The 65955-nt window shown below is 42.9% G+C and overlaps 2 protein-coding genes across 4 annotated transcripts; one reads left to right on the forward strand and one right to left on the reverse strand.

Moving 5' to 3' along the window:
- The first annotated feature begins 19172 nt into the window (after positions 1 to 19172).
- LOC147608123 (thiosulfate sulfurtransferase 16, chloroplastic-like) lies at positions 19173 to 59089 on the forward strand. Of its 3 annotated transcripts, XR_015264607.1 has the most exons (7): positions 19173 to 19395; positions 42287 to 42394; positions 42606 to 42679; positions 57700 to 57770; positions 57865 to 57918; positions 58823 to 58992; positions 59029 to 59089. XR_015264607.1 is itself a non-coding variant. In XM_086789933.1 (6 exons), exons 1-6 carry the CDS (start codon positions 19229 to 19231, stop codon positions 58861 to 58863), a joined length of 555 nt encoding a protein of 184 aa, XP_086646059.1. In that variant the 5' UTR covers positions 19173 to 19228; the 3' UTR covers positions 58864 to 59089. The 3 variants fall into 3 exon arrangements, 2 of the variants coding, with proteins under 2 accessions (XP_086646059.1, XP_086646060.1); XM_086789933.1 differs by having other exon boundaries at positions 58783 to 59089; XM_086789934.1 differs by having other exon boundaries at positions 58823 to 59089.
- Positions 47364 to 48899, reverse strand: LOC147608124 (uncharacterized). Its single transcript, XM_086789859.1, has one exon. The coding sequence runs from the start codon at positions 48117 to 48119 to the stop codon at positions 47364 to 47366; it is 756 nt and encodes a 251-aa protein (XP_086645985.1). The 5' UTR covers positions 48120 to 48899.
- Positions 59090 to 65955: the final 6866 nt, after the last annotated feature.

Raw genomic sequence — 65955 nt, forward strand, 5'->3', positions numbered from 1 at the left:
TTTTTGACCATTTTTAGGTCAGTTTGGTCACTTTTTGACCATTTTTAGGTCAGTTTAGCTTACTTTTTGGTTCTAGTTGAAACAGGAGAGAGGAGAGATAAAAATATCTCATTATTTGTGTGAGTTTAAAACTCATCCACACATGTGAAATAGGTGCCTCATTCATGAGGGGAATTCCCCCACACTGAGGTGTCAAAAATGCATCATTTCCTCTAAATATCTCTTCTTTTTTAACTAATAACCTTGTCCTTCGTCAAGTCTTCATCTTATGTGAGTATTTACTCATTTTTGGAGGAATTTTCTTTATTTCTTCAATTTATCTCTTCCCTACATTTGGATTAATCTAATTGGCCCCTCAGAACCTTAATCTAAAATTTTTAGAAAATCTGGACCCTTAGGCTAAGGCAGATTATAGTTTATTTCTAATACACCTTCTGAAATCCTTTTTGAACTTCTGTTTCAGGGAAAATTATTTTAATAAGAAGAGATATTTTTCCATCCAAAAATATCTAAAAATTGATTAATCTCTCTCTAGAACATTTTCTCTCTCTAAGCCAAAATAGGTAGAAACAAGATTTGTTAATATTCTAACAAGGGGAATGATTATAGGGGGAGAGATTGGAATCTTACATCCTACCCCACTTAAAAATGCGAGATGTCCTCATCTCGCAGGTGGAGTATGATCTCTTTCATCTTCTTCTTCTTCTTCAATCACTTCCATCGTTACTGCCTTGGAAGTGGACGGCAGATTTGGGAACAACTCTCTTTGACTTCCCCTATTCTGAGGCAGAGGTCTTGCATTACTTTGGATTGAAACTGCAGGTTGGTTAGAGGGTCTACCTTTGGAATTTCCTTGATTTTGGCGGATAGAAACCTGATTACTCTGGAAGGAAGGGGCTGGAGTCTGGAATCTTGATTTCCCTGCCCCGAAAACCTTGATCCAAAAGGAGTTGGGCAATCCATACTGTGATGTCCAAATCCTTAACAATTATAGCATTTCACGCCTGATGATCGCAGATGTAATTCTTGGGAGACTCGAATGGTTATTTTCATTGGGTAAAACACTTTCAAGAAGCTATTTGCATAATACACTAACATTTGAGCATAAAGAAAAATTTATTACATTGCAAGGAGAGTACAATGTACCATCTTCTCCTTTGATATGTAATATTGAGCATAAAGAAAAATTTATTACATTGCAAGGAGAGTACAATGTACCATCTTCTCCTTTGATATGTAATATTGAGCTCCAAAAGCTTCATTAAGATAATGAAATAGAACAAATGTTTTTATGTTATGCAATGCCTCAATTTAAAAACCATTGTGAAAAGTTTGATTCAAGTATTTGTGAAGTAGTTAATTCTTCTTTAAATGTTTTAGTAAGATAAATTTAAGGTCTGGATATCATCAAGTAAGAATTAGAATTGATGATGTGTCAAAAACAGCTTTTAAGACATCCTTTGGACACTATGAGTTTTTAGTTATGCCTTTTGGTCTAACTACTGCTTTCGCTACTTTTATGACCATGATGAACACTATAATTCATCCTTATTTAGGGAAAGTTATGGTGGTTTTTATCGATGATATACTAGTCTTTAGTCAAAATGAATAAAGAAAAGAGAAATTTTAGATAAATTTATTTGATAATAAAAGAGGAATTCCCATGACATTTAAAATTCAAGCAATTAAATGTAAAAAGAGGAATTTCCATGATATTTGAGATCCAAGAAATTAAATGGAAAAAAGAGAAATTTTTAGTATAATTCAATTTATGAATATTTATCAAAAGTGGAAATATGGGTAGAATTGATTTTTGTAAATCCCATGAATTCTTTTATTCAAAAGAGGAATATTGAATATAATTCATTTAAGAAATTGAGAAAGAATATAGAAATAATCGTCAAGAAAAAAGAACCTTTATCTAACCCAAACAATTGGCATAAATTTAAAAAAAGTCCCATTATCGGTATCAAAGTAGGAAAAGCTACTAAATGGGAATAAGATGTGAATGGGATGTGATAGGATGTGAATGGATGTGATCAGATGTAAATGGGATGTGATAGGATGTGAATAGATGCGATAAGATGTAAATGGGATGCGATAAGATGTGAATGAGATGTGATAGGATGGCATGGATCTGGTTGATTGACCTTGCTAGTCCTCAAACGGATGAGTCCATGGCTCTTTTATATGGATCTATTGGTTGATCTTGATGATCTTCAACAGAGAGTCCATCTGGATTTTTATAAGTGAATATTTTTCCAGGTACTATGAGCTAGGAACTATTGAAAAGGCCCCTGAGTGGACAGGTGGTGATTCTGGTTGCCAATGATGCCATAGGTACACCGATGAAGGAATGATTGGAAACTAGAATTCAACCGATGAAGGAATGATTGGAATCTAGAATTCAACTGATGATGCCATAGGTACACCGATGAAGGAATGATTGGAAACTAGAATTCAATTGGATATTTTAGAGGATTATGATCAGTGATACTATGATTTCATTAAAAGATTGTTTTAAAGTTAGTTAAAGCTATGAAACAGGCAATTTCATATTGGGTGTGTAAGTGGTGTGACTATCTTGAAGTTTGCATGACTAGGGAGCCTGGGAACTCTTTTCCCTGGTACCCAGGACAAAACATAACCAAATTCCTAAACGAATTCTATCACTACAGTGGTTGGGCGGTTGGCTAACCCATGGGACTGGATGGGGTTAGGCTGGACTGATGGATCCCTAAAATGAGACTCAATTCTGTTATGGTACAATAGATGAAGTAAATCCCGGACAGTCCTTGTTCTATGGAAAAGAATCAATGGCTGTGCCTCTCGATGAGGAAAAAAGCGTTGGTCTCTATGATCCAAGTGCAAGTCTTTTCCTTGATCTGACCATGTGACTCACGGGTTCGGTCGGATCAGTTTGGTTAGTGATGACCTTAACTACATTAGAATAAAAATATCTGGAGGAATCGCTCGTGCTTTCCGAGTGAGGGAAGTTTTTCCGGGTTCGGTTTTAGAAGAACTGAGGGATTAGTCTCTTGTCCGGACATCCGTGGGGGCGAGGCCCCGAGTGAGAGGCTCTGCCCTACACAAGAAGTGCTACTTTTGCTGCTAGAACTCCAAATTCGTTGCGCGGAGGAGGCAGGGATCTTTCATTTGTCAATCTATCCACAACTACATACAAGCTATCCCATCCCTTCTTTTTATGAGTAAGTCCTGTGAATAAAGTCCATAGCAATGTGTGTCCACTTCCCCTCAGGAATAGTTAAGGGCTGAAGTAAGCCCTCGAGCTTATGTGTTGGATCCTTGAGTTGACAAGGCATGCACTTTGACACATATACATGTGTGTCCTTCCACATCCCTTTCCACTAGAATCTCTTCCCTATCTTATCATAGTTCTTAAAAAGACCGTGGTGCCATTTCTTAATAGCATGTAAAATAGTAACCATATCTTGATCGTACACATGTATTTGCATCTTCTTCTCACTCAAATTGTGTCTTTGTCAACTCACACCATGATCTTGATACAAAACTTCCCCAATTCCTTTCCCACATGCATTGGCCCTCACCGCCGTGAATGGCTTAGTGAAATCCAGGAAAACCAAATAGGGGCTGATGTGAGCATGTTTTTGAGCTCTTCAAAGCTCTTATTTGTAATTGCATCCAAAAATAAGGCTTCTTTCTTAAGCTTTTTGGTGAGTGAGGCTGCAATTTCTGCATACCTCTTTATGAATCTTCTATAAATAGATAATAAGCCCAAAAATCCCCTTGAGTTATATTTGTAGGCGTAGGCCACTTTTCACATGCTCAATCTTCTTAGGGTCCACTTTGATGCCTTTCTTTTCCTTGCATACATTTTAGTGATCCTTGTTCCACTTCTCTCCACACTTGAAACATAAGCCTTTTCTCTTAATCTCATTTATGCAATCCTCCTTGATCACATTATTCTTTGTCACACCACTTGAAAGAATCCCATCCCCACTTGGGGGAAGAGGCATTCCCAAATCTCAAATTTGACTTTATATCTCTCTCATAAACTGTAGGTTACCTTAGAATAGAAGATCCCATTGTAAAACTATTTGGAGCCTTCACATAAGAGCTAGGAATTGGATCACCCTTTTGAGGACCTTTGTATTGGGTCAATTGTGAATATATTTCTCCTCATATATCTTGGCCAACATCATAGCTTCTTTGAGAGATAGAGGTCTTTGAGCATTTACATCCTCACTAATGCTTGATGTACTTGATCATTTGCTACTTCTGACTCACCCCTTCTACATGTAAAGCAAGCTTTAGAAACCAGTGTGAGTACTCCTTTACACTCAACCCTCTTTGTTCCAAATCATTCCAAGCACCAATTACCTTGTTGTTGTGCAATTACGATGTAAATTTATCCCTCATATCATCTTTGAAAGATGTCCAAGTAGTGACCTCATTGTTGTAAGGTTATGATGTAAATTTATCCCTCATCTCAACTTTAAAAGATGTCCAAGTAGTGACCTCATAACCATGAGAAGAAATGTGCCTCCATCACCAACAAGGGTAAGCATGTCCTTCAAGGTGAAGAGTTGGAAAATTGACCTTTTCTCTTTCAATCCATGGATTAAGCTCAAAGTATATATCCATCTTTTAATCCATTCTTCAAACTCTTCATTGAAAGCGCTTTCTCCCTTGAACTTTGTGAGAACCACTTTGTCCTTTACCGCTTTGAATTCATCCTTGTTATCCCTATGCATCCTTGTAGAATACCTTCTATTATTCCAAGATCCATCAATGTGTGAGAAATCAAAAGACATATTTTTGCCTTTATCTTGATTTACCAATGATGAAGTCCCTTGATAAGCATCTCCTCCCTTAAACCTTCTTGATGACAGTGGATTATACTCGTTGTTAATATGAGCAAACCCATTTGTATTTGCAAAAGACACACCACCGTCCCAAAAGATATATTTGCACCTTGATACATACCCTCACCTTTGAGGTCATTCCTAAGTGATGATACTATCCTATTGTCAACTTTTTGTTGTTGACCACCATGATGACTCTATCACTAACAAAGCACAGTGGTGCTTGGGCAGCAATAGTCCATTTATGCCCCAAGATCAAATCTACTTCCAAAACATACTCAACCACAAAAAACTTGTAAGTAAGGGGGTTAGTTTCAATATACATTGTATGTTCAAGGTACCCCAAACATGGCATGTTCAAGTCTTGTGTGAAGGGAATTCTTTCAAGATGTGCCGTGTGAGTGTTGGTTGACCTAACAAATCCCACAGCTCGAGGGTCATGGGATTGTGTTCTCGGCTTGGATAAAGTTGTGCTTGAGCTGTGGTGATTTTATTTGCTATTTTCAATCCAACCAAAATCCTAGGGATCTTTTGAGTAAGATATGCTGGAAGTTCCAGGTCCTATAAGGTCTCTTTCTCCCGTAATAGCAATTGTACATTGCTTGTAGGAGTGTTCAAGGTGATTGTTTGCATGAATTCATCTATTGAATACAACGATTCACCTATCCAAGTTCCACCAAGGATGACACATACTCAAGGGAATCTAGGGTAACATGGAATGTAAATTCCATATCTCCACTGATAGTTTGAGTAGTGTAGCTAAAGTAACCTCAAACTTCAATGTTTTGTCCATTGGCTCCTTTTGCAAGACTATTGCTTGTAGAGATGAGTTTAGGATGTCCCATTGACACCCAAGTGTCTATTGTCATGATGTTATATGGACTAGCTCAAGGGCTAATCAATGCGCATTTATGCTTAACATCATTGCCTGTAGGGAAATCCAACCATACCATGATAAAATCTTCCAAAGGAACCATGGATGTTTCAGTTTTTATTTCATGTTCAGATCTTGTTTCTGTTTCATATTCCCATTCACTTTCATCCTCTGTTTGGCTCTTAGCATTTTCAAGAGTACCCAATGCGTAAACTGGCACACTTGGCCCTCTTACAATTCTTAATGAGGTCTATTTGGAAACGTGTGAATCCTCACGGTCCTGTTCTATGGAGTTCTTTATGTCTTGGTATAACTTAGGTTGAGCCCTTAATGGTGCAAGTGCAGATGTTATGTTGGCTTCACCAATAAGAGAAGAGCATTCCTCCAAATGGGGTTTTGAGAGACTGTTTTAATCTTGTAAGGGAATTATCGAATTCCTCATGTGCTTTCTCAAGCATATGGTTCGTACAATATGTTTCAAATGACTCTTCTGTGTGTAGAGAGTATGTATTCCTCTTAAAAGGGAAAGTGGTACTCCTCTCTGGGCTTTGTATTTTGGTCGCTTTTTTAAGATTGGCATTATGAGGCTCAATCACAACCGGTGATCCTGTATTCCTCTTAAAAGGGAAAGTGGTACTCCTCTCTGGGCTTTGTATTTTGGTCGCTTTTTTAAGATTGGCATTATGAGGCTCAATCACAACCGGTGATCCTGTAAGATACTCAACCAAGCTAAGCATGCTCTCCTGAGCATGCTTTTTGTGTTCCACATATGTCATATGATCATTGTTATCCATTTGGGGTGGTTGGGTGGGTTCTAGTTTCTTGATTAGTCTATGTGGTACACTGAGTGAAGAGTCAGAACTTGTTTCATCCTCACTCAATGACGTACTAGAACTTGTTTCATTTTCTGACTTTCTTTCGATTGTCATTTTTTCATTATGTTTGCCCATGCGACGAGATTGAATTTTCTTTGAGTTTTTTTATCCTATGTCACACATATAGGTATTGTGCTTTGTGTGGTAGCTTTTGATGTGGATGCTTCTGCATCCTGTGTATCTTTTGGCTCTTTTGTGTTTATGTCACCTTTTGGGTTTATGACCTCTGCTCTGCAGGCTCCTTTTCCCTATCCTTTAATTCAACCTTGGTTTTAATAGTTTGTTTTCCCTTGTTTTTCTTGGGTTTAGAAGGTTTTGCTTTCTCTTTTGGGTTTTGCTTTAAAGCATGTTCTTCTACCCATGTTGAGGTATTATCTCTTACATTATTTTTTACTGTTCCTCATGCCTTGGCTTGTAAGTGTGTAAGCACGTTCAAGGGTACCATGGACAATTGCCCGTTTTATACACTTAAGATGTTAAGAGTTGTATTTTGTGAGGCAAGTTGCATTGAAGCAACTTGTCTTTGGAAATCTTGAAACATGTAATCAATGCTACATTGTTCACACATGGGTCGCAAGGCGTCAACGACTATGGGCATGGAAGTATTCCAAACTATGCAATCTGCCACCTTGTGAGGTCCACGACAATAGAAACATTGAAGTGTTCAATTAACTACTTCTAAGCAGTTTCTACCCATTGGACTATTTCTGTTTGGTGCACGAGAGATGGAGGTTTTTAGTCAATTGTGGATGAAGCAGGACACTTTTTAGTATCGTGGTCAAAGGTCTTACAATATATGCAGTATAGAAGAGCAGGTGTCTTGTATGCACAATGGGGATTGGGATGGTCGTAGTGATTGTACTCAACACAAGGCATCTCGTTCCTCAGTTGTAGAGGCATTAAGGATGTCTGGTTTTGAAGGTTTTCATCCTCTATTAGAGATGTCGATTGGAAGGTTTTAAGCAAGGTTGCATAGAGTTTGGGGAATGTCAATTCTAAGATCGATCTTTCTTTTTCCATTGCTTCATTTGGTTTAGATGAGGAGCACCTCGTAGCGTGATTATCTTTCAGCATGTTGTCATCTAAACTTATTGCTTCTTTAAAACATTGATCAAGTGTTTTCGGATTGGATACAATGATCAATTTGTGTAAGCTATTATTCTTCAAGCCCTCATGAAACATCTCTTCAATTGAACATCATTTAATTTTTCCCTTGACTCACAATGTGAGTCCAAGAGTTTTATCCGAAGGATAAAATCTCTAATGGATTCATTTGGTTGACACTCAATTGAATTGAGTTCTGTTACAGCACTCCACCGATCACCTTGTCCAGAAAAGCCATGTATAAAGGCTGATTTCAAGGTTTTGAAGTTGGGCTTGATCGCGCAGGCATCAATGTGATGAACCATCAACTAGCTTTTCTCTCTAAGCATCGGTTCAATTCATGTACCTTGGTGGGACAGTTGGGATTTCCAAAGGCTTCACATCTCTAATCAAACATTTGAATGAATTGAACAGGGTCTGTTGTTCCATCATATTTACCCATAATTTTAGAAATTTATACGGCGGTATTTCTGTATGAGTCACTGAGGCCGTATGTGAGTGCTCTTGTTGGGAGAGACTCATGGAGTCATTGGGCCACCCCCCTTCCTAGACTAGTCAATATGTCCAGGGTGTGGGCATCCAAGAAAGGGTTGGTACTTATAGGATTTGCAAGAATGTTAGGTAAGGGACCAAAGCCCGGTGGGATCAAAGTGGGAGGGGGTGTAGAACTCGATGACGCGCTTGTTATAGGCATAGCCAATGGTATTGGGAGGTGGATTTATGGCATAGATCTCAATGGCTCAAAGATGTCAACCATTGGGATCAGTCCTTGTCTGATCCCTGGCGATCCCTCCATCGTGGCCATGTCACAGTGCCTAAATGCTCCTTAATGAGCAAACACAGGTTTTTTTTTCCTTTTTATATTTTCTCACAGCCCGTTATACAGCCTCAAGAAGCCTAGTGTTCTATTCGTTGGGTCAAACGGGTGTTCGTTAGCCCTAAATAGCTGACGCTATACGCACCTAAACGACCTTAGAGATAATTTTTCAGAACAAGTGTATGCTAGTAACTACCCAGATGGAAAAGAAGGTCCTAAAATCTATTTTCCATCACTGTCTCAAGACGAAAATAAAATTCGAGAATTTTTTCCCTATTTCGCAGCACGTTTTTGAGGGTGTTCCAAAAGGAATTTTGAAAAGCTTTGTATGAGGGAGTTGTAGTATTTTTGGAGTACTACAACTTTGTTTCCCTTAGTGGTTTGTGTTTAGACCTTCAAAAAGTAGCTCAAATATGGCTCATCATCATTTTCGCGTTGTTTTTTTATGATTTTTTGTGGTTTTTAGGTAGTTCTTTGCCTTGATTTTCGGGTCGAATTTTTAGGCTGCTGTGGTCAAAGGAAAAAATGGTCGATTTTGACTTCAGATGACTAAGTCCAAAGTCGAAAAGCCTGATGTCAGCTTTCTAATGAGCCCTAGAGCACCTTCATCGGATACATGGTCTAGGAGATACGGGCCTCCAAACAGGGGTGTTTTCTAGAGTCGTTTTGTTCACGGTTTAGGGTTTAGGGTTTAGCCCTAGAAAACAGGGGTGTTTTCTAGAGTCTTTTTTTTCACACAGTTCCCGAGGACGTGAACCTTTTGGGCGTGAACTCTAGTTCCATGAAGTTGCAGAAAATGGTTCACCCCGTGAACTCCGACTTCACGAAATATTAAATTTGATTTTTTTTTCGCCCGTCCCCAAGGACGTGAACCTTTTGGGCGTGAACTCTAGTTCCGTGAAGTTGCAAAAAATGGTTCATGCTGCTGTGAGCCAGACTTCACGGAATATTAAATTCGATTTTTTTTACACAGTTCCCAAGGACGTGAACCTTTTGGGCGTGAACTCTAGTACTATGAACTTTCAAAAAATGGTTCACGCCGTGAATTAGACTTCACGAAATATTAAATTCAAAAAAAACAATCACGCAGTTCCCGAGGACATGAACCTTTTGGGCGTGAACTCTAGTTCCGTGAAGTTGCAGAAGAAAATGGTTCACGCTATGAACCGGACTTCACGCAATATTAGAAACGGTTTTTTTTCGCGTGGTTCTCGAGAACGTGAACCTTTTGGGCATGAACTCTAGTTCCATGAAGTTGTAGAAAATGGTTCACGCTGTGAACCGGACTTCACGGAATATTAAATTTGATGTTTTTTTCGTGCGGTTCCCATTCAATTTTTTTCTCGCGTGCGGTTCTCGAGGACGTGAGCCTTTTGGGCATGAACTCTAGTTCCATGAAGTTGTAGAAAATGGTTCAGCCCGTGAACCGGACTTCACGAAATATTAAATTTGATTTTTTTTTGCACAGTTCCCGAGGATGTGAACCTTTTGGGCATGACTTCTAGTTTCGTGAAGTTATAGAAAATGGTTCCAGCCGTACTTCATGGAATATTAAATTTGAAAAAAAAAATCGCGCGATTCCTGAGGACGTGAACCTTTTGGGCGTGAACTCTAGTTCCATAAAGTTGCAGAAAATGGTTCACGCCATGAATGCTTCACGGAATATTAAATTCGATCTTTTTTTCGGGAAGTTCTCAAAGACGTGAACCATTTGGGCATGAACTCTAGTTCCGTGAAGATGCAGAAAATGGTTCAACCCATGAACCAGACTTCACGGAATATTAAATTCAAATTTTTTTGCACGATTCTCGAGGATGTGAACCTTTTGGGCATGACTTCTAGTTCCATGAAGTTACAGAAAATGGTTCACACCGTGAACCAGACTTCACGGAATATTAAGTTCGAAAACTTTTTCGTGCGATTCCCAAGGAAGTGAACCTTTTGGGCATGAACTCTAGTTTTGTGAAGTTGTAGAAAATGGTTCAAACCATGGACTAGACTTTACGGAATATTAAATTCGATTTTTTTCCCACACGGTTCCCGAGGACATGAACCTTTTGGGCGTGAACTCTAGTTTCCCTGTATGGCCTAGTAGAGATCCACTAGGCAAATACATAATTTGCCTAGTAGAGATCCACTAGGCAAATACATAATTTGCTAGATTTATACTTAGCCTTGCTTTTCTATACTTTTCCAAGCATAGCATTAGGTGATGCATATGCTCTGACTTCTTTCCAAATGCACTAAAATCATCAACGAATACCCTCATAAATGTGGTATTCATCAAAGATTTCTTGTACCATTAGTTATTTGAAAGTTTGATGGTGCATTTGTGAGGCCAAAGGTCATTCTATTTGATGCAAATGCCCCCTATTCTTTGGTGAATGCAGTCTTCTCCTAATCTTCCAAAGCCATCCATACCTGGTTGTGTACTAAATCAATCCAAAAAGGAGTACATTTCATGCCTTGCTACTATATTCAATAGTGAATTAGTAAATGGCAATGAAAATAGATCTACATTTAATTTTATGTAGTCAATACAGATCCTCAATTCTTCTTTAATACTATCAGAATGGGTCACAACTATTCTGCTTTATCGGATGGGATAAATGAATCTTTCCTTGAACAACTTGTCCATTTCTTTCTTCACTTATCTTTCATAGTTTGGGCTCATTCTGTACCTTTTTTTTTATGGGCACTGCATCTTCCTTTAGGTTGATTTTGTGCTGATAGAAACTTAGATTGATGCCCTTCATGTATGTGTAGTACCAAGCAAACACATCCTTCTATGTTGTGAGCACTTGTGTCAATTCATCTTTTAGCTCCTGCTCTAGCTTTGCACCTACCCTCATAGTCTTGGGCTTGTTCTCATCACCCAGATTGATGTGAGTTAATCCTCCTAGACTCTCAAGTGATGCTTCCTACACCTTCTTCTTTTTTCTTTTAGAACTATAATCATGGCTTCTTCTTTTTCTGATAGGTCTTTAGGCTTTTCTTTTTGAACCTCTCACTCTATATTGCTTTCCTCTGCTTGTGCCACTGTCTTGGACTGTCAATACCTCGATATCATATCTTTAAATGATCCTTTCCACATCCACCTCAAGCAATGATAAGAGATCTAGATTTTCTCTCAATATTTTCTCCTCTTTGGCATCCTCTACTCCTTCCACACAGTTCAATATACAACGTGGAGAGGTCTAATTACCAAGTTCAATGTCCTTGGCCTTGACAAAGACTTGCATCATCTTCTTATCCTTCTTGATGGTGGTTTGATCAATTTTCTAGTTGTGCTTAATCTTTCCACTCCTTGACCCCATGATCTCCTCAAAAACATTGGGTAAGCTTGAGATATTTCTTCCATTTTGAGCACCACAAACACCACACAAGGGGCACATCCTACTATCTTTGATTTACCATTTTAACTTGGAATGGTACTGGCTATATTGTAGTTGTGCCCATTCTCTTGGCTAAGTTTTTTGATAGTATATTCACTTTGGATCCTCAATCTAGAATAGCATGTGGTATGGTTTTTCCTCTCACCTTAACCATAACTCTCAGAACTTCTATGTCATATTCTACCACCTTCTCTATATTGGTGCAGTCAGTTATGGTGGCTTCCAACTCTATTATTGACAATGTTGCCAACTTGTCCTGAGATACCAACTTCTAGAGTAGTTTCTACCTCTATTTTGGTACAAGCAACAAGATTTGGTCTAATTTAATATTGAGGAGCTTCTCATTGAGGTCCTCCCATAGCTCATATCCTGCTAAGATCTTCTCATTTCTTTCTTGCTCTTGGCAAGACTTGCTGGTTCCACCCTGCTCCATGATTGGGGTGGTACTTCTTTTTGTGTCAAGAATCATGGTGCCCTAGGTAATGACCATGGAAGCTTGTTAATCTTAAACTAATCTAATGTGATTAGTTTAGAGTGAGCTAACCTAAGGTGGGTGTAACCTAAGTTTACTCATGATGATGAAAACTAATTAAGCTTAGACTCGAGCACAATTAGGTTACAAGATTGAGACTTGTACTCATAAAGAGGCTTGAGAGCTTGTTTCATTATTCCATTGCTTGAAATGATCCCCTTTTAAATGAGGTGGTTGAGAGCTTGTTTCATTATTCCATTGCTTGAAATGATCCCCTTTTAAATGAGGTGGTACATGGGTTTCCTTGGGCTCACTTTATGGGATAATTCAATCTTGCTCATGTGGCTTCTTACTAGGTTTGGTACATGTTTGGGCTTACTCTTACTCTCTCCCTACCTTTCTTATGCTCCATGGCACCACATTTCTCAACACCTCCCTTTGTTGCCATATTCATAGGCTACTGCAAGGTGGTCAGATGTGAGGTTTACAAAAACTTCACCCCCCCTTAATGTATGTGGTAGGTGGATTCATAATTTTGGACTTGGACATGAGATATCTCCCCCTAGGTACTTGATTAGCTACTCTCAAGTGGTGGGTTAGGAGTGTTTACATTTGCATCGCTTCCCCTAGGCACTCTTCTAGCTACTCTTAGTATATGTGGTAAAGCGTGCTTACAAAAACATAGGCTTATTTACTCATTTGGGCTTATAACTTTAGGTTAGGGTAGTGGCTGGTAGCTCCTTTGTTGCTGCTTGCTTAGTGGTGAAGATCCTTTATTTGCCGACTTCATGCTTCATGTTGATGTCTTGTCCTTATTCTTCCTTTTCACATTGTTGGATGCTTCTTGGCTCTTGGACAACTCCTTTAATGTGGACCTCATTCTTCTTATTGCAACATGATGCTTGTGCTTGGTGCTTTAATTCTTCTCGACATAGTGCCTTTGATGTTCCTTCTTTATGTGTTGGATTAGGCATACTTTGTGGAAGATTTTTAAATACACCTTTTATGTTTATGTTGTCATGCAATGTGAGGTGCTTTGCCGAGGTTTGTGTCCCTTCCCTCATGAACCCGTCAACATGAATGCTTTGATGTGTCATTTCCCGTGGATACATCTCTTTCCCAAATATTTTCCAAAATGCAAAATACTTGCCATATGAGGTCTTACTAATGAGACTTTGTTCTTCATTAGCAGTGTCTAATCTCGTACATTTGGCAATAATTGTTTTAGAATTATTTTATGATAAGTTGATATTTGATGCAAAAAATGCCAAAATAATGAAAAATATAGTACAAAATAATTGAAAATGATGAAAATTAAGAGTGAGGATGATTTTGAATGTAAATGACGATTCCCAAAAGGTAATACACCCCATTATTTTGTGATTTTAACTCTGATTTGGCTTAATTTTAGCTAATGACTTCTTACTTATAATGATTAAGTGAAAATTGGTGATTAGTAGGGGTGAAATTTGGAGGCTTCAATTAAGATTGTGTGAGAACAAAGTGATGGGGCTTTTTGCATCCAATGATCATTTTCCTATGCTTCCTCAAAAGAAACAGGTTTCTCTTCATTGCATATATTGGTAACAAGAGCATGATCCACAAAAGAATAAGATGCATGATGAGAACTTACACGTTTCCTACCAAGTAAAAGAGTAGCTAATTTACTATCTTGTAATATCTACACCAGCCATTTCGGCATACTCTTGCTCACGCGTATGGTTGCCCTTTCCTCATCCACTGCATCGTCCACAATTGCCTCATCAATAGGCTAATATGTGGGGTGAAATTAAAGCTGATTTTCAATTAGTATGGGCTGATTTACAACACCTTATTGAGCATTCATTTGCTCCATATATATCGCTACCTGACATTGTACAAAGGTAGGAGTGTATCAAAGATGTCATGTGAGCATACATTTTGCATAAAAGAATTTGTTGAACTAGGTTCTCAATTGTGATTAGATTTAGTCTACATGTCTACTCACCAAAATTTGCTTTGTTGTTGGTCGGATGATAGAGTCTATACCCTTTGCTTTCTGAGTTGTATCCCACCAAATTGCAATTTATGGCCTTATTGCATTGTTGCTGAGGTGCATAAGAGTAAAAGTAAGAACACACAAATGAGCCACAGAGGGCTTCCTGCCATTTCAAGCTTTATAAGGGGTAATTGTCTCTGCAAGGCCTTGGTGGGGCATCTCTTTAGCACTAAGTGGCACACATAACTACCTCTAACCAAAAATCATAACACAAATCTTGGCTTTTAACCATGCAACATGCCATCTCTTATGCACAAATCCCGGTCTTTAACACTAGTTTGGTAGCTCAATAGATATAAATATGTCTTTTTAAGGGTTTGCTAAAAAAATTACATTTATGATTACTCTAAGCACACCTGAGTGTATCCGTTGAAAGCAAAGTTGAAGGTCTTTACATGATTTATTCATGAAGTACAGATATCCCGTGATCAAGGGTGTCCTCATAAGACCACATATATCACTATACATAAAGTGCAATTTTGGACAACCCTTATTGATATATCTTTTAGGAATGATGTCCTTTGTATCTTATCCAATATGCATCCCTTACATACATGTTTGATAGGGGCCATAAGCTTTGGAAACTCTGACACCATCTCTTGCCTTTTAAGATACAACAAACTACCAAAATTTAAGTGACCAAATTGAGCATGTGATAGCTCTGCATCACTTATGGCATGGACAAGTGGTAATGATTGAATAAGCATGGTGTGCCAATCTCTCATATGTGTCCAACCTATACAACCCATAACTTAGAGTACTTGATACCATAACGATGTCTCTATCACTCTAATCATGAATTATATACTTGTCATCACAACAAATCTGACCACTACGAATGCCCTAGCAATGGCAGAGATTTGACAACAAGTTCTTTTTTAATGCTTGACAAAAACAATACTTCCAAGAGAGCACCATTTGCAATAGTGAGAGTAAACTTATCAACTCCTTTCACTCGATATGAGGAGTTGTTTTCTCATGTATCTGTGTATCCTTGAGGAATAGACACAAGGGAGGAAAATAAATCGTGTTGAGAAGTAATGTGCTTTGCTAGCACCACTATCAAAAGTACCAGACATACTAATTTATCGTGGACATGCATACATCATGGCCAAAAGGGTCATAACTACAATGCCATTCATCATGTGTATAGTTCACTAACTCCTCCTTTTCACCACTTAGTGGTGCTGATGCATCAACCAGCCATGCTTGACTCTTTCTTCTTCTCCTTCTCCAGCCTTTTCTACATTCATTAATATATAATGGTCAGGATTCCGATAGTAATTTCATTTACCTTTTTTAAAGGCGTATCACCCCCCCTTCTTGGCATCCTTGCATGAAGACTATGCTAATTCTACCTTTGGCTTATAGTAGCCACTCATGAGAAAAAGTTTTATCTTCACCTTTTTGACTCGTATAGTGAATGCCTAATCATCCATGTGCATACTAGTTTGGTTTTATCAAGATTGTTCTTCTTGTAAGAGACTACATCAGGCATTGGGTTACCCTTCATTATGAGGCGAATTGGGCAGATAGGCCTCATCAATACATACAAGCTACTCCTTGATGTCTTTAATCCTTGTGAGAAACTCATCCATTAAATCCCCCTTATTTATATTCTCGGACTCTAACTCTTGTGTGAGGCCACTCCTTCCTCGTTACACACTTGGTAAAGCACATCAAGTGCATACCAAGCTTGCTAATATAAAGAATAATGATCCTCTTCATAGAAATTGCCACCAATGCATATTCCTATGCATCCTGCCATTCCACTTAGCTTGTTCCACTTTGGGAGAGTGTCACCACATCTAAAGTACCTGTACTATCCTATGGTAATAAAAAGGGCATGCCTTAATGCTAATAACAACATCCCAAAGCCCTTTGGCAACCAATGCATGACACATCATATGGGAGCACAATGGGTAGTTGGACCCGTCAAGCTATCCTCGGTGGAAAGCATCCCAAATACATCATTACTTGCCATTTCAACCTATAAATAATGAATCTCTGACATAAAATGCAAATATCGGAGCTACCTGTAGGTACTATCAGTGTCCACTAAATGCAACCAATGGCTGCCAGGAGATCACTGACGACGTAGGAAACCTGGAAAATGTATAAAAAAGGGGCTACCTATAGGTACTCTCAATGTCCACTGAATGCAACCGATGGGGCTGCCATGAGATCACTGATAATGAATGAAACCTACAAAATGTATGAAAAAGGGGAGAGTAGAAATGTTATTAGCAAGAATGTAGAAAATGATGATGATGCTGATGCTGATGCTACCAAAGTTATTAATGAGATAAGCTGGAAGATGCGATGTCGATGACGGTGATGGCCCTGTTGTTTGCACACCAAATGATGTTGCAGTGCAAAAAATCCAAAATCAAATAAGTGCAATTCGAATTGTCCCTCGAAATGTGTATGAAAACTTGAAATGTGTTTAAACTACCCCAAAACGCACAAAAAGTTTGTGAATGTAGTTAACATAATTAACATCACACTATAGGCTATACCTTCTCCACCTAAGAAGATAGTTTGTTTCGAGATAATCAAAAGAGTAGCTCGAGGAGAAGATCCTAGGGGGTGAGGGCCAAGGTAACTTGCTCTAATACTAATTGTTGGAGTGGAGATGAAAGTAGCAACACAGAGAGAGATGAAAGTAGCAACACAGAGAGAGATGCAAAACAAGAGAGATAAGAGAAGCACAACCCTTAAAGTAGATTGATGAGAATGAGTGAAGTACAAGTTAAATGACATGTTAAGGTCCCTTGCACACACTCATAATAGTGCGTACATACATTCGGGGGAAAAACCTCCTAAAGAGGGAAAAAGTGCCCCTGCCCATTATTAGCCTATATCCACACATCTCACTACCATATAAATGGCTACTAGGAAGGTGATGATGGTTGTTTGGGTAGTAGGCCGTAGCAATCCAGTCAATGTGGATGACAATGAAGAGGTTCTTCAACATGAAGACTACTCCTGGCAAATATGTGTATGTTTGGGAGAGGACTACTAATTTTAAGAGAGTTATTTTGGAGGGTGATGATTATGTAACTTTGCCATCGGCCTTCCTACCCCCCCCCCCACATAATGATCGTCTCTTACAACCCAAGAATCTATGAATACTAGAGAAAGAGGAGGGGAGTCACCTAACAACTTGAGACTTGACGAAGAAGGCTAGAGAGAGAGAGAGAGAGAGAGAGAGAGAGAGAGAGAGAGAGAGAGAGAGAGAGAGAGAGAGAGAGAGAGAGAGAGAGAGAGAGAGAGAGAGAGAGAGAGAGAGGACATCAAATAAGAAGGCTATCTATAATATACACTCACATGAAAGATTCGTTTGCTAAAGATGAAAAAATGCAATTTTTGGAGTCCTTAGTATAAAGCTCATAAACATCTCAAAAGTATAAAGCTCATAAAAATGCTATTTTTAGAGTCCTTAGTATTAAGCTCATAAACATCTCAAAAGGTTAGAAAATTTAAACGCTACAGTAAGTATTACTGTGGGAAAAATGACAAAAGGGTGCATATTCACCCTTTTGTCGTGTGCAATTGATGCCTAGACTTTAGAACATGCTAAGGTACAAAAAGTATGGACCAAAGTATCAAAACCTAAGTAGTGAAACAATTCAAAATGTATAAAACCTTAAGGATTTGATAGAAGAGCTAGAGAGAACTTCAGCCTAAAAAATATGACCATACATAGTTTAATGATGCAACAAATAAGATTACATAGTTTAATGATGCAATGAAGAAGATTACATAGTTTAACAATGACCATACATAGTTTAATGTGACCATACATAGTTTAATGATGCAATGAAGAAGATTACATAGTTTAACGATGACCATACATAGTTTAATGTGACCATACATAGTTTATTGATGTTATAAGGAAGTTTAAAGCACCATAGCTTGAAGCCAAAAAAATTCATTAACTAAAATAGAAATGATACAAAGATGAAAGCATCGCCATATTCTACTAAGGTAAACATCCCAGTATTTCTTACAGATTGGAAGAAAAGGGATTTCTTATAGACTGAAAGCATGAAATGTATAGATTGCTAGAAGAAAAGGAACTCTTTTTTATTACATGATACACAAGTAAAAGAAACTCTTTATAGACTGAAAGCACACAAAGTATAGTTTGCTGGAAGAAAAGGAACTCCTTGAAAAAACATGCAGCTTTTGGCACTTGTGAGCAATGCATACATGACAAGACTAATAGGGTTTTCAAGGGGGAGATGGATTGGGTCTGTGTGTGTGCGTACCTTGGTGTACACAGAGCTGGTAGTGTTTGAGGTAGTAGACATGGAGGGGCTGGGTTTTCATTGGTCTATGTGGCCAGATTGTGCTGTGTGTGTATGCGCGAGCGCGTGAGGGTTTGGCTCCTTGTGGTGAGCAAGGGTGGGAGGGACGGTGCAATCAAAGGTTCAGTTTGCTGAGAAGAGGGAGGGAGAGATGATTACGTCATTGTTGCTGATCTCATACAAATGGTTTGAGTTGCTTGCTAATCGTGTGTTGTTGCAGTTCTTTTTTTAAATCCTTTTGCTAACCTATTTTTCCTTGAATACCTTAGGCTAACCTAAGGCTAACCCAAGGCTGAGGCATTAATTAATTAATAACAATGGGCATGTAGTGGCATTAATTAATTAATGCCTAGCACAAAATAGGAAAAAAGGGTGAAATAGACACCTACTACAAAATAAGATGATTTTCGATTATCATTTAAACCTTTGAAAGAATTTCCGAGACTTGCAAAGACACACAGAGAGAGAGAGAGAGAGAGAGAGAGAGAGAGCGATGATGCAGGTCTCGAACGTGTGTGGGAAAATTCGACTGCTTTTCCGCTCACCCCATTCCACATCCTCTTCAGTATTTCGTCAAAGTCGCTCTGCCGCAAGACTTCTTCAAGCATCTCCCAACAATTCTACCGCTCGAGTCCACTCTCTTCGCAATGCCAAAACAAGGTATGGGCTAACAATCACTCTCATTTGCAATAACCCTGCACATCTTGTATCACAATGTCCATGTCCGCATACAGCTTAAGAGCGACATCGCCCATGCCTGCCCACTCTGCGCTCTCTTTTAGCTCACACTGAAGACGTCGGTCTCTGAAGGCCGTCAACGAAAAGATTTCTACTCTGCCGATGTTTATTGATGTGTAAAAGGCTGAGTATATAAACCCCGGTGTACATTGATGTTTTGATTGTTCAGTTTAATCCCTTGCCTTAAGTATTTTGATGACATGATAAGGGGAAAAAAATATTTCAACATGTATGTATATGTATGTATGTATGTATGGCGAGAGAGAGAGAGAGAGAGAGAGAGAGAGAGAGAGAGAGAGAGAGAGAGATTAATCCAACCGGGGCCCTTTATCCAATGGATGGCATCCCTCACAATGTAGAGAAAGCTGGGTATGGGCATAGCTTTTCTGGGACTATGAGCCTTATGGGATCTCCCTCATGAAGTCTGTTAGAACATGTCAGGAGGTGGCACTAACCTTGAAGGTTAAGGGTGAGGGGTTGGTAAGGGGTGGAGTGTCTCAATGAATGAGATCTTGCTCTAGAAATAGAGCATGACCAAGCAAAGTTGGGTGGTGTAGGGAACTTCTGAGAGGATGATGGTGTAAGTGGGAGAGGTGATGCCATCTTCTTTTTGTGTTTTTCGAGCTAGGGTCAGGGGGGGCTTGAGCCACCCCCCTGACTTGAACAGAGAGACGCTTTTGTCATTAACTTCGCTGAAAGCGGTTATGTTACTCCCTTACGGCATAGCTCCGGGGGACCTAGTTGCCTAGGCATGATATCCACCAAGTACTCCCTTGCGAGGAGCCCAGGTAGTGTAGGACTTGCACGGCGGGCGCATCCACTAAAAACTCTATTATACCCGTGGCAGATTTCGGAAAAGGAATAGCTCCGGGGGACCTAGTTGCCTAGGCATGATATCCACCAAGTACTCCCTTGCGAGGAGCCCAGGTAGTGTAGGACTTGCACGGCGGGCGCATCCACTAAAAACTCTATTATACCCGTGCCATACCCACAGTGGGTGTTGCTCAAAGGATGCCATCTTCTATGTAGATGTTATGCTATAGAAGCTTCAAATGCAGGGACCTATAATATACGACCAAAGGTGATACTAGAGTTCCATGTGGTACCGGATCATGGAAAAAGACTAACAAAACTGAAAAAAATCCATACAAAAAGATAGACTAGCTGGATGTCCTTCTCATCATCATCATTAGCATTAAAGCGAGAAAGATTTTATTTACGTCTACGAAAGATCGGAACAGTCGATGAGACCAAAAAATTGGTGCATGTGATTCCATTAGTAAACTGGATGTAAGACAACATGAAAAAAGTAAAACACTAGCTACCAAAAGGATAGATATAGGGTCAAATGTACTACATAGACCTTGCGTGTACAAGTTAGGCAGCAAAAGAACCTCGTGTCACACAGCTTTGATGGTGCGATGTGGACATGTCTACCATTTAGCCAATTTAGAGGGTGTATTTGTGGCTGAGTCTTGGTCAATATTGGGACTTTTCAACCATTTCATTGTATTTGATTTGAAATTTAGAGGGTGTATTTGTGGCTAAGTCTTGGTCAATATTGGGACTTTTCAACCATTTCATTGTATTTGATTTGAAATTCATTGTATTTGATTTGAAATTCATGCCAAACAATTTTCCTTCACATTCTCAATTTCTCAAACTTTGTTAATGTTGGGGCTTTTCAACTATTTTATTGTATTTGGTCTGAAGTTCATGCCAAACAATTTTCCTTCACATTCTCAATTTCTCAAACTTTTAAGGGATTCACAAACTACACAAATTTGCATCTTTGCATTAGCAACAAATTTAGGGTTGGCATTTTTGCATTAGCAACCAATTAGGGTTTGCATTTTTGCTGTTGCAACTAGTTTTTTTAGTCATATCAGAGTTTCTAGGTTCGGCCCAGGTAGAGCTTTGCATCAATGTTAGGTTCTACATGCAAACCAACAAATTAGGGTTTGCATTTTAGGGTTTGTTGCAAGGTTTGGGTTTTTTTGTGTGCGTTAAATCAAGGTTTTTGCATCAACTTTTTGCTCATTTTCAATATAGTACTAGAAAGTCTAGATTTTAGCCTAGCATGGTTCTAGGAAGCATGTGGAAGTATAGAGTTAAGATTTATGGGCTGATTATCATAGAAAAATAGCAAGAAATTCTTCATGGTAGACATGGAGCTTGTTCTCTGGCTAAATACCTACTTTGAGTTAAAGATTTATTAGGAGCATACCATCAAGAATATGTTCTCCTTAATGGAAAAAGAGAAGTTCATCGATGTAGCATGCGCCGAGCTAGGACTGTGACATGCGGGGGATTGATCATAGTAAAACAACCTTAGGCTTAGCTAAACTTCACTTAATTATACTTGAGAGATAGACAATGGTGTCAATGCAATGCAATGCAGCTATATTAAATGCAATGGTTATAATGAAGATCTATAAATAGATCTATGCCTATCCTAGGTAAATATCCTTCTCAGGATGAGAGAGAGATGCTGAATGGTGATGATGATGATGAATGTTCCTTTCTCCAATGCTGAGGTCCACCCTTTGGGATGCTGGCTTTTCTCTATGTAGGAGGCAGGAGATGATTGTATGCTGACTGCTACTATGCCTTCAATGATGAATGCTGAATGAAGAACTGCTGAATGCTTGCCTTATGAATGCTGAACTGTTGTACTCCACCCTTCTTGTAGCCTTTCTCGGGATGAGAGAGATATGCTGAATGATGATGATGATGAATGTGCCTTTCTCCAATGTTGAGGTCCACCCTTTGGGATGCTGGCTTTTCTCTATGTAGGAGGTAGGAGATGATTGTATGCGGACTGCTACTATGCCTTCAATGATGAATGCTGAATGAAGAACTGCTGAATGCTTGCCTTATGAATGTTGAACTGCTGTACTCCACCCTTCTTGTAGCCTTGGGTTGAAGACCACCAAAATGTTGGAGATACCCTGGACTGAATGATGCTTCATGCTTTTAGAGAATCATTCATCCATATAGATGTCATAAAGTTTGCGTCAGGACATGTTTGCATTTTTGCATAGCATTCATCCCATATGCATTTAGGCCATCTAGAACATTGCAGAAGCCTCAAGATATCATCTAGTATTTTATCCTAATTATTTGGCATTTTTTCTATATTTTTCCAGCATTTAATACCATTATTACACACAATATTCAGTCGTGTAGCTTTAGGGAACCAGTCGGCCAGCTATACAGCCAACCGACCAGCCCTTCGACTCCATATAAATAGCATCATTCCCCATCATTCATTCATATCAGATCATTCAGCCTTCAAGCTTTCAAGCGCTTCATCCTTCAGCACAAGGAGCATCATCGCTTGAGCATTCAGTCCTCCATCAGCAAAACGCAAGCAGCATACAGCATTCAGCCCACAGAGAACCTCGCGTTTTCAGCACCTACTCAGTTTCCAGCATTCATATCATCATCGTTTTGCTACAGCCATCCGGTGAAGGTAAAACGCACGCATTCATTCATTTCAGCATTCATACACAGCCTAGAAACAGTCCCAAACAGCCCATATCTCAGCCTCAGATTTGTAGCCTTTCTACATTCCATTGGGAAGAGTGCATAGGCTTGAGATCGGTCATCATTGGTGCTTCTAGAGCCGTGTACAGTTCAGCTCAACTCTTGGTCTTTCAGAGATCTTGTGTTTAGCTTACTACATTCCAAAGTCAGTCCTCCAAAGTCATCTTCAAAGTTAATAAAGCAAATACTCCTATCAATAGGAGGGGGCCCTTCAGTGGGCAATTTGGGACCCAGTCTAGTGTATAGTTCTATCTCTCACTCTCTAAATCTCTTAAAGTGTGAAGTGCTAAAAGTGGATTGCTAACGACTCGTGAAACTCAGGATAAAGAAGGCGGTGTGAGACTTGTGCGACATGATTCTTCATTACACATAATTCTGTTGCATGTTACATTGGTATCAAATTTAGCTTGTCCACACACACCGCATCCTAGCGCGAGAGCATGCTTGGATGGTCAAACTTCGTTCCGGCACAACCACCGACTTCAGCAACATGTCTATAGAGGAGAGTACACATCAGCAGGAAGATGTCTCTCCCGAAGAAGACCTTGTTCTTCCGTCTACTACAGATACCATAGCTCTACTCCGAGCTCAGAACCAACTTATTATGGAGCTTCTCCAACTCTTGTAGGCAACAATAGCAAAACCTACTCCTTCAATTACTCCCGACTTCGTCACCCTCTTCTTTCGGATGGAACAACAAAGACGAGAGGATGCAGCCAGACGGCGGGAAGAAAAAGAAGACACATGGGGCTATGAGGAAGCCCAACGTAGGATTGACGAAGACCGGCGTTAGGCTGAACTTGCCGCTCGGGAGCACCAATGAGAGCTTGATTGAGAGCGCATGTTACTCGAACACCAAAGGGAAAAGGAGGCCATACATTTGAAGTATCAGCACCTCTTTTCAATTTCTCCACCCATAGGTGCCAAAAGACGGCATCCCGCGACACCGGCTACCGTCATCCAAACTCAACCGAACTTTAGTAAGTATGATGGTAAGTGTGATCATTTAGCAGTTAATCAATTTATTCATCAATTTAATGCTCATTTTCCTTTAGCTAGGATCGCAAACCCTCAGGATAGAGTCCATGTAGTGGCTCCCCACCTTACGTGTGAGGTAGTCACTTGGTGGCAGCATTGGTCTAGTCTTCATACAGACCCGACCACCACAGGTGTCACAACTTTTAGCTGGGATACATTTTTTCATGACCTAAATACCAGATTTCTCCCTTCCTAGTATTTGACTAACCTGGGAGATGAGTTCTATGGACTCAGACAGAACGGGTCACCCATGCTTCAGTTTTCTGGAAAGATTATAACTTTAGCACAACAATTAGGGTTATTTGAGCAGGCTAAGATGGATCAATTCATTCGTGGATTAGATCCTAACATCCTGTTCACAGTTCGTAACTTTGAACCCAGCACATATGACCGGGCTTTGACTCTGGCTCAAAATGAAGAAACCATAGTTGCATTCTGTACTTGTACTCATCCGATGTGTACCTTCAGTACTTTCCGTACCACTCCATACATACCGTATCTCGTACGGATAAGGTATGCGTACCAAATATGAGGTTAAATTTACAACACTTATTTGGCCCGTTTTTTAATTATTTTAGTCAGGGGTCATTGCTCAATAGCTAATAGATCAATTTTCATTTTAGCATTAGCATTATCTTTCATGCTATTTTTGTATGGATGCTAGATGTTCCTTATTTTACTATATATATATATATATATATGTATATATATATACTTAAAGTACTTATCTTGATTCTTTAGGTACTCGTACCGTACATGTACCATACCGCATCGTACCTAAAGTACTTAACCACTATGGAAGAAACGAAGATGAATGGAGGCAAGCCTAAGTAACCGCAGTCTAGTACCAAACCCTTGCAGCAGCAATCTGCTTCACAGTCGGGGAAAGGTAATGCATCTTCTAAAGATGCTCATCATTGGAGGCTATCTTCCTCTAGAGGAGCAAAGGAAGTATCAGTCAGAGAATAGATGTTTTTTTCTGTCATACCATTGGGCATGGTAAGAAGGATTGCCAGAAATGGCAAATGGAGCAAGCCTCCAAAGCACCTTCTTCCAGAGTTGCCACAGCATCTCTTGCTTCTCCAGCCCCGCATACTACCACCGATGCAGTTCAACTTTTACGTTCTATGCATCCGATGCCATCCGTGGTATTTGAAGCTAAGCAGGAGGGTAAGAGTGATACTCCACAGAAAAGCCTCATCCGAGCTTATGGCTTTGCCAAGGACCGCCTGTTTGTAGTCCTATTTGACATGGGCAGTTTTGAGGATGCCATCTCTCCCCAGTTGGTTACCAAAATGAGCTCTACATTAGTGCCTTATCATTTGGATGTGGACGGGTTCACACCTAGTCTTCGCATCCACATATCTCAAAAGGCACTGCAGTTTGCCTTTGTAGTTGAAAAGGTCTCATTCCAACGAGATTTCATTGTCTCTGTTGGGGCGTGACATGATCGTAGGAATCCAGTGGTTTCGTGAGTATGAGCCTACTCCTGATTCGAAGACTTTAGAGGGCGAGCTAGAAAAGCAGTTATTTGAGCTTCTCCGAGCCAGATTCGTTCGGCCATCTTCCTCACCATTTGCTGCACCCATCCTATTTGTCCAAAAGAAGGACAAGTCTGCACGCCTTTGTGTTGACTACAGGGCATTGAACAAACTCATCATCCTATGCCAAGGATTGAGTACATTTTGGAGCGTTTAGACGGTGTAAAATTTTTCACTAAGATCGACCTCAAGAGTGGTTACCATCAGGTCCGCATTTTGAAGCTGACATTCCAAAAACAGCTTTCCAGATAGACCGTGGTCACTACAAGTTCGTAGTCATGCCCTTTGGACTTACCAATGCACCTGTAACCTTCAATAAAATGATGTCCCAAGATTTTCGTAGTCCTCATTGGTAAGTGTGTTTTCATATTTCTTGATGACATACTTATATTCTCAGCCACTGCAGAATAGCATGAGAAAGATGTGGAGAAATTCTTGCAACTTTTGCGAGATAATGGGCTCTACATAAACGCCAAAAAGTCTATCTTTGGCGTTACAGAGGTTCAATACTTGGGCTATATCATCGGTTCCGCTGGGATTTGATTGGACTCCTCAAAGGTTCAAGAGATCTTGGATTGGGACATCCCTTAGACCGCCCAAGAGATCCGTTCTTTTGTAGGTCTTTGCCAAGCCTACAGCACTCATGTTCACTAGTGTTCAACCTTGCAGCACCTCTCACCGACTTGCTCAAGGGGGTGAAGACTCGTAGACAAAAAGTCACAGTCACAGGCAAGGTGCTTGATGCATTCCATGCACTCCAGAAAGCAACCTCAGAAGCACTTGTTTTGAAGTTAGCATCTTGGGATGAACCTTTCGAGGTCATTATCGATGCTAGCAATGTAGCCATAGGTGCAGTTCTTCAGCAGGACAATAGACCCGTGGCCTACTACAGTGAAAGTTGGATGTTTCCAAAAAGAATTATTCAATTTATGACAAAGAGCTTTTGGGTGTGATCAGAGCGCTAAAACATTGAAAGCCTTTTCTTTATGGACAGGTTTTGACAGTCAAAAGAGACCACTAAGAACTTAAGTGGCTTCAAATCATGCCAAGTGCCCAGTGGAGTGATCGGCAAGCTAGATGGAGTCAGATCTTCCAACAATTTGGAGGAATGATCGAGTACATCCCTAGTAAGCATAACATAGTCGCAGATGCTCTTAGTAGAAAGACCGGCATCCAGACTATTCAAGAGTCTGCCATTCTCAAAATCTTTGGAAAAGACTTGGATAGCATGAGAGATCAGCATGTCGATTCCGCAAAGTTTGGTACTCAAACCAGTTTGGCTCTCAATTCTAAGCCTAGCTAATATTCAGTCCACAGACAGGCAAATAAGTCTAGATGAGATGTCCACTTCAAGGAAGGGGATAGGGTCTATTTGCATATTATGAAACAGAGATTGAAACAGGTGGGTAAACTTTGTCCCACGCTTTCTTTCCGTATTTTTGGACCCTTTCCTATAGTTAAAAAGATAAGTGATGTCTCCATGAAGTTGAAGTTGCCTAACAGTTGGACAATGCATGATGTTTTCCATGTTTCTTGGCTAAAACCATATGTTGGACCAGAAGTGTTTGATGTTTTAGATGAGCAGCTGCCAGATGTGGTAGACGAATCAAAAGTCATTGAGCTTGAACAAATCCTTCTTTATCGTTGGAAGCATTGTTCCGGTCGGAGACTTCGTCAGTTCTATACGAAGTTCCGAGATCGAGGTACCCATGAAGCAGTTTGGCTAGACGAAGAGTTCTTTCAAGAGTACCGAACTACCTGGAAGCCATGAACCTGCCGCGCTAAGCAGGAGGGAATGTCACATGCATTGTCGTGCGCATGGTGACAAGATGACTCATTATAAGTGCAACACTGTACAGCGGTAGAACCCTTTAGGATTTAAGATTGGCCGTACGTCGCGACCCTATTGTAATCCTTAGTCTAGGATATATCAGGCACGAGCTACGTAGGTCATTCCTCAGCCTTAGAGAGTCAGTCCGTCAAAGTTCCTTAACCCACTTGGAGAGAATCATTCATGCATATGGATGTCATAGAGTTTGCATCAGGACATGTCTGCATTTTTGCATAGCATTCATCCCATATGCATTTAGACCATCTAGAACATTGCAGAAGCCTCAGGATATCATCCAGTATTTTATCCTAATTATTTGGCATTTTTTCCATATTTTTCCAGCATTTAATACCATTATTACACATAATATTCAGTCGTGTAGCTTTAGGGAACCAGTCGGCCAGCTCTGCAGCCAACCGACCAGCCCTTAGACTCCATATAAATAGCATCATTCCCCATCATTCATTCATATCAGATCATTCAGCCTTCAAGCCTTCAAGCGCTTCAGCACAAGGAGCATCATCGCTTGAGCATTCAGTCCTCCATCAGCAGCAAACATTCAGTCCTCCTTCAAGCCTTCAAGCCTTCAAGCGCTTCAGCACAAGGAGCATCATCGCTTGAGCATTCAGTCCTCCATCAGCAGCAAACATTCAGCCCACAGAGAACCTTGTGTTTTCAGCACCTACTCAGTTTCCAGCATTCATATCATCATCGTTTTACTACAGCCATCCGGTGAAGGTAAAATGCACAAATTCATTCATTTTCAGCATTCATACACAGCCTAGAAACAGTCCCAAACAGCCTATATCTCAGCCTCAGATTTGCAGCCTTCCTACATTCCATTGGGAAGAGTGCATAGGCTTGAGATCGGTCATCATTGGTGCTTCTAGAGCTGTGTACAGTTCAGCCCGACTCTTGGTCTTTCAGAGATCTTGTGTTTGGCTTATCTACATTCCAAAGTCAGTCCAAAGTCATTCTCTTCAAAGTTAATAAAGCAAATACTCCTAGCAATAGAAGGGGGCCCTTCACTGGGTAATTTGGGACCCAGTTTGTTTGGTGTACAGTTCTATCTCTCACTCTCTAAATCTCTTAAATTTTGAAGTGGATTGCTAAAGACTCGCGAAACTCAGGATAAAGAAGCCGGTGTGAGACTTGTGTGACAGGATCCATCATTACGCATAATTCTGCTGCATGTTACACTTTTATAGGTTAGTTTAATGCTGGTCGGATTGTGAAACTGCTGTTGGCTTGCAGAATTATCTCCATGACTACATATGATGATGAGTCGGTTGCTAGAGAAAACCCACGACTGACTATTACCAGTCGGCTGTTGTGTACACACCTGTTGGTTGCCCAAAGTGCTTGCTTAATACTTGAATGCCATGCTTAATGCCATGTCACTTGTACACCAATAGGGTGTGCGCGTGACATTCCCCTTTGCTAAACTGTTGCTAGGTGGTACACCTGGCAACCTTTTGACTTTTGTGCTGATCCCCCTCCACTGAAACCACTGCCGCATTTTGACTTCTTTTGGCGGGACTGAGGTCGACTGCAAGAGTTGAATCCTTTGAACCAAAGACTTCTCCACTGCGGGAACTGAATGGCAAATGTTGATAAATTTGCTCAGAAAACCTGAAACATTGCTCACCTGTCTGTGAAATCCTTTCACGCACCATCTCCGTCGTTCATGGAACTCTAAACCTCTTGAGGCGATGTTGGAGCTACCTCCGTCTTCTTATGTGGAAGAGAACCTCCTGCTGCCAGTTGAAGCCCAAAACTCCATTTACTCCTTTGATGATGGATGTCATTCTTCCCCAAAAAACTCATGAGTAAATCATGTATGCCTTGCAGATGCAAGATGCTAGACTGACTGCTAGGATGACTACTATGCTGATGCAAGCCATGTGCAACCCTATATGCTATGCAAGAATAAAGATGGATGGGTTACTGATGCATGCCTAAGGGGAAAACCCTAAGGATGGCCTGCAAGATCTTGAGAACTGGATTTAACTAAGCGGAAGCGACTAACATGTTGGCTTTCTGAATGACTTGAGGAATGAACATGAACTAAGGCTGCATACCCTGTAAAGCTCTGATACCAATGTGATGTGGGGGATTGATCGTAGTAAAACAACCTTAGGCGTAACTAAACTTCACTTAATTATACTTAACAGATAGACAATGGTGTCAATGCAATGCAATGTAGCTATATTAAATGCAATGGTTACAATGAAGATCTATAAATAGATCTATGCCTGTCCTAGATAAATATCCTTCTCGGGATGAGAGAGATGCTGAATGATGATGATGATGAATGTTCCTTTCTCCAACGCTGAGGTCCACCCTTTGGGATGCTGGCTTTCCTCTATGTAGGAGGCAGGAGATGACTATATGCTGACTGCTACTATGCCTTAAATGATGAATGCTGAATGAAGAACTGCTGAATGCTTGCCTTATGAATGCTGAACTGCTGTACTCCACCCTTCCTGCAGCCTTGGGCTGAAGAACACCAAAACGCTGGAGATACCCTGGACTGAATGATGCTTCATGCTTTTATAGGTTAGCTTAATTCTGGTCGGGTTGTGTAACTTCTGTCGGCCTGCAGAATTATCTCCTGAATGATGCTTCATGCTTTTATAGGTTAGCTTAATTCTGGTCGGGTTGTGTAACTTCTGTCGGCCTGCAGAATTATCTCCACGCTGGAGATACCCTGGACTGAATGATGCTTCATGCTTTTATTGGTTAGCTTAATTCTGGTCGGGTTGTGTAACTTTTGTCGGCCTGCAGAATTATCTCCACGACTATATATGATGATCAGTCGGCTGCTAGAGAAAACCCACGACTGACTTACCAGTCAGCTGCTGTAAATGCTTTAGTCGGCTGCCCAAAGTGCTTGCTTAATACTTGAGTGCCATGCTTAGTGCTTGAATGCCATGCTTAATGCTTATGAATGCTAAGAATGCCATGTCACTTGTACACCAATAGGGTGTGCATGTGAGGACTGTGTGAAACAATGAAGCCTTTCTTTAAACTTGAGTTTAGTGAGTCTTAAGCAATCCTTTAAAACAACATACATGAATCTGAAAGAGATGTAGAGACGACACCAGATGGGGTCCCTAATTAGCCACTGAAGGGCCTCTCCTGCAAGCAGGAGTATTTGCGTTATTTCTTCTTCTGAAGAACTGAATACAAGGTGAACTGTGTCCACAAGATTGACCGGACAGACTGACTGACTGACCGCCAAAGGCAAGGACAAAGCGACCAAACGTTGGGCAGAATTGTGCATAAGCTGTAGGCGATTGTGAAGCTATCTTCGAAGAGGATACACTGGCCCGAGACTAAGGGTTGGTGTGTTGAATATTCTTGAAGAGATTGAGCTTCTATGCCTTGGGCTGAAAGCACAAGAGTGGCTGTAAGTATGCAAAGGCTGGAGCCTATGCACGCATGCTTGACTGACTTTGCTTGATATTTCTGATTTTTATATGACGATTTTTGGGATTGGCTGTGGCTTGCCTTTTTATACGATCCCAAGAGGCTGGTCGGCTGCTGGATGGAGTTGTCGGCTTGTTGATAAGGCCCACGACTTGTTTATTGTAGCATTTAATGTTGGTCGGGCTGAGTGGGCTGGTCTGCTGCTGCTACACATGGCCGACAGCAGTCTGGCTCTGGCCGACTGCTGTCCAGGTCCTGAATGTCCTGGCCGACTGCATTCTTAGCACCCAATAGGCTGCCGACTGGTCTTATATGCTGGCTAGGGGTACTAAGTACCCCTTGCAAGACTTGCCCATGGTTAGGGGCTGCCTTGGGGCCTACTGTGTGAAATGCAACTAAATGCTTACAATGCATACTACTGCTATGGTTGACATCTACATGCACCTACATGATGAACACTTGCTAAGAGGACTGACCTAACATTGACCTCTATGGTTGGGAGATTGACCTACGTAGCTCGTGCATGACATGTCCCGGACTGGGGCTCACAAAGGGGTCACATCATACGACAAAATATCCTAACAGGTACTACTTTTTCTGTACATGATTCTTGGACCATTGATGAGCCAGTTTGTCATCGTGTATCACAGTGCATGGGAGCCCTCGTTCTTTTGATCCTTGTTGTTAGGAACCCCCTTACCTGCTTGCTGATTAGATGCCCTTGTTCTATTGGGTGGTTTGCGTCCGCTGCTGTTGAGGTTTGGGGGTGACTGGAGCGGTCTTGGGCTTGCCTCCATTGAGCATCATCTCATGGTTCTGTTAGTAGTCATCTCTTGTTTGTATAGTGTACACCAGGGCCTCTATTGTGGGTGTGCCCGCCCATTTTAGGCGTTTCCCCATTTTTCCTCACTTTCCATAGTCTTTTTCCATTTTTTGCTAGCTATGGGAGGGTTGTCGGCTGTGTCTATTGCTGGCCGACTAGACTGGTGCTACCCGACTTCTTCCTCAGTGTTGGTCAACTGAGTTGTTTGTTGGTCGTGAGCATCTTTGGCTACTGTCGGCTGTTTTTGGGCTGGCCGACTAGTAGCCTGGGGCCATATATATTGGCCCTCCCCCCCACACTTCTCTTGTATCACATTCCGGGATTTTCTAGTGTATATAGCAGAGTTTATACAGCTTCTCTCTCCCTCTCTCATCTGCGTTTTGCTCTCTTGTAACATGCAGCAGAAGTATTCGTATTGGAGGATACTGTCACACAAACGCTCACACCGTCTTCTGTACCCCGAGTTTCGCGAGTTTAGCAATCCACTTTAATGACTTCAGACTTTAAAGAGATGAGAGAGAGAGATGAGAACTGTACACCGTATGGGGTCCCGAATTACCCACTGAAGGGCCCCCTATCCCGTTATCGAGATAGTATTTGCTTTATTATCTTTAAAGAGACTAACGGTGTGACTGACGATAAGCCAAACGCAAGACCTCTGAAGACCAAGTGTTGGGCTGAACTGTACACTGTTGTAGAAACACCAAAGATGTCCAATCTCGAGCCTATGCACTCTTCCGAATGAGGGAGGGATGCAAAGCTAGGGCTGAGAGAGGGGCTGTTTGGGACTGTTCTAGACTGAGTATGAATGTTGTGTTTTACCTTCACCAAGTGGCTGGAGCAAAACGATGATATGATGAATGCTGAAAACTGTATGGATGCAGAAAACGCAAGGTTTACTGATGGCTGAATGTTGTGAACTGTTGCGTTTGCTGATGGAGGGCTGAATGCACAAGCGTTGATGCTCCTCTTGCTGTAGGATGACACTCTTCTCCAAAACGCATGGGACTGAAGTGAATGCAAGGCTGAATATGATGTGCTTGAATGCTGTTGGCTGAATATGATGGAATGAATGAATGATTATGCAAGGACTCTATTTATATGGACTCATGGAGCCAGTCGGCTGGCTACTGAGCTGGCTGACTGCTCATGTCCAATAATAAATACATAAATGATGTAAAAATGCTAAAAATGATGGGAAAAATAAATACTGGATGATATCTGGGGTTCCTGCAATGGTTTAGATGCTATGCGGGTGGGTTAAGGGACTTAGATTGACTGACTGACTTGCTATGGCTGAGAATGACCTACGTAGCTCGTGCTTGACTTATCCTGGACTGAGGATTACAATGGGGTCACGACGTACGACAAATATCATCCTAAATGGAACTAATACTGTTACAATGTTACACTGATGATGATGAGCTAGTTTGTCACCATGCACTACAGTGCAGAGTGCATGTGACTTCTCTACAGCAGTTGGCTTCATTTCTGCTGTGCATTCTGACATGGTATCAGAGCCCCAGGTGGCTTGAAGCTTGGAGACAGTGGGAGCTTGAGGGTTTGCTGATTGGAGATTGCTTGGGCAGTTCGGGAGTTGAAGATCGGGTAGAAGTTGGACAACCACCTTGCATACTATTGGCAGATTCTTCTTCGTTTTTTTTTTCCTACCCACCCTCCCTTCACAAGACCTTGTGAACCCTTGAGATTGTAGACTTGCTTGAGATGACTGAGAAGCACATGAAGATCCCTACTCTCCTCACATTCCCGGTGGATCGACAGTTGGATGGGAACAACTACGGTATATGGAAGGTAATGATGGAGTCTGTCTTGGAGTCTTACGACTTGGCTGATTTCATTGTGGTTGGTGTTCCACGGCCGGAGTTGGAGGACGGGGAGCTTTTACTCTCTACTCGGAAAGAACAGGAGGCTCAGGCACAGTTGTGGGATCGTGTCAATGCGCGTGTGCGTTCTTTCATCTTTCTTAATTGCACACCACATGTGATTAATCATATAAAACATATGACGTTGGCCAGAGGGATTTGGCAGCCTGTATAACAGGGTATCACCCATGAAGCGGATCTCCTTGGAAGTGCAGATACAGGTGATGAATCCTGCAAAGTCTTTGACGATGCAGGAGTACATTAACAAGTTGCAGGCTCTTCAGTAGGAGGTTCTTCAGGTTGGAAAGGAGATATCTTCAGACGACATGGGCATCACTTTGTTGTCTCACTTGCCCTCTCAGTACTCAACATTTTACTCCTCTTTGATCACTAGTGGCAGGCTCAGCACCATCATATGGGAGGAGCTTGTGCCTATGGTCTTGGACCAAGAAGAGCGTTTTATGAACCCTCCACAAGGCGGAGATCTTGAGGCCTTGATTGGCCAACGGTCGAAAGGCCGTAACAACAACAACAATAAGGGCAAAGGGAAGTCTTCATCGGAGAAGTCTTCTGAGAAGAAGCTCGACTCAGACTGTGACAAGTTGAAGGCCAAGCGGACCTGTAACGATTGTGGCGAGAAAGGCCACTATTGGTGAAAATGTCCTAAGCGGAGTTGTGGGATCGGAAAGAACAGGAGGCTCAGGCACAGTTGTGGGATCGTGTCAATGCGCGTGTGCGTTCTTTCATCTTTCTTAATTGCACACCACATGTGATTAATCATATAAAACATATGACGTTGGCCAGAGGGATTTGGCAGCCTGTATAACAGGGTATCACCCATGAAGCGGATCTCCTTGGAAGTGCAGATACAGGTGATGAATCCTGCAAAGTCTTTGACGATGCAGGAGTACATTAACAAGTTGCAGGCTCTTCAGTAGGAGGTTCTTCAGGTTGGAAAGGAGATATCTTCAGACGACATGGGCATCACTTTGTTGTCTCACTTGCCCTCTCAGTACTCAACATTTTACTCCTCTTTGATCACTAGTGGCAGGCTCAGCACCATCATATGGGAGGAGCTTGTGCCTATGGTCTTGGACCAAGAAGAGCGTTTTATGAACCCTCCACAAGGCGGAGATCTTGAGGCCTTGATTGGCCAACGGTCGAAAGGCCGTAACAACAACAACAATAAGGGCAAAGGGAAGTCTTCATCGGAGAAGTCTTCTGAGAAGAAGCTCGACTCAGACTGTGACAAGTTGAAGGCCAAGCGGACCTGTAACGATTGTGGCGAGAAAGGCCACTATTGGTGAAAATGTCCTAAGCGGAGTACCTCGAAGAGTGCTGATGCTTCAGTTGCAAAGACTCCAGCCTTTGTGTACTTGGAGATTTTGGACACAGATGCTTCATCTTCTTTGAGCGAGGAGGTAGTTGGTTTCACCGCCAGGGATACTTGGGAGTGGATTCTCGATAGTGGTGCTTCCAAGCACATGACTTCTTCCCGAGAGTTTTTACATGATCTTAACGACAGTTAGGCCGCATTTTTATTGGCGACAATTCCACTATACCGATTCATAGTGAGGGCAGGATGGAGATGGCAAAGGGGGGAAGCATTCCTCTTGTGTTTTTTACGTCCCAGCACTTGGTTTTCATCTATTGTCAGTGCATGAGGTTTGCAAGACTGGCTTCCGGGTGGAGTTTGAGGAGCATTCTGTTGCTCTACGGGACAGAGAAACAGGTCAGGTTGTATGGGAAGGCGGAGTGGAGAACCGTATCTACAAACTCTCATGTAACACGCGGAAGCTCTGGGGGTCTTCTTTCAGCCCTAAACACTCCTGGAAACATGTTGATGCAAAACGCAGATATGGAGAGAGAGTAGAGAGAGAGAGATGTGTTGGAAATTCAGTATATTACTATAGTACAAAAAGGTACTCTTCTATAGCCCTAGGCTGTCTTCATGAAAAGGGTGATAAACACCAAAATTCTGGTCCCTACTTGGACCTTAAAGATCCAATCCCTAAAGGACTGAATGACTAACACAATGTGCCTTTGGTGCTATTTATAGGCTCTTTACTCAAAGCTGGGCTGGCCGATTGCTGTCGAACGAACCGACTGGCCCTGGACCTCCATAAACCTTGGTCGGGCTGCGCCTCTCCATGACTGGAAACGCATGATGCAGCTGATGCTTTTTGGTACAGCCTACGTCCTGTTCCTTGCAGCCGACTGAATCCCCTAAGTCCTCCAAGTCCATCCTATTGTCTCATCTGCACCTTGTGCTCCAAATCCTGGCCTTATCTGGTTCTTATGCTCTTTTTCTGGTTGCCTTCCTTTGGACTAGCCCTGAGAATATACATGAGCATGTCATGCACATGACATCCCCCCTGCTAAACTTGATGACGGGAATCCAACCTGTTCTTGGATGACTGTCATCATCCCAATCCTTTCCCGAAGCCCCTCTGTCATCCATCCATCCTTGGCAACCCTTTTCTCTGAAAGCTCTAAAACTCGGCACGGTCTCCAAAACCACTCTGCCTCTGAATAAGATCAATGCATCTGTTCCCTCCAGTCCCCAATCCATTCTTTTCCTGACTCTGAACACGGTCTTGGTCTTCATTTCTGAGAAATGAGTCTGGCACTCTCACATCACCCCTTGGAGGATAATCCTCCCTTGGCACCGTTGCCCGAGAACCTATCTGGCTCACAGGACTGCCATCCCCTCTGGTTTTGTGGAACACCACCAACAAACCTCGTGGGAGCTCTTCCTGATCTTGTGTTCCTTGCCTTGGGCTTCGTACCCGTGTACTTTCTTGTACCTTGGACCTGTACACCATCATATGGGACCGATTCAGTGTTTAGCTTTGCTGAGCCTGATGCTCTGATACCAATGTAACACGCGGAAGCTCTCGGGGTCTTCTTTCAGCCCGAAACACGCCCGGAACACGCCCGGAAACATGCTGATGCAAAACGCAGATATGGAGAGAGAGTAGAGAGAGAGAGACGTGCTGGAAATTCAGTATATTACTATAGTACAAAAAGGTACTCTTCTACAGCCCTAGGCTGTCTTCATGAAAAGGGTGATAAACACCAAAATTCTGGTCCCTACTTGGACCCTGAAGACCCAATCTCTAATGGACTGAATGACTAACACAATGTGCCTTTGGTGCTATTTATAGGCTCTTGACTAAAGCTGGGCTGGCTGACTGCTGTCGGACTAGCCGATTAGCCCTGGACCTCCATAAACCTTGGTCGGGCTGTGCCTCTCCATGACTGGAAACGCATGATGCAGTCGACGCTGTCTGGTACAGCCGACGCCCTGCTCCTTGCAACCGACCGAATCCCCTAAGTCCTCCAAGTCTTGCTCCAAGTCCATCCTATTGGCACCTTGTGTTCCAAATCCTAGCCTTATCTGGTTCTTATGCTCTTTTTCTGGTTGCCTTCCTCTAGACTAGCCCTGAGAATATACATGAGCATGTCATGCACATGACATCTCAACACTCTTTTCTCTGAGAGGCACTTAGATCGGTGACTTGTGGCACTTCCATTTTGGCCACTTGAATGTGGATGCGTTGCGGCGGTTTTCCGAGACCAACTGGTGGATGGCTTGCCAGATATTGGCAGCAGGCAAGGACGCTGTAGTTCTTGCATTCGTGGTTAGCAGCACAGGGAATCTTTTCTGAAGCAGGTTTCTAGGTGGGCTTCGAAACCTTTGAAGTTGATACACACTGACTTGTGTGGACCTATGCAGACCCCCACACTTCTCTTGTATCACATTTCGGGATTTTCTAGTGTATATAGCAGAGTTTATACAACTTCTCTCTCCCTCTCTCATTTGCGTTTTGCTCTCTACAGCAGTTGTCTTCATTTCCGCTGTGAGGTTTTGCGCAAGAGTCAAAGCCCTATCATAGGTCTAGGGTTCAAAATTTCGAACGGGGAACCGAATGTTTGGATCCAATCCTTGAATGAATTGCTTTATCTTCTCGTCCTCGGACTTCCCCAACTGTTGAGCTGATGTGATCACTTTCTTGGAGTAGGTGAGCACAGGGGAACCGTTCTCGGTGAGTTTGTAGAAATCATCATTAAGATTTGTCATGAAGATTTGTCATGTACTACGGAGGTCGAAACTTGGTCTTCAAATCGGACACTAAGGTGTCCCCAATCGTAGCAAACATGGTTGTTGATGCGGTTGATTGCTTCCATAGCTTCCATTTGATTTCACAGTCTCTCTCCTTGATCCCTCATAGCTAATCAAATGCAACTATGCTCCATTGGCATCCATACACAAACATTGTGTGTGCCAAGACCGAGACATAGGACCATAATGACTAGTATTCGGATCTTGAGTAAGTGAAAGAGAACTTAAATGAGCTCTTACCGTAATTCTACTTCTTGTCTTTGAGTACAACCATCGTATGGTTGTACTCCACGCTTCTAGAGTCCATTTCCACTCTCGGCTGAAATTAGGGTTTTTGTAAATTAGGGTTTTCAGCAGGTATTCGGACTCCAAAATTGGGGTTGGGTGCAAAAGATGCCCAAAGCAGCAGAGGGCTATAGATGTACTATTGTTGCCCCAAAATTAGGGTTTCTATAAATTAGGGTTTACAAAAAATTTGGGGGTGATAGAATACTTAGGAGGCTCCATATTCATGAATAGAAGAGGAATTTGGCAAATTGGTGATTATATGGAGACTATATAAGTAGAAGACAAGATTTTTCAAGCTTTCATGGCTATGGGAATCATGAAAAAGAAGAAATTCAGCTTTCCCATAAGTGTGTCCCCAAAAATGAAACGAGAAGCCTCCATATGGTTGGGCGCCTACTTCTAAATAGAAGAGAGAGAGGGAAGATAAGCTTTCTCAACATGTAGAGGATGAGTGGATGGTGCCTATTGGGCCACCCGTCCAAACCATCCCTCCTCTTGACATGTGGGAGGCCGCCCAAAGCTCTTAACATGTTGAAAGGGGCGTTTGAATATGTGCATGGCCTACCGGGAGTGGAAATTGGTCCAAACTCTTTATGAATTGTCCGCCTAAACTATATCAATGCCCACTTGGCAACCAAGATAGCGAACTGGGAAAGCCTCAACTGGGTGCCAAGTCGGGGCGGGTGTTGAGTCTACCCAAAAACCACATGACTTGTGTCAGTTGATGTGTGCTCCTGATGCGCATTAGAAAATCTCGATCGCCTCCGCGAATCTATGGAGATTTCCCACATCTCCTGCAAGGAAGGTTGCTGTGTCGTTTGCAAACTCTGACTCAAGCAGCTCCTCCTGCGTGCGAAGGGAAAGACGCAATCCGTGGAGCCTGGTCTCCTGGGCTGAGAGAAAACTACTCATGGTCTCGGTGACGAATAAGAAGAGGTAAGGTGCCAAAGGACAGCCTTGCCGAACCGAGCGGTAAAGGGAGAATTTGTCGCCAGGGGCTCCCTGAATGAGAACGTGGCTGTGTGCTGCTGAGTAAAGTCCTGAGACACCAGGAATCCACTCCATGGGGAATCCCATCCGGTTCATCGTGCCCTCCAGAAAGCTTGAATCCACTCCATAGGGAATCCCATCCGGTTCATCGTGCCCTCCAGAAAGCTCTAATCCACTCCATGGGGAATCCCATCCGGTTCATCGTGCCCTCTAGAAAGCTCGAATCCACCCTATCATAAGCTTTCTCAAAGTCTAGGAGTAGCACTATGAGGTCTTGCTGTCGCATCCTGGCCAAAGCTGTCGCTTCCCAAAAGGTGAAAATGTTGTCCAGAATGCTTCAGCCTCCGATCTTGAACAAAGCCGGTTTGAGTGTCATGAATCAAATTCGGGAGAAAGGGCTGAAGTCTCCTGCTGATTGCCTTGGCCAAGATCTTATAGGCGGTCCCTAGAAGAGTGATGGGTCTCCATTGTCGGATCTCCAGTTTGTCACCACCCTCCTTGGGAATGAAGTGAATCAAGCCCTTTGAGAGCCTCTTTGGCATGGCACTTGTGATCATAATCTCATTGAAGGCAGCTCGAAGGCCGCCTTCCATGAGGTCCCCGTGACAAAGAAAGAAAGAGACTGGAAGCTGGTCTGCCCATGGGCATTTTCCCCTGGTTAATGCCGTCAACTCCTCTGCCAACTCCTCTGCGCTATGAATGGAGTTAGTAAGTAGGACTGAAGAGAGGGGGGAACCACCTCTTTCGTGTGTTGCTAGACCTTCCATGAGGTCCCCGTGACAAAGAAAGAAAGAGATTGGAAGCTGGACCGCCCCCGGGCATTTTCCCCTGGTTAATGCTGTCAACTCCTCTGCTGTGAATGGAGTTAGTAAGTAGGACTGAAGAGAGGGGGGAACCACCTCTCTCCTGTGTTGCCAGACCCTCTCGCACGCATCCATCACATGTGGGGATAATGGGGCACCTGTGAGGAGGGAATGGAAGAAATCAGTGGCGATGGCTCTCACATGGGGGGGGGGGGGGGGGGGGGGGTCAGAAACAATAGCTCCATCCTGGCCACGCAGCCTGCGAATACCATCTCTCCTCTTGTGGGGACCAGCTATCTCGAAGAAGTCTGTTGTGGCTTTGTCCCCAGCCTGGGTCCAGAATGAAGCTCTGGCATGGTATTTGTACTCCATCCTCCTCTCCTCTATGGATCTAATCTCCGTGCAGGCGACAGCAAGTTGACTCTCAATCCATGGGCTATCTGGGGAACACTCTTGAAGCGGCTGTAAAGAGGCTAGGCCCCTCCTCAGACTCCGCTCCTGCTCCCGAAATCCCTTCAATCTACTCTGGGTTGCCTCCTGCAAAGAAACCGTTGATCTCCCCTAGGCCAACATTGAGTGTGCATGCAACAGAGCCTGAGGTAAAGTCCGGTCCCATCCAAATATGCTCTATCCTGTTGCAGATCTTGAAGTCCTGAATGAGGCTGTCCGGAATCCTAGAGCTCACATGCCTGTCGTGCCGCCAGGGTCCTCAAGGGACATAATAACCGGGGTGTGATATGAAAAAGAAGTGCCTACCAAGATACCAATCATGCCCCCACGGCTGCAAGCCCACTCATCAACGTAGAACCTGTCAAGTCTAGAAAGGTTGGGGTCGGTGCTCCTCCTATCCGATCTCGAGAAGCTGAGGCTCCCAGGGCTGCACCCAAACTTTGGCAAGTGCCAAGGGTCCTGTCCCCTAAGTACCAGTATCATCTCCTCCTAGGCAGAGCACTCTGCTCCTGAGATTGTGGCTGGACCGCCTCCAAGTCTGTCCTCCTCTGCCTCTATCATGTTGAAATTGCCACCCATTTGTGCTGAAATTTTACGTCATGTCTTTTATCTAGTTTGTTGTTGTACCTGAGCATGAACGTTCCCTCTTTGATCTCTTTGCCTGTTGGTAACTTCCCATCAAATTTTGTTTTCCTTTGAAGCTGTAAAGCCTCTGTCTGACTCATGGCATCTTGTCTTTTGAGCTGCAAATCAACTAGGTTTAGCATCCTATCTGACATCTCCTCTCCTGGTATAGCACATATCTTTTTTAAATACCACATACTAGACACATCAAGCCCAATAGGATGCAAGGCCTCTTGTCCATATACTAGATGGAATGGAGTATGTCCCGTAATCTGTTAGGTACATCTGTAAGCCCAAAGTGCACCATCTAATACCTTACCCCAATGCTTTGGATTACCCTCAACATGTGACAATTATATTATAACCATCAATAATTCAATACCTCCCCCATGTTAGAAGTCATCTCCTGTCTTTATGTTGACACCAGGGCCTTTGTTGTGGGTGTGCCCGCCCTAGTAGGTGTTGTCTCATTTTTCCCCATATTTTTCCCATTTTTCCATGGCTTGGGGGGGCAGTCATGAGCTGGCAGGCGCATCTCTTCTGGCCGACTGTACACGTCTTCATTTTTGACCTGGCTGACTCAAGTTTGCTGGCCGACTGGTCTATGAGGCTGGTCGTGGAGATTTGTCCCTGTCGGCTGCCTCTGGAGCAGGCCGACTGCTGCATGGGGTCCATATAAAATGGAGGACCCCCACAGCCCTTGCCATTGTGTATCATTCATTCGGGATTCTTGTGTATATACAGAGTTCATACCCAGCCACTCTCTTGTCTGCATTTTTTCTCTTTTTGCTCCCGGTTCAGTTTGTTGCAAGCTGGCGTTTATCTTCTATGTGGGCCTCTGTTCAGCATGGAGTCCTGCACGTGTTTGCTCTCAGTTGTGTGTCTCATATTCCGCTGCGCATTCCGACACCCCAATGTAATATAGTCAAGAATTTAGGCATTGTATTATCAAAAAGCACTAGATTTATCAAGTTAGAACATCACGTAGGCCTTCGGTGTTGCAAGATATGGCAAAGTGATCAATGCTAGCCTTTTTTTGCAAAAAATATTGTAGCTCATTGTAAAATTTATGGTTTTAATGCCACTAAGCCTTCTTCAGATGCTTGTAGCTCTCCACCCAAATAGCACGATAAGTTGTACCCAAGATAACCTCAGTCCTATGGAGAGTGTGCCAAAAGACCCACAATGTTCAACACCCCCTCTCTGGTATTGAATCTTTTTTGACACAAGGGACCCTTCTTTTGGCTCCAACTTACGAGCTCTTCAATATAAAGAAAGACTGAACGATTTCACCTTCTAACTAGTTAAGTCCTGGTCATAGAGTCAAACTCACCATCCAAAAAGATTGACTTGTCATGCAGTATATGCAAGTTTTTTAGTTGGAATTTCCTGCGTAGCTGCAAATTTTTTATTTTTTTATTCGATGCAAGAACAGGATGATGTCATCAGAGAGGGATAACCAGCCATCTCCAGTGTTCAGGGCTGTATCAGTTCAAGTTGCCCGTGAGTTACTCAATGCACGGCATCATTACCTTGATGTCAGGTAACATGAACTTAGTCAATCGGTCCCAAAGTTTAGAGTTTAAAAAGCATCATTTTGACAAGCATCTTACTTCTGTTGTGTTAGCCTTCTGTATTGTATGTATGACTGGCAATTTTTATAAACTCTCTCGGAATGAAGAATGTGCTTGTCTTGTTTACATTTTTATATAATCTTTTTTTAAATAATTTGTGTTCTTTGTCTTTGCCGTCAGAACTGCTGAGGAGTTTGCAGCAGGACATATAGAAAGTGCTGTCAACATTCCGTACATGTATAGGGTGGGTTCAGGTATATTGATCAGTAGAAGTGCATGCCCACGTGATTAAAATTGGAGATAAGTTTGACACTATGCAAGTTGGCTAGCTCTCCTCCCTAGTTTTTGTGACCTATGAAGAGACCCGTTTGGACTTGTACCAACCATTTACCTATTGGAAGGCCATTTTCACCACTTTGCCAGCCTATTTCTTCCTGCGAACTGTTACCTTTCTTTCTGTTTTCCCACTACCGGGTATCCATAGACTTTGTGGGCTGTGAATTTAGGTACCTTCACATTGATGGCAACCTCATAATCTAACTCTCTCTATTTGGCACCAGTGTGCTGAAGGAGGTCCCCAGCCCAAAATGGTGCACCTTACATAAATGCTGGTCTGGCAGTTGAACAAAAAAAGAGTGTCTTGGTTTGAATCGGGGCCTGAAAACATTATCACCCAATTATGCAAACCTCTTACCAGTCATGATGTCGCCGCTGATTCATTAATAATTTTGGGCCTGAGAAAAGGACTTCTAAGTATGTGAATGCTTATGCAGTCTCTGTTAAGGATTTATTTAGCAAGGTTGACTCATAAGGCCTTTTTCTTGGCAAAACTGGGGTTGCAGCCCTTCAGCAGTGTGCATGAGAAGTATATTGCGTCATCTGCTTTAAAAAAAGACAGAGACCATTGAGTTTAGAGCCATCGATTGGGAAATCAAACACATTTACATATGAAAAGGTGACCAGGCCTTGAAAATAGACTTGAAAACAGGGAAGACTCACCCAATGGGTCCAGGCATTCTCGTAGACGAGTTCGATACAAGCTTTCAGACTGCTTTGGTGAACATTTGCAAATGCTGCAAAGGACTTCTAAGTATGTGAATGCTTATACAGTCTCTGTTAAGGATTTATTTAGCAAGGTTGACTCATAAGGTCTTTTCCTTGGCAAAACTGGGGTTGCAGCCCTTCAGCAGTGTGCATGAGAAGTATATTGCGTCATCTGCTTTAAAAAAAGGCACAGACCATTGAGTGTAGAGCCATCAATTGGGAAATCAAACACGTTTACATATGAAAAGGTGACCAGGCCTTGAAAATAGACTTGAAAACAGGGAAGACTCACCCAATGGGTCCAGGCATTCTCGTAGACGAGTTCTATGTTGGAAATAAGTGCACACTAGGTGTACTATTTCTCTAGTCTAGTTTCAGTTAAGTCTTTGTGTCTTGAGTCTAGTGCCATGTGGCACCTCTACATTTATCCCATAAGTGAGTCTACTCAATCTTGTACTTCTCACCTATAAATTGTAGGTGTCACATCAATGAAAGCATCAATCTTGTGTCTTGTCTACACTCATCTCAAGGTAACTCTTTGTCTTTCATTTGTTTGTGTTCTTGTTTCATTTCTAGTTTGCTCTTGCTTTCATATTTCCTTCATGGTATCAGAGCCATGGTTTTAGGGTTTCCCTGTTTTTTCTCTCCAAGCCGTCCCACTCAATTCAGCGCAGCCCGTTGGTGTTTGCTTGGTTCAATTCTCTCTCCTGTTTTTGATCTGTTCGGTGCAAAGCCTCCATCGCCATGGACCTCAGGACACGCTCTAACACATGGGCCTCTCTCTCTCTATCAAGCAATGGCGAATCAAGAAACCTCTACTACTGTCGGGACAGTGGTAGGAGGAGCTCCGACATCAGCGTTAGCATCCTCACGGGCAGCTGCTGGTCGGCATTATTCTGCCCGCCACAGAATTCTGACCGCCCCTGTTTTCCATCAGTTCTGCCTCGCCATACTCCAGTTTGAAGGGTTCCTGTTTCTTCTTGACGATGTTCTTCATCTACTCCATCAGCATAAGGCTCTTCATTATGGTGCGAATCTTTTCCTTCAGCTGGGCGACTCTTTCTCTTGATGGCATCTCTCTAGGTGCAGCTCGTGCTGCCCCTACCCTCATCGCTGCCCTGATCTTCCCCTTCGTTTTTTCACATAGTGGCAACATCTACAGCAGCAGCTCAAGGCATAATTTCAGATCTGCCTGCCCATGTCAGGCCTATGCATCTCTACCTTCTCTCTCTCTACTGCCGGCGGCCTGTCCTTTAGTATTACACATGCAGCAGCTACCCACGCACTCTCTTCTTCATCAACATGCCTTCTCAAGTCGTGGACCTCCTGGACATTCAACTCATGCAACAACTCGTCATTTTTGGATCTCTGGTCTTCTCGACATCAGCTCAACACCTCCTTTTGTGAAGGTAAACTCCAATGCTGATTTTGGACCTGATGTGCAACATCTATGCAAAAGGCATTTTCCCCTTTGTTATTTCCCATTTTCTCTTCATCTTCACATGTGGGTTAGCTGTCCATTGGACCAGCCAGACCTGCAGCAGCAAATTTAAAGCAGAAATCAAGTGTATGTTGTGTTCTATTTTCAGTCTACTCTCTATCTCTTGAAAAATAAAAATCTCAGTTCTGAATTTTATTTACTTCTCTATCTTGTACGGGATTAGACACTGCCAAATCTGGTAAGACCTTCCCATCTCTCTCATAATTATCTATGCTATCTACCACCATTGATCACCAATGATGTAGATCATGGGGTAATATCCTGTCTATTTGTCTACATGGACTTATCTTTGTCCCTATCCAAGAGGCACCCCTGCATTACCCACTCTAGCAGGAGGATTGACCTTGAGGAGGGATCATCTATCAAGGTCCATCTCTCTGTCTATCTACAATTAGTCAGTCTCTCTGTCTATGTGTCTATCCTGTGTGTCTATCCTGTCACATGTCTTTGACACTCTATCTATCAGTCTACATGTCTCTCTTTTGTGGATTAGCTACCCACATTATCTTGGCATTTTTTTGTCTCTGTCCCCATTTATCTTCTATTTGTCAGTCTCTCTCATGTCTATCTGACATTCTCTCTCCGGACCACTCTACTCGCTGATTGTCTCTCTCTCTGTCTGTCTATGATCCACTCTTGTCCCTACCCTTGTGGACCCATATGAGGATATCACTTGAGGAGGGGTGTCTCAGGATCTTTTGTCTCTCATGTCTTGTCTCTCAGTCTATCAGTCTTTATGTTTGTCTTCTAGTCTTGTCCATCTTGTCTTCTAGCTTGTCTCTCAATCCTTGTCTAGTCTCTCTGTCTTGGTCTTATCTTTTGTCATGTCATAGTCTTGTCTTTTTGTCTTCCTCCTAGTGTCCACTTAAGGAGGGTGTTGGAAATAAGTGCACACTAGGTGTACTATTTCTCTAGTCTAGTTTCAGTTAAGTCTTTGTGTCTTGAGTCTAGTGCCATGTGGCACCTCTACATTTATCCCATAAGTGAGTCTACTCAATCTTGTACTTCTCACCTATAAATTGTAGGTGTCACATCAATGAAAGCATCAATCTTGTGTCTTGTCTACACTCATCTCAAGGTAACTCTTTGTCTTTCATTTGTTTGTGTTCTTGTTTCATTTCTAGTTTGCTCTTGCTTTCATATTTCCTTCATTCTATACAAGCTTTCAGACTGCTTTGGTGAACATTTGCAAATGCTGCAAAAGTTGCTGGATAGTGAAGATGAAGACTTGTAGGCTGTAATATGAGCAACACTTGGAGCCTGACGACTTCCAGGATTGGGTTCATGTTCTGGGAACCATGGACACTCTCCTATAGAAGCTTGGGACAAGATCTGCATGACTGGACATGATGGAGATAACATCCTTGTTCATGCTAAGTGCAACATATCTTTTGGGAGCTAATAGCCAAGGAAGAGGAAACCACACAAGAGGCTTATGAGGTATGTTCTCCCCATGGAGATCGACCATTATTGGCTTTGTGAATCGCTAGGTCAAGGCCATAGACTCGCATGAGAAACAAAGGCTACAGAACGAAAGACGCAGGGCACACCTTGAGGCACTTGTGCGACATAAAATGAAGAAGCCGTAGGTCCGGAAGCATACAAATCTTCGTACACATCGTTGACCTCCATGGTGCGGCGCGGAAATTGAAACAATGATGAAACCCGCTCGCCTTGAGTTAGAATTTCCTCAAGAAGACCAAATAACTGTGGCCAGCCCTAGTTGACAATGGACCTAGCCTAGGAAGAGCTCAATGCGACTTCAGAGCCGGGAAGCTCTTACGGAGACCAAGGGAGGAGAGGATTTGCTGAGTATGCTACAAAGAGGTTGAGAAAGAGGAGCATTACATATGTCGTTTCCCAATATACTATGAGATATGCGGGAGGTTTCACTGTCTTTTCCATGAGGGATTTGGTCCACTCTCTAGCATCATTGACTTCCTGAACGAGCGTTGCCTAGGGCTCTTCCTGCTCGAGCTCTGCAGACACAGGGACACTTTCTAGGATTATTGACTTCCCAGACCAGCATTGCCTAGGGCTCTTCCTGCTCAAGCCCCGCAGACACAAGGACACTTTCTTGAGAGAGTTTTGGCCCCAGCCACCCCGACCCCTCCCTCGCCAGCCAAACATACCACCTCTCCCTGTGGTATGAGTCCGTAGTAGCAGTGCCTCTCTGTGGCGCTGTCTCTAGCAAGACCTGGCCAAATCTGCGCTGGTCTGCGATCTGGCGGAGTGAGGGATGTCCACTGAAGATGTTGGTGTATCTCTCTCTAATGTCACTATATGCTCTGCATCTGCATACATAATGCTCCTCACTCTCAACCTCCTCGTGGCATAGTCTGCATATCCTCTCTGCTCTGGGGATCCGTGCTGCCCTACTTGCCTCCTCAATCTCAAGCTGGTGTGATGACACTCTGAGCTGGCCAATCGCCACTCAGGCACTGTGACTCGTGAGGCATGTACACATCCATATATCTGGGTCGCTGAATAAATCCATCCTCTGAGATGCTTATAAAACAATCTCTGTAGTGTAGCATCTTCGTACGCAGGGGCTGGTGGGGTGTGATCCATGTCTGCCTCATATAGCGCTGCAATAAGTCCTGTCGCATAACTCTGTTCCTCTCATTGTGTGAGAGCTGCATATGTGGAGCATTAAGATCATACTGAAGAGGTGGTAAGTGATCTATGTCCCACCCACACTGGGTCAATAGCTGTATCATCTGTGCATACCATGATCCTGTGTCACCAGCCTCAGCTAACTGTCTGGATGCCTCAAAAGGTCTACGGGACAATCTGTCCGGAGCCATGGCTCGCACTCCATGAATAAAGCAGACCACCTGGAAGAGAGCCTCTACTAGCATGGGTGGTGTAGCAAACTCTGCTCTGACAATGTCATGTGGTACAGATGGTTTGCTGCGAATCATCCGTGAGAGCATCAGAACCTGGGGTCTCTCGATCTGTGTCCAAGAGGAGGCCGAGAGTCCGGGTGCCCATATTGCCGCTGCATACATCGGTGCGGGTGTGACCAGAGTGTTGAATAGCCACCCCTTCGTGCGGGGCTCCTGAAAGTGTGCCTGGTGGCACTGTTGCTCAAGCATAGCCAGGGCAGCATATCCTCGTGTCAATCTGTCTCTGGCTGCTCGTGTCATAGAGAAGCGCCCTGCTGTACTAGCAAATGTAATCCCCAGGTATACATATGATCCACCACCTCAACCTGGCCTCTTGCAAGAGTGAAGATCGCCTGTCGTCGGATCTGCCCCGACGTATGGAATATCATAACCTTGGTTTTCCCAAGGTTCACTGTCAGCCCTCTTTGTGTACAGAAATCATCTAAAACCTGTAGATGTAGCTGTAGTCCCTCTTGTGACTCTGACACTAGAATGATGTCATCAGCATATAGCATAATGTGGACGGGTGTCCCTGAGATGTCGATCCTGCCTCCTCCTCCGCGTAGAATGAAATCAGCCACCTCATATCGATGTAGAGCCCAAAGAGAGTAGGGGAGAGTGGGCATCCTTGCTTCACACCAATGGTGCTAGCAATGGTCTCAGATAAGCCTCCTGGGCATCGTACGCGTCCCAATACCTGCTCATATAATGCATAGATGCCCCATGTCATCTTTGTGGGTATCCCCAATGACTGAAGTCGCTGGAAGAGTCGCTCTCGTGGCACTGTATCAAAGGCTTTGCGGAAATCCACAAAGCAGCAGTAAAGCCTCCTCTTCCGCGCCTTCGCCTGATCAATCAGGCAACGCAGAGTGAAGATGTGGTTGATAGTAGAGAAGGCCCGTCTAAAGCCTGCCTAGCCAGGAGCGCGTAGCCCCTCGCTCTCCGCGTATGTACTCAGCTCTGCCTCTAGCACTGCTCCATATAGTTTGGCCAGTGTGTGGCCAATCACGATCGTCCTATAGTTGCCGGGATCTGTCATGTCCCCAGCTTTGTGGATAGGCGCTATAGTGTGCATGGTTCACTCAGCTGGGAGACCCTCAGCTAGTGCCTTGAGAGAGAGAGAGAGAGAGAAGCTTTTAATGTCATAGGAACAATCCTAAGAGACTGAAATGATCTATCTGACGGGAAGTGAGATTCGAACACAAGACGTGTTGAATATCAACTCCATGAGCTAACCACTTCTGCCACATTCGGGTGGCAGAAGAGTGAGCCCATTTTTGTTTATTTACGCACACACCTGATGAGAGAAACTTTTAACGTCGTAGGAACAATACCAAGAGACCGAAACAATCTATTCGACGGGAAGTGAGATTTGAACATAGGAAGTGTAAAATATCAACCCCATGAACTAACCACTTCTGCCACATTTTGGTGGCAAAAGGGTTAGCCCATTTTTGTTTATTTACCCACACTCCCAATAAGAGAAGCTTTTAACGTTGTAGGAACAATCCCAAGAGACCGAAACGATCTATCCGATGGGAAGTGAGATTCGAACACAGGATGTGTTGAATATCAACTCCATGAACTAACCACTTCTGCCACATTTGGGTGGTAGAAGGGTTAGCCCATTTTTGTTTATTTACCCACACCCGATGAGAGAAGCTTTTAACGTTGAAGGAACAATCCCAAGAGACCGAAACGATCTATCCGACGAGAGAGAGAGAGAGAGAGAGAGAGAGAGAGAGAGAGAGAGAGAGAAATGAAATGAAATGTTATATTAACGTCTTCAAAAGGCCAAAGTGACCTAGTAGACCAAAGTTACAACCATATGACATTTGATACACTATTTGGAAAAGAAAAGAAAGGACTGAAGGTAAGTATCTAGCCCTACAATACATCAGTAGGGAGCATCCGGAAGCAGCAACTAGGGAGAGTGGGAAGCTAATGCTACAATCAAAATGGGATACATGAGTACATGGATACATGAATACATGAATATGGGGGAGTACAAAAGTGACAGTGAGTACAACAGTATATGGCTGGAGTGGTAATCATCCTAGGAGCTCTAGCATGGGTCTTTGCCGGATGGCCTGGATATCTGCCATAGTGAGATGCCTGGTTGGACGAGCCCGATGCCTCGCAATGATGCTCTGAATCCTCCGGTGTAGGCATCGTCTCTGATGTAAGGATCCACGAACCCTCGGGCGTTTGGATCTGCCCAACTGGATAGCTCTCAAATGATACTCCATGTTATTAAAACCACCCAAGTACATGCTTTTATAGGCATCAAGCCTTATCTTTTGACCAAAACTAAATAAGGGTTGTTCACACCTACTAACTATGAAATACCCAACTATTTTAGGGAGCCAAAATGGTTGGGCATATGATGCACTAGCTTTTCCCAACATTTAGTGCTCATAGAATGTCATGTGCATGCACATGGACATGCTAATCCCAGGCTAAATCCCTGATTTGCAGCAAATAAACAAATAGTTTAGTGAGTCATGCCAAGGCCAAACAAGCATAGAAGACAATCCAATGGTCAAGGACTCTGTCGGCCAGATCTGAAGTGTGTAGGGAGTAGGTTGGCAGCGTATAGCATTTATGGGGATTTTCTGCTGGTCCGACCAGCAGTTGGCCAACTGCTTAGGCATGCTTGGGCCTATAAAAGGCTAGCCCATAAGTCATTGTGGGTATCACACTCCCTATGGAGTGGGGTCCTGGATTAGAGTTTTTGATTACCCTTTTAGGAAGGTGAAAGGCCACAGTTTTTGTATCCTTTTTGTACTCTTATGAATATACTGAAAATACAGTCCTCTCTCTCTCTCTCTCTCTCTCTCTCTCTCGCTCGCTCGCTGGTCCTCTGGTTCGCTGTTCGCTGGTGCGTGCTGCTGCTTGCTTCTCGCCCACCGCCCTCGCCCTCGCCCTCGCCCTCGCCCTCACTTCTCACCCACCCTCCTCGCCCTCCCCTTCGCCTACCCTCCTCACACTCCCCTCTCACCCACCCTCCACTCTTGCCCGGCCCCCCCCCTCGCCCTTGCCTACCTCCCCCCCCCCCCCCCCCCCCCCCCTTGCCCCTAGTCGCCAGCCCTCTCTCCCTCTCACACAAGCACTCCTGCCTCGCCTGCTGTGCCCAGCCCACCCCGCCATCTCTCTCTCTCTCTCGGAGGAGCCACCAACGTTGAAGAGGAGTAGCCAATGCTGAGAAAGTAACAACATGGACGAAGAGGAGATTGTCGCCGAACTCAGAGGAGCCGCCGATGCTGCATTTCATACACTGGTAAAGTCCCCTTCTGTTAAGAAGTTTTATGTGAGAAAAGGTAGTGAATGGACACTCTCCCCGGGGTCAAAGCGGCTGGGGAAGACATCCAAGAGAATCGATGAAGCAATGTATGATGAGATACACAGATTGGTTAGGACAGAGATACGCCTCCTGCGTGAGGAAGTTAAGCAAGAAATGCAGCAAGAAACACATGCTTGTTTGGCTGAAACATATGCAGACATGTATGCAAAGATGAAGGGCGAGATGCAAGCCCAAGTACGGGCAGAACTGTAGGTTGTACAAACTTTCATGCAAGCTGAAATCAGAAAAGAATTGCAAGAGGAAATGCATGCAATGATTGCAGAGAAAGACAATATGATCTTGGAATTAAGGGTAGAGCTAAATGCATGCAAGGAAAAGTTAGACCATCAAAATGAGGGACAAGGCATGGCTGCAGCACCTCAAATGCAGGAGGAAATAAAAGAACTGAAAATACAGGTGGAGAAGGAGATAAAAACCTTCGCCGAGGTTGCACAGCACACCAAGGCGGAGGTGGAAGAAAATGAGGGTACTTCGAGGACACTTTTAAAGGCCGGGATATTGCCATGTATACAGAGACACACCAATGTGCAGGGAGTAAATTACCGGAGGTTCCTGGGTATAGATGGGAATCAGTATGTCGACCCCAACCACGCATAGTATTGGGGACTAGAGGAAGTGGGGGGGTAGCAGTACTGTTAAGGGAGGACTTACGGGAGGCAGTACATGTGATGCATAGAGGTGCAGACGCACGCTACATGTGGATCAAAGTGAGCACAAATAGACCTCGGGACATTTACATTACAGTATGCTAATTCCCACCGGCACATTCCAGATACGCTACGCTGGGAGAATCACCATATATGCCGCTGTACGAGGACATCATGAGATTTGCGAGCTTGGGAGATGTACTACTATTGGGGGACTTTAATGCACGTACAGGCCCGGAACAATCAGCTCTGTATGCTACGGATGAGCCCATGTACTGCGAACTAGCAACGGATGAGATGGGGATGCAGAGATCTACCCAGGACACAGGAGAGGTGACAGAATATGGGAGACACTTTCAGCTTTGGTGAGTGCACATGGGCTAGTTATCTATAATGGCCTATCCCGTTGGCCAGGTTCAGATGCTCTCACATGTTGGAACAAAAAGGGAGGAGCTAGTACAGTGGATTACCTGATGGGCTCACCTACCTTGATACATGATATACAGGATCTCTCCATTTCGGGCAGACCCATTGGGATAGCAGCAGACCATGCATATTTGACATTTTCTGTGACTTGTGGATATGTTAGAGGCACACCACCCTCTAGTTATACCAGATATCCAAGATATCACTTTACTTGGGAGACCTCTAGGGTATATGGCAATGTAGTATATGATGGTCTGTTCGCTCTTGACCCGAGCAGTCCACTTGATGAGCTTACGAAAGAGTTGACAGATGTATTACATGGTTCAGCAACATATGCTTTCCCGTATACCCCCCTCTTTCTACCCCTCCTTGCCATACGGCCCCACAGAATGGTTGGTACGATGACGAATGTTGCGAGACTCGTGACCACTTGCAGCAGGAGATCACCCTTGGCATCCACACACATAGACAGGCTAGAACGCTCTTCAAACACCTTGTGTGGAAGAAGAAGCGGGATTACCTGGCGAAGCTTGAGATGGAGATATACCAACTATTTTTGGGGCAGGACAGCAAGAGGGCGTGGAAGATGTTCCATGAGCGATAGCGACCCACACCTATCACAACACCTGAGGCATGGCATGAATATGCAAGAACTTTATATGAAGTACTAGGGCAGCCCCCATCCCTCATCCGTCAGCGACTCGCCTGGATCATAGTACTTTTGTCACCATTTGGGATGGTTTTGGATGCTATTGACAGTCTACTGCTAGTACACATGTTTAACAGGGCCATTTGTGAAGGTTTCCCAGATAGTTGGTCGGCACATACTATTGTACCTCTATTTAAGAGTGGTGACCCCATGATACTAGGGAACTACAGGACCATCATGATTGGCCATTGCTTGGCCAAGATATTCGGATCTATTTTGGATCGAGAGCTAAGTAGATGGGCTGAGACACATGGACTCAGAGCACCTGGGCAGTCAGGTTTCAGACTAGGTTTCACGACTTTGGATCACATATATACCCTTAGGGCTCTCATTGAGGAGGGACGAGCACGGGGGAAGAGGATATATTGCTGCTTTGTGGACTTCCGCAAAGCCTTTGACACGGTGCCACGTGCCAGACTCATGAGGAGATTGCATGACATTGGTGTTCCTGAGGAGATGCAGTGGGGCATTTATGCATTATATGAGGCGGTGATAGGCAGAGTACGGACTCCCGGAGGCATGTCGGATACAATGACTAGCACCATTGGGGTGAAGCAGGGATGTCCACTGTCACCCACCCTTTTTGGACTTCACATTGATGAGATATCCGACTACATTGACAGGATGGGGGGGCAGGGGGCCAGTCTGGCAGGGATTTGGATACCCATAGTGCTATATGCCGATGACATTGTACTTATTGCAGACTCCCCTGAGGGTTTGTAACAACATTTGGATGCTTTGCAGTCGTTTTGTGCAGATAGGGACCTCACAATGAACCTTGGGAAGACTAAGATTATGGTCTTCAATACCGCACAGGCCTAGGTGACTAGATCCAACCATCAGTTCACTTTTAGAGGCGAATCAATGGAGTGCACTAAATCATGTGTGTACCTAGGAGTCACATTCAGCGGACCACAGTTCTCTATGAGGTAGGCAGCAGAGGCTAGATTGGCATGTGGATATGCAGCCCTAGGGGCACTAGAGAGACAATGTGCCTACATTCAATTTCATGAGCCACGCACCAAACTCTAGTTGTTTGACACATTGGTCACACCTACACTCTTATATGGCTCACCCATATGGGGACCCAGCCTCTACCACACGAGGAGGGAGCTACTTGTTGACCAGGTCGGCGGACCAGAGAGAGATTTCTATGATGGATGGCAGGTACTAGAGAAACCACTGGTGACTATGATCGCACGCATGATTCGGAGCAAACCATCGGTACCTCATGAGATTGTCAGAGCAGAGATAGGAGCCGCACCAGTGGTTACTGAAGCCCTGTTCCAGTCAGTGACAATTTTGCAGAGGATATGGGAGCTTCCCAGACACAGATACCCACACCTAGCACATATCTCTTCCAGGCAGTTAGCAGTAGACGACCATACACGATGTTGGTACACCCAGATGTGTACCTGGTTGAGATTAGATGGCATGACGATTGATGCACTCCCTCCATTTGATTACAGCTTGGACTGCCCCTTCTTGGACCTTAGACGCTCTGAGCAGAATAGGGTGATCAGGAAGGACATCGTGAAGCTATATGTAGAAAGGACATGGTCCACCCCCCCTACCACTAGGCACGAAGATGGCCCACTATCGGGACCATTTTCTACATCTCTCCCCAGATGGCTTTGTGACGTGCCATCTCTCACATGGCATTTGCAGTGCCATTGGACAGATCCGCACTTCATCACATCAGCTGAGGGTAGAGACTGGCAAATACAAGGGGATGAAGCCAGAAGACCGCACTTGTTAGCTGTGTCACCAGGAAGTGGAGTCAGAGGAGCACTACATATGCCGATGTACTGTGTACAATGAGATACGAGGGAGCATAGTTGTTTCTCGTACGCGTACAAACAGGTTCGTACGCACGAGTTGTACGGTACGATACCGTACGAATTCGTACGGTACGAGTTGTTTTTTTTCCCAAACTTTTTTTTTCCTTGAAAAAAACATTCCAAATGCTAAAAAAAAATAGAAACCCTGCTTTACGAAGATCCCAAATGCTCGCAATACTTCGCAACTTTCGTGTCCACTCAGTATTCCATATGGGGTTGTGGAGAGACCTAAAAAATCTGGCGAGGTAGACTGGTAGTGTACACTTGATTGGTAGGATGAGAGAATCTTGTTACATCACTTGGGGATCCCTGGTATAGGTAGGCTAGACAATTAGATTCTCAAGTTATGTACGAGGGAGAACATTTGGACATGGCCATTTTGATCTAGAGAGGAGTCCCTAAACTTATCACCCTAGATGCATTCCTCGTATTTGTGCAAGGACAATCCCTTAGTCATAAACGCTACACTGGGAGACCTTTGGTATTGCATTACCCATCCAGGTTCTTTTTTGGAGACAATCGGGAGATCCAACCGGGAGAGACACATATCCATGTACTGGTTTCTCAAGCACTGTAGACTCCTCCCCTCCCAACCTTCCCTCACATTCAAGCTTGAAGCTCCATAGCTTGTAAGTGTAAAAAATAAAAACCGTATTTTATCGTACGGTATCCGAAAATTTCATATCGTACCAAAAATTCCCGTATGGTATCGTATCGTACGGTATCGTATTTTCGTACCGTGACAACCATGCGAGGGAGGGTCTCTTCCGAGAGGGTTTTGGACCATTACGACATGTGATGGAGTTTGAGGATCAGAGGTGTTTGGGGCTTGTCTTATTGGAGCTTAGACGCCGTCGAGAGGCTCTCCTATGAGCCAGGACAGCACACCAAGATCCACCCCGCCAGCGAGCCATGGTAGATTTTTTTAAGGCCAGGACCACCCCGGCAGATACGACCAGGACCTCCACTACCCCCTCGGCGAGCCAGACGTCCCATAGACGTCCTTTAGGAGGAGTTACCCTTAACAGAGCCATAGCACTTTGTTGAGCGAGATGCCCACGCTTACCACGACCTTGTCCACGACCACTTCATCACGGGTGGATTAGAGCCATCATCACCCGCCACAGGAGACGACTGCCCTGCCACTTTAGTTTCTCTATCTTACAGCATCCCATGAGAGAGATACTGAGATGAGCAGATTACACCAATCTTATGCTAGTTGTAGATATTATACACTTTTGTACCTCAGTAGGAGTATTTTCCGTTCATAGCTATTTAGGACTGTTTTAGGACTTTTTTAGTCCTTTGTGTCTTACTTTTGATGAGACACCATCAGCTGTGTACTATGTTTTGGTCTCTCAGGCCACTTTGGCCTTTCGCAGACGTTAATATATCTTTCTTTCTTTCTTTCTTTCTCTCTATTCTCTGTCTGTGCTGTTGGTTCTTGCAGAGGTGTTCCTATGTAGTGCTTAGGACTGAAAGAAGACTACCCAGAGCTTCCACGTGTGACATTGGTATCAAAGCATCAGGCTCAACTATGCTAAGTGCTGTTGGTGTCCTAGAAGAAGTGCACAGGTCCAAGGAGTGAAATGCAACCAGTGGCAAGACCCCCAGAAGCTGGTTGGTGTCAGGCAAACCCAAGGGGAGCATTTCATGAGAGTTGGTAGCCAGTTGGGGCTGCCTGATAAGCTTTTATGGAGCACTCCAAGGGATGAAGTTCATCCAAGGTGTGGAGCCAAGGGTGCCCAGACCAGCTTTCGAGAAGAAGGATTCATGATTGTGTTCATGGACAGGGCAAGAAGGCAAAGGGACAAAGTGGAACAGATGCAAAGATCTCTACATCAGATTTGGAGGATTCAGAGACCTAAGGCAAGGTTTTAGTAAAAAGGTTGCTAGGAAGGGAAGAATGACACAGGTATGGGAGACCATATGTGGAGATAGGGGATGATGACAATCATCCAGGTTCGAAGTTCGGAAGTTGGAATCCCACATCATCAAGTTTAGCAGAAGCGGATGTCGTGTGCATGCACATGGTCATGCTAATCCCAGGCTAAATCCCTGATTTGCACCAGATAAACAGATAGTTTAGGGGCTCATGCCAAGGCCAGACAAGCACAGAAGACAATCCAATGGAGCAGTTGGCCAGTTGCTTAGGCATGCTTGGGCCTGTAAAAGGCTAGCCCATAAGTCATTGTGGGTATCACACTACCTTGTGGAGTGGGGTCCTAGATTAGGGTTTTTGTTTACCCTTTTGGGAAGGCCAAAGGCCACAGTTATTGTACCCTTTTTGTACTCTTATGAATATACTGTTAACCCTTTTGGGAAGGCCAAAGGCCACAGTTATTGTACCCTTTTTGTACTCTTATGAATATACTGAAAATACAGCCATCGCTCTCTCTCTATTCTCTGCCTATGCTGATTGTTCTTGCAGCAGGTGTTCCTATGCAGCGCTTAGGGCTGAAAGAAGACTACCCAGAGCTTTGAAGCAGCAATGGTAGGAGAGGTTTATGTTAATCCTTACCAGGCTACACTCCCGTGGACAAGTATGCTTCTTCGTCCTATTTCTGCAAACTCTTTTACCGGTGAAGGGTTTTTCCCCAAGGGTTGTGAACCTGGGTTTGGTACCAGATAGTATACACCAGCGGATACACTACAACTAAATAATATATATCCCTCAAAAAATAAAAGAAGATAAATCTGTTTCTACAGTCATCTTCAATTTGTGAGCCTAAATGTTTTCTGGTATATATGCCTTACAATGCAATGGTAGTCATAATTGGTGACATGGTGTGGTAGGCATAACTGGTGACATGAATGAAATAAAATGGTAATCAAATCAAGCTTGCCTTTGCAGGCATGACGAAGAACGTCAATTTTCTAGAGGAGGTTGGTAAACGGTTTGGCAAGGGTGATGAAATTGTCGTGGTGAGTTACATTTTTTGAAATAAAGGAATACTCGTGGCCACAAAATTCTCTACTCAAGAAGTTTTATAGATCCTTTCTTTTATTTGATTGATAGGGATGCCAAATGGGGAAGCGATCACAAATGGCTGCATCCGAGCTGGCTGCTGCTGTAAAAATCTTCTCCCTCGTTCATTAGTCATTAAGAATTTTTGTTCTTGTTTTTTTTTTTTCCGAGCAGGGGTCAAACTCGTGATCTCTTGTTGGAACTCTGACCCCCTAATTATCCCTTCTAAATGGGTTGAAGGGGGAGGAAAAGGGGGGGGGGTGGGGGGGAGGATTTTAGAAGGGTGGAAGGGGGAGGAGGGGGGGGGGGGATTTCCCAGCCTCGGCACCAAGTAACATGGGATCACTAAAGATCCCCTTCCATGTGGGATCAACGGTCACAAATGATCTCGCTGCCTGCACCATTTTTACGCTGTCGGATCTCGGTGTAAACTAGGGATGATAAACTCGGGAAAAAAGTAAACTAGGGATAGTAAACTAACTGTTGGATATCAGTGTAAACTAGGGATGATAAACTTGGGAAAAAAGTAAACTAGGGATAGTAAACTAAGGAGCAAGTAAACTAGGGTGTAAACTAGTGGTTAAAAGCAAAAAGAGGGACAGCAATGTTTGGGGATAGTGGTATAGTGGTTTAGAGCTTGTCTCTCTAAACTAGAGGTTTGGGGTTCGAATTCTAAGATCCTTTTGGCTATTTCAATTTTGGACTTTGAATTTTTTAGTTTGGTATCCCTCAATCCCTAGTTTACTCCTGTAAGTCGGTACATGAGCCTGCCTGAGGGGGTGGTATGAAAGGTGCCTTTAGGGAGGACGCCCATTCTAGAGTTGAGCACCTTCAACGCAGTCAGGCGAAGGGATGGGGGGGGGTGTTATGTTGCAAAGCTTCAGATGACTGAGTTAGGTACAAGAAACTCAGAAATGGGAGTATCCTTTTGTTTTAAAAACATGCCAATTTGCTTCCCTGATTGTGCAGGGTTTCACGGGATTGACAGACATGTCAGGTGGTTTTGCAGCTTGGGTACAAAGTGGAATGCCTACAAAAACAAACGTATGATGGTGGGCGTCATTGATGGTGCAAGCCATGTCTGTCTTCGATGTTGTATTTGTTGTATTCAATGTCTCTGCTGCCTATCTTAGTAGCATCCTTGGTCTCTCCTTTAGGCATTTGATTGACTCCCGTCTTTGTTGCTTATAAAAAAATTGATGTAACTATAAGAAATGTTGATCATTTGATGGAAGCCGTTAATCGCGTGAAGGCAATTGCTTACCTTAATGATAAACTGCTACATCTTCTCTTTTCTTCTTAATAAAAAAATGCACGTTGAAAGCTCAAGTCATTGAGTTTCGAGCATTTATCACAGTGTAGCACCATAACGAGCAAGTTCCTATGAAAATGCATTAAACCTCTAAATATGATCATGAGTGTCCCACCAGAAGAAAATTCACTTTCACTATCTTAAACATCCTAAATGAACAAGCATATTTAAGTACCCTAGAAGAGTTTGATTTTTCGTTGGTTGTGTTATCAAGTTGAGGGTAAAGTATCTTTGGCAATGCACCTCCCCAAGATGAAATCACCAAGTGAATCATTGTAATTGTTAAATTGGGATTATGTGCATATTGAGGATTGCTCAAGGGATTATTCACTAGCATCCTTTGGTAACCATGAGAGTAACGGGACGGGGTAAGAAAGATTTTTTTTGGTCCATTCCATCAATAACTAGCTAGATGTACTTTTCTAAAGACAATATTTTTTCCTATGATGCATTGCCTTCTTTCTCTCATTTGCTTGCTCATTCCTATGCATTTTTAGGGATATCTTGTTTTTTTTTAAAGTTCTATAGGACCATTTGTAGTCTTTCTTCAACTCTTTAAATTTGCACAAACACTGCATGCATCCGTTCTTATCTTTTTAGGGATGGATACATTACTGAAGTAAAACTTCCATAGCATTATAAAGAATGAGTAACTGCACACTTTGTCAAGGCAAGCATTTTCCGAACTTAAGGCAACTTTGAAAGCAATTTTGCAAACCATAGTAATGCTGAGGCTTTATCATTTATTAGAGATTATTAATCCATTGTGGGATTAACAATTGTCGCCACAAATATTCTACAACAAAAAGCAAAGATGCACACCAAAAGGATGGTACAATCAAGCTATGAAGCAATAATTTTCAAATCTATAACTTGGATGGGTGCTCGTAATGGTTCGATGGATGCTTATGGTGGTGATCATCCATTGTTGCGCATTAGTAATCTCTTGCATGTTTTGTTTGTTCTTGTTTTCCTTGTGAATGTATTTCTAGGATGAACTGAAATGGACCATAGCATTTTTGACATAGCTGTCGAGGCATTGTGCTTCTATAGTTTTTCTTCTTGATTTGTTATCTAGGGCAGGTGTGGTGAGTGATGTGTTTACTTCCCGCATACAATTAGAAAGATGTGTGAAGAAAACGAGAGAAAGAAAAGCAAATTATTTTTCTATGTTTTCTTTTTTTATCTTGCTTATATCTTTTGAGAATTTGTTTATTTAGTTGCTTTTTGTTCTTAGAATATAGTAGGAAGTAGCTAGATACATTAAGAATGCATAGTTGTAAACAATAGTTGCAGATGTAAGAGATTTTTGTAATTCTTTAGAAAATGTTTTGGATAAGCTTAGAGCTTATATCTAATTTTTTGTTTGATTTGTGTTGTTTTCTTGTAATAGAGTAGATAGATATATTAGCAAGGCATTAAAAAGACAAATGGAAAAAAATACAATTAAAAAATGATATGAAACTCTTGACTTTTATTAATTTTCTCTAATTTACTCATTTTTACGCTTAGTAGAGTCAAGAGATTAAATATCAAAAAATTGTTGTAATTGGATCTCATCGTGTTGAAAATCATAATACCCATCATTGGGAGAACCAAATTAAAAGTTTAGTTTATGAAAAATCATTAAAAATGCTAAAAGAAAGTTTAAATATGTAAACTGATTAGTATTTCACGTTGAATGGTCTTTCACACTCATGAAAAACTAGAGAGCCTTGTACGCCATGAAAATCTTCTTCCAAGATTCCCGCCGTGATTGTAGAGATTATATGGCCAAAAATAGAGAGTTGTGACCAGATATATCATTTCATTCAAAAATGAGTTTTTCACCTCGTGAAAAATTAGAGATTTTATGGCCGTAAAAAAGAGTTTCACTCAAAACCAAGGATTAATCCAATCAGGTTTTAGAAATAGAGTTGTTTATTATCATTGAAGAAGTGTGTAGTGAGACAATTAATGTTGCAGTAGCACATGATTGGTGGATCATTGACAATGGGGCTTTTAAGTACATGACTAGTCGGCAAGGATTAGTATTTATTCCTAAAGCATGTGGAGAATGCTATCATGGTGGTAGTGGGCAATGATGCAAAGTGTCCAATCAAAGGTTCAGATACTATTTCACTTATGTCCAAAGAAGGTTGCACTAAAAGTTCTTCAAATATTCTTTGGGTTTTAGATATGAAGAGGATCCTTCTTTCTATCTCAACCATCACGGATCATGACTTGCGGGTTTAGTTTGACAAGAACGGTGCAACCATTCTTAATGGAGATGACAAGGTCATTGCAAAGGGCTTGATAGGAACAACTTGTATGAGCTTTTGGCATTTGCAATCCAGGCCACTTTAGGTAGCAACAAACTTTGTCATGAGAGATATGGGGATCTTAAGTATGTTTCAAGATATAGAAAGGTAAGGTAGTTAAGAATTTGCAACTAATTTTTGATACTCTAGATGCATGTGAAGCTTGTATGATAATGGATAACCAACACCAAAAACCCTTTCCACACGAGGTTAATTTTAGGGCCAGGGCTTCTCTTCAGCTCATACACGCTGATCTCTTTTGAGAAGATGAGTACTATTATTCTTGGAGGTTTTTTCTTTCTTTTCACATTGATAGATGATTATAGTAGTAAGATTTGGGTGTGTTTTTTTAAAGGAAAAGTCTTAGGCTTTTAGAAAATGGCTTGCATTGGTTTAAACTAAGAGGAACATAATTGAAGCAGTTCAAAATGATAGACCGAGGAGGAGAATTCATGTACGTTGATGAATTCTTGGATTTTTGCAAGGAAGGAGGAATAAAATGGCAGCTTAGTATCACACCTTGCAACAAAATGGCTTTTAGAAAATGGCTTGCATTGGTTGGAACTAAGAGGAACATAATTGAAGCAGTTCAAAATAATAGACCGAGGAGGAGAATTCATGTCTGTTGATGAATTCTTGGATTTCTGCAAGGAAGGAGGAATAAAATGGCAGCTTAGTATCACACCTTGCAACAAAATGATGTTATAGAGCATAATAAAAGATGTTGTGATTGGATGAGTGAAACTTAAGAGCCCACACAGTTGAAACCTGAAGAGGAGGAGGATAATCCATGCCAGATTGAGCACTCTCTTTCCATACCCAAGACCAAGGAATAGCTAAAAGTGTCCATGAACAAGCTGGTACACTATTTTCAAAGCGATGAAATGAACACGTGTTACCTATCGTTTATAAGGAATGGTCTCTATAATTCATAGTGGTGTTGGTGTTAGCATAATCACTAGGATTGCTGGGAGGCCCTAGAAAGTCCACCACTCATAGGCACAAGCCTTGTGCACAAGCTTGTTGAAGGGAATATAGCTAAACAATTGGGCATCCTTCAAGATGCAACGATTAAGACCTTTGACTTGAGCATCACATATTCATATGGTGATGGATTTTCAGAGGAGAGGATCGTACATCATGATCCTTTTGGTAGGCCTGACATATAAGAGAAGTAAGCTTGGTTCATTGTTAACTCTTTTTTATAAACCCAAAATCCCCATCCAGCCTAAGTTGTATTCATATTATATATAAGCCATGGACCATTGATGAATTAGAGTCAGCCACCACAACCACAAACCTTATATATATTGGTAGAGATGAGATAGGAATTGAGCACCCACTTAAGTTGGGTAGTAGAGAAAAGCCCTCTTGTATATATATATAATGTTTGATAATGTGAAAGGGGGATTCTATCATTTCTCAAGTGTAAATCTTTCTTCTTCTTTGATGCTCTTGCTCTTTTTCTTGCTTGATTGTAGGATGCATGCTTGTGTGTGTTGATGAAGTGTATTGAGTGTGCATGCTTACTTTCTTGAGTGAGAGTGTGATTGAGCATGATTGGAGAAGAAAGTGTTTCGAGCTTTTGGTATTCGGTATTTGGAGTCGCACGTGTGTGAAAAAGCCCTTGTATGTGTGTGTAAACACTCACATATGTGAGTAAGTGTGTAAGAGTGAAAAACCTCTTGTAGGAGCCACTGTGTAAACACTCACTTATGTGAGTAAGTGTGTAAGAGTGAAAAACCTCTTGTAGGAGCCACTTATGTGCGTGTGGAAAGCAATCAGGCATTTGGCATGTGTCATTGTCCGAGTGTGTGGTGTCTCAAAAGATAAGGCTCTAAAAGCCTATAATGTATCCTTTTAAGCATCCATAGGCACTGCTCTGCTAACCCTAACAGCTCTCATTTGGTATTAGAGCTAGTCAGCCCGTTGCGTGAAAGCACTGCCACCCCCAGAGCCACTGTCGGGCTTTTCGAGTGGCGGCGGTAGTGCTAGGCGCACCACCTCAGCCCAGCCCCCCGATAGAGCGGCCAGCTTCACGGGCAGTGCGATTGCGAGATAGCCACTGCCGCCATCGGCCATTCTTCCTCCTCCGCCATGCCGCGGCCCGCCACCTCGACGTGGTTAGCCCGTCTTCTTTGTCGAGTTTACCCATGCAGGGCCGACACCTTCGAATGCTCCTCCTCTGGGCTTCAATAGAGGGACCGGAATTGAAAAACGGCAAAACACACGGGCAATCACGCCTCGAACTGCATGTCGACTTCAAATCAACGGCCAATTACATATGGAACAAGCTAGTAAGATCTCTTTGGGAATAAGATCACTAATTCCAAAGTATTTTTGAAGACTAAATTTTAAGGTCTTTCATTGAAGAATCAAGTGACCATCTTGCAAAGCCCTACCACATTAGTTTAGCAGCTCACTAGCTTGAAGTGTGAGCCTGATGATGAAGATAAAATGTTTGTCCTTACAAAAAGTATGCATTTAAGTGTGCCCATACAATAAGTCAAAAATCTTAAACCCCTATTGTACCATTTGTAATGTAACTCCCCTATCAATTGTATAAACACATGCACCCATGAGTGATTAAAATCTTGAAAACCAAAACAAAATAATAATAATAAAAAACTAAAATAATCGATGTGCACACAAAAAAACACACTTTCTACACACATTTGAATGCACGTGCACACATTTGAATACAAGTATACACTCAAAAAACACACACACCCACATGTGTGCACTCTTTAAACATAATCGACAAAAACTCTGCATCTCCCTCCACGGCAAAAAAACTTGCCGACAATGACCGAGCTAATCAAGCAAGGTGGAGATGCCTAAGAGTCAAAGCAAAGCTACATACCCAAGGTCAGCATTGTTCGCCAATTCGTTATTTCACCTCCAAGCCGCACAAGCTCTTCAAGGCTTCACTTCTTTCTGCTGACATTGCCATGCTTTAAGCAAGAGAGCTAATCAACCACCAACACTTCAAAAACAGGATCACAAATTTCCCATATCCCTTCGGCCTATCTGGCAAGATACCCAAACCCCATAGTTACCAACCCAATCCGATAAGAACCTGCATGGACAATCTAACCTCGTTCGCAAACTACGTTATCAGCCAGCCTCGTCACACATCAACCTTCAATCCCCTATCCCAAACCATGTGTAAGAGTCAAAGAAAACAGAAAAATGAGAGTCAAATAAAGTAGTGTGTTAAGGAGCTTCTACACAAGCACACCTTTAGCCCCTAATGCCCATGTACGACACTCACAATAATATACACATGGGCTTTGCATTTAGTAGACATGTCTAGTAGGAATAGGCACTCCTATCTCAAGCACTTCCACTATGCCTCATCGTTATTGATAGCCGCATCTAGGTGCATTTTTGGATGGGGGGACCATGGCGGGCTTGAGCCTAGCCCATGGTATGACCCATTGCCTAGATCCTCTTTAATTCAACTTGAACCTTCTGTACTTTGACCACACCAAGCATTGATCCAAATTACCTGCATCGATAATGATAAATCAACTGAGGTGAGACCACCCGGCTCCATTGAAGCTATGGGCATAGTCCGCTACCATGCATCAATATGTCATGATCTTGACTCCCTAAGAAAAGGGATGTGTGATAAATGTCAATGAAAGTAGTAAAGAGAGTTGGAGAAAGGAGTTGAGTTGGAGAAATCCTCAAGATTGGAGGAGTTCACACACCAAGAACCCATTGCCCATTGCCCATTGTAGGTGTGACACACATGGGCACCCATTGCCCATGCATGTCACCTACATATTTCACTAAGGGTATTAAATGTTTTCCTCACCTTCCACTGCATAGCACGCACATAGACACATGCACTTGCAACTATTTCCTCAGTGACAACCCTCGAAGTACAATTTTGAATGGGGGAACCATGGCAAATGTAAGCGTACCTTATGGTATGACCCATCACATGGATAACCATCGATCTTGTAGGTATACCTCCAGAGATCTTCAAGGAATAGAGCTTGTTCTTTGACTCCAATTCAATAGAAATGCCACCTCGTCCTCCACCGCCAACATATAGGCTATGAAGAAGACCAATTTCTAAGGATCTAGTTGTGAGATCTTGGAATAATATTATGTCATGCCAAGAAGGTCATGCAAAGAGGGTCCAGACCACCATCTACCCATGCAAATCATTCAATGGTGGCCTTGGTGATAAATCCACCAAGCAAAAGGCAAGGGTCTCTTTTAGCAACCACCTGATTTAGAAAGGCCTACCACACTTTCACAACAAAAAAAATCTACTTCACATATACCTTTCATGTCTCCTCGGCAAGCTGCCTACCACCAGGGCTACCCAACTCTTATCACCAACATGCTCTACATTCGGTTGCGGATCGATCCCAGATCTACCATTTAACCTCTCACACCAACTTCATGTCATATCCTGGACCATTTACACCTCTCTGACTTGGCAACTAGCTTCACTACCGACTTGTGTAACATGAGGATGTGGTCATCACCATTACTACTTCAATGGTAAAT

The sequence above is a fragment of the Cibotium barometz genome, chromosome 54 (genome assembly GCF_041138505.1).
Source record: "Cibotium barometz isolate CiBa-2024 chromosome 54, ASM4113850v1, whole genome shotgun sequence".
Classification (NCBI taxonomy): domain Eukaryota; kingdom Viridiplantae; phylum Streptophyta; class Polypodiopsida; order Cyatheales; family Cibotiaceae; genus Cibotium; species Cibotium barometz.

What these genes read in the sequence shown, in the direction of transcription:
- LOC147608123 (XM_086789933.1), top strand. Translation starts at nt 19,229, where the DNA reads ATGATGCAGGTCTCGAACGTGTGTGGGAAAATTCGACTGCTTTTCCGC. An exon ending in CATCATTACCTTGATGTCAG is followed by an intron (nt 42,395 to 42,605) that starts GTAACATGAACT and finishes CTTTGCCGTCAG; the next exon opens with AACTGCTGAGGAGTTTGCAG. An exon ending in CATCCGAGCTGGCTGCTGCT is followed by an intron (nt 57,919 to 58,782) that starts GTAAAAATCTTC and finishes CTGATTGTGCAG; the next exon opens with GGTTTCACGGGATTGACAGA.
- LOC147608124 (XM_086789859.1), bottom strand. Translation starts at nt 48,119, where the DNA reads ATGACACGAGCAGCCAGAGACAGATTGACACGAGGATATGCTGCCCTG.